The sequence below is a fragment of the Chiloscyllium punctatum genome, chromosome 32, assembly GCF_047496795.1.
Source record: "Chiloscyllium punctatum isolate Juve2018m chromosome 32, sChiPun1.3, whole genome shotgun sequence".
Lineage (NCBI taxonomy): Eukaryota > Metazoa > Chordata > Chondrichthyes > Orectolobiformes > Hemiscylliidae > Chiloscyllium > Chiloscyllium punctatum.
The window spans coordinates 11587617-11648564 of NC_092770.1; the positions used below are offsets into that span (position 1 = coordinate 11587617).

Here is a 60948-nt window from a genome sequence, read left to right on the forward strand (position 1 = left end):
AATTCTAACTTTTCATGTTTCTGATGAAAGGCCTGAAACATTAAATCTATTTCTCTCTCTGCACTGATTCTGATCAACCTGCCAATTTTTTTATTTTTTCAGCATTCTCTGCTTTTATTAGTCCACCTTTACTGGTAGTGCACTTTGAATGCTTTGCAATTATGTGATTTATTCCGTATATTGTCCAACCAGCTACAGAAGCACCGTACAAGCTTTTAAAAATCAGCCTATGTGCCTAGGGTACAACACTTCCTCACTCATTCTCTCCTCATGTACTTGAATCAGACTCCTCCATTGAACTCAGTCACATCCCACTACAACCAGTTTCATCAACTCAGTTAGTTAGACTCTGGAACAATCATTCTCACATTGAATTAAGTCTCCCCATTCTGCTCCTTCCAGTTGGCACCCAGTTGAACGATGTGCACAATATGTGTTATTCATTGCTCCTCAGCAGTTGGAGACAATCTTCCAGTCATAATAAGCTGCTTTGCTCACATAGCCTTTCTCTTGATATTCCATTCAGCTAAAAGGGCTGTAATTAATCCTGAGAAAACTAGTACCTAATTCAAAAAAAGCATCTATTAAGCAGTTTGAGAGTTACTGGACAATATTTGTAGGTCCAGACATAGTAAAAGCTTGCCCCTCACATAATTGTCTAAAACCATTAACTCCTTCTTAGGACTTACTAATCGTTATGTGCCTTGAGAAAAAAAGAACTATTTCCCATAGACAGAATTATGATATCTTTAAACAAACAATTCAAATATTGGTGTAGGAAAGGAAACTTGATCAGAAAATATATTAAGGAAAGGGAAAAAGAGTCATTCTTGAAAATTATGATAAAGATATTGATATATTTAGTTAAGTATTAAAGAATATAATTTTACTTGGTTTTAAAAGAATTTCACTTAATTTTAAATTACAGCTTTATTTACACTCATTCCCAGAACTGTTGGTTCCTGTTTGTGAAACTATACCCTCCATACAACATACAAACTGTTCTGTCTTCTTATCTTAAAAATCGAACTGAAAATCAGTGTTCTAAATGGACTAAATATTATGGTATTTATACTGGCATAGTACCAGTTTAATTATCTTTTCCATGGCAATTCATTTGTCAATTACAATCAAAAAAATAACTTTCGACAACTGCTAACATTTCATCCTTATTGGTTAGGTAGCTTCCTTCAAGGTGAGGGAAATGATAAGAATGAATCTGTTTTTAAAAGGAATTGTGCAGGTGAGCTTTATGTATACACAGATTTATAAGTTTGATGAGATAGTTAAATGAGAATTGGTTTGGCAAGTGCTTATGCTATTTCTCTGACTTGCTGTTGAACTTCATTTTTACCAAATATTAATCATCTACCATATTTGTTTCAATGAGCAGCAATCATGTTACAGTATCCGGAACTAATCCTTTAAGTCACATGGTAAGATATACGTAAAGTGTTGGATTATGATACACAATTAGTATATGTCAAGGGAGATGCTCATGATATCATCACTGAATATTAACTTGTATCATGAGATATAAAGATCTCAGGAACCATCTTACTTGGAGTTACGTAAAGCATGGCACACGACTAGAAGCAAGCTCTTCTGTTGTAAGCAAAAATGATTAAAATCTAAATTCTTTCAAGCTACAAGAAATTTCTAACACTATCTGTTTTTAATTATCTGTTTGTATAATCATTGAATCACAATAATGGTAGGGTTTGAATGGTGTTGGAAAACAGAGGGACCTAGGGGTGCAGGTGCATAATTCTTTAAAGTTTGCATCTCATATAGACAGGATGGTTAGAAAGGCATTTGGCACATTTGCCTTCATTGCTTATTCCTTTGAGTTGGCATACGGTGTCCAGTTCCGGTCACCCAGTTAAAGGAAGGATATTTTTAAGCTGGAGAGGGTTCAGAAGAGATTTACCAGGATGTGGCCAGATATGGAAGGTTTGATTATAAGGAAAGGCTGGATATGTTGGTACTTTTTTCAGTGGAGAGTAGGAGGTTGAGAGGTGACCTGATACAAGTTTATAAAATAATGAGAGGTATAGATAAGAGTTGATAGTAGTTGTCTTTTCCCTAAGGTGGGGAATTTCAGGACTGGGGGTGGGGGGTGGCATTTTTAAGGTGAGAATAGAGCGATTTAAAAAAGAATAAGAGGCAAATTTTTCACACAGAGAATAGTTCATGCGTGGAATGAACGTCCTGAGGAAGTGGTGGATGCGGATACTTTTAAAAGACATTTAGATGGATAAATGAAAAGGACATGGGTCAGGAACAGGCAGGCGGGACTAGTTTAGTTTGGGATTATGTTTGGCATGGACTGGTTGGACCATAAGGTCTGTTTCCATGCTGTATGACACTGTGATTCTATGACTATGTACTTAAATATATTCATATATATTTGTTTGGGATAATTTTTTTTGTCTTTGGAAAAGGGGTATGTTTTGATACTTCACTTAGGACACTCAAATGACATTAGTGAGTGCCCTTGAACTGTTTTTGGATTTGAGGCCTACCATGGCAGTCTGGTTCAGCTAGGTCTCTGAGACCTGCAAGAGCAGTGATGGAGTAGGTGGTGGAGCTATAGACATCCAGAAAGAGGGCAGCAGGTTCCTCAGCAATGAAACCCATGTCATTTGCCTGGAGTGAAATGATCAAGTCACATACACCTTCAGGAAGTCTGCCTTGTCCTCCAGTGCCACAGGCAGTGTCACATTCTTACCCTTTATTAGAACAGAATTGAGGATTTAGCTTCTAGTGAGAAGTGAGGGCAAGGCGAGATGAGTAGCTATTGGAAGCAGCTTTTCATCCAGAGTGCACTCAATTAGCTGGAAGTGAGTCGGTACAAAGAGGGATAGATGTGAAGAAACTCTACAGGACTACCCCTGCAGTGTTTGCACTCACTTCAGCTGCAATTCTTCTAATTTATAAAGAACATTCTCTTTGAGAAACAGAGAAAGGATTTGTCAATGGACTTCCTTTGGCTGCCATCTGCTCTATCAAGTTTTTTCTGCAAGACAGAGGGTGTGTGTTTGCATTCACCCTATGAATTATTTTGAAAATGTGCCTGTGATGATCAGGTAGTAGGAATGTTGAGTGTCAGATTTAATTGTCAGAGTATATTCTGAATTATATAAGTCCAGGTGTGAACAACGTGCAACTAGATAATCCTGATGTGCTAACTAAACTTTTTTCATAATTTCAGGCATGTCATGGGAGGTAATTCACCTAGATAGATTCATAGCCCTTCAGCCCATCGAGCCTGCACTGACATAACTACCACTAAAAGTGTGCTAATCACAATTTCCTGCACTTATCCCATGTCCTTAAATGTTAGTATTTTTTAAGTACTCATCCAAGTGTTTTTAAAGGTTTTAAGGTTTCCAGCCTCATTACCTTTCCAGAATGCATTCCAGATTCCCACCACCTGCTGAGTGAAAAGGTTTTTCCCAAATCCCCTCTCAATCTTTTACCTCTCACCCTAAAACTATGTCCATTAGTGATTGACCCCTCAACCAAGGGCAACAGCTGCTCTCTATTCAGCCTGTCCATACCCCTCATAATCTTATATACCTCAATTATAACTCCTCTCAATCTTTTCTGTTTGAAATAAATCAATCCAATCCTATCTAATCTCTCCTTATAGCTCAATTTCTCTATTTCAGGCAACATCCAGGTGAATCTCCTCTCTACCTCCTCTGGGAAGAATGTTTTGAAACTTGAAAGGGTTCAGAAAAGACTCACAAGGATGTTGCCAGGGCTGGAGAAATTGAGCTATAGGGAGAGGCTGAATAGGCTGGGGTTGTTTTCCCTGGAGTATCGGAGGCTGAAGGGTGACCTTATAGAGGTTTATAACATCATGAGGGGCATCAATAGGGTAAATAGAAGGCATTTTCCCTGGGGTGGGATAGTCCAGAACTAGAAGGTATAGGCTTAGGGTGAGGGGGAAAATTTAAAAGGGACCCAAGGGGCAACTTTTTCACACAGAGGGCGGTGTGTGTACGGAATAAGCTGCCAGAGCAAGTGGTGGAGGCTGTTTGTTGTGTCGACATAGTCTTATCAGACCATAGTGGCTGCTTTCTTATTAGGGAGAAGCGACTGGTGGTGATTTAACATGAGGGTCACCAGACCTCAGGTGAAGGAAGAGGTTGAGAAGGAGAGTCCTTCATTGTAACCTCAAACTGGTGATGGGAATTGAACCCACGCTGTTGATATCACACTGCTCTGCAAACCAACGATCCAGAAGACTGGTGCAATCACAACGTTTAAAAGGCATTTGGATGGGTAAATTAGATTATTAACAGTGTGGAAACAGGCCCTTCGGCCCAACCGAAGTCCACACCGACCTGCCACCCACCAGACCCATTCCCCTATATTTACCCCTTCACCTAACACTACAGGCAATTTATACTGACCAATTCACCTAACCTGCACATTTTTGGAGTGTGGGAGAAAACCGGAGCAAACCCACACAGACACGGGGAGAATGTGCAAACTCCACACAGAGAGTCGCCTGAGGTGGGAATTGAACTCGGGTCTCTGGCGCTTTGAGGCAGCAGTGCTAACCACTGTGCTACTGTGCTACCCGTAATGAATAGGAAGGGTTTAGAGGAGTATGGGCCAAGTGCTGGCAAATGGGACTATAATAGTTTAGGATATCTGTTTGGCATGGTCGAGTTGGGCTGAAGGGTCATTCTATTCCTCTAATTACAAGATTACGGGCGGCACGGTGGCACAGTGGTTAGCACTGCTGCCTCACAGCGCCAGAGACCCAGGTTCAATTCCTGCCTCAGGCAACTGACTGTGTGAAGTTTGCACATTCTCCCCGTGTCTGCGTGGGTTTCCTCCAGGTGCTCCGGTTTCCTCCCACAGTCCAAAGATGTGCAGGTTAGGTGAATTGGCCATGCTAAATTGCCCGTAGTGTTAGGTGTAGGGGAATGGGTGTGGGTGGGTGTGCTTCGGTGGGTCGGTGTGGACTTGTTGGGCCAAAGGGCCTGTTTCCACGCTGTAAGTAATCTAATCTAATCTAAAATTAGAGGAATAGATAGAGTCAATAGCCAGAGACTTTTCCCCAGGGCAGGATTGGCTGGTACGAGGGGTCATAGTTCTAAGATATTAGGAGAAAAGTATAGAGAAGATGTCAGAGGTAGGTTCTTTACGCAGAGAGTTGTGAATGCATGGAATACATTGCCAGCGGTGGTAGTGGAAGCAGAGTCATTAGGGACATTTAAGCGACTGCTGGACATGCACATGGAGAGCAGTGAGTTGAGGGGTGTGTAAATTAAGTTATTATATTTTACATTAGGATTAAACCTCGGCACAAATTCATGGGCCTAAGGGCCTGTTCTGTGCTGTACTTTTCTATGTGCTATGTTCTATGTTTTATTCCATGCTGTACATCTCTATGACTCTATGACTCTACTGCTATCACATCCTTCCTATGGGGAGGTGATCAGAACTGCACATAGTGCTCCAGCTGAGGTCTGACCAACGCTCTGTACAACTCTAACATTATCTCCTTGCTCTCACACTCTACACCGAATTCAGGGATCCGCGAATAATTTCCCCAAGATCCCTCTGTTCATCTAAGCTACCCAGTGTTCTGCCGTTCACTAAATATTCCCTCATCTTGTTTCCCCTTCCAAAGTGCATCATTCTGAATTTATCGGGGTTAAATACCATCAACCACTGGTCTGCCTATCTGACCAACCATCTTTATCTTCCTGTAACCTACAACCATTTTCTTTGCTATTAACCGCTCTACCAATCTTGGCGTTGTCTGCAAATGTATATGTAAATGTATATAAAAAAGTAATAAGGGTCCCAATACTGATCCTTGTGATACACTGGGCACTGGTCTCCAGTCACTCAAACAGCCTCCTACCACTACTTTACTGCCCAATTACTAAGCCAATTTCTGATCCATTTCACCACATTTCCCTCAATTTAACCATCTCAATTGGTCTCCCGGGTGGGACCTTGTCAAAAACTTAAAATCCATATAAAGTACATCATCTGAACTTCCCTCATCCGCACACTTGATCACATTTTCAAAGAACTGTAGCAAATTTGTTAGGCATGATCTCTCTCTAACAAAGCCATACTGACTATCCCTAATTCACCCATGCCTTTACAAATGGGCATTGATTCACTCCTTCAGAATTTTCTCCAATAGCTTCCCTACCACTAACACAAGACTCACCAGTCTGTAATTTCCTTGGTCATCTGTACCACCCCTCTAAAAAGGTGGAATCACATTAGCCATTCTCCAGTTTTGTGGCACTTCCCCCGTGGCCAGAGAGGAATTAAAAATTTCTGTCAGACCCTCTGCAATTTCCGGCCTCACTTCCAAAAGCAGCCTGGGATGTAATCCATCTGGACCAGGGAGTTGTCTGTTTGTAAGTCTAACAGAGCCTCCAATATCTCCCCATTTCCTCTGTCAAACTGTACACATTCCTGACACTCCCTTTTCCTGAATTCCAGACCCACATTCTCCTTTTCCAGAGTGAAGTCTGAAGAGAGGTATTCATTCAATACTATTCCAGTGGCTTGACACACAGGTTGCCCTCTTGGTCTCTAATGAGCCCTACTCTTTCCCTGGTTAACCTCTTCCCTTTAATGTATTTACCTGTTCAAGAAAGTTTTCGCATTGTCTCTTTGGTGATGTTATCTGGATGTTTTGTGTCACACAAAGAGGTTTAGGCTCTCTGTAAGACCGTAAGAAATAGGAACATGAGTAGTTATTTTCCCATCAGGCCTGTTTCATCATCCAATAGGATCGTGGCTATTCTATTGTTTTCTACCAACTTTCTGGTTAATCAGGAACTGCAGAATTACAACAGAGGCTCTTGGTATCATTTTGGGGCCGTTGCAGCAGGTCTGCCAGTCTCAGTGTTTCCTGATGCCTGCAGCCATTGTGCACCTCCCCTTTAAGAGTTTCAGCCAACTGGCAAAGCCTATTGTGGTGCCCAACCACCAAACTCCAAACAGGTGAATTATCTGCCAGCAGTGTGGGCAGCACTGCCTTCATTTGAGATAGTTTTTTTATTAAACAAAGGTATTAAGGGATATTGGACAAAGACAGGAATAAGGCGATAGGCCACTGAGCAGCCATGATCTAATTGAATGACAGAATAAATTTGAGGGGCTGAATGGCCTATTCTTGTTCCTATGTTCAAGTTGCTTCATCAAAATGGAGTCTCAGCACCAAGTTCAAGTGGGTCCAGCATTTATGTGAATAGACAAAGCACTGTAAGCCTGCCCTTTGCACATTACCTTTTTGACAAAATGGTCTTTCTATGCCAATGTGTCAAGAAGAAATAAACCAGTAGCAATTTTTCAACTGCATAATATATTTTGTGAACTGTATTTCCTGCACTGGTTAGCACATTTGTACTAAATTGTGTGCTTTTTGGTACTGAAGTTAATTGACTATTAAACCAGCAGAGACAGGAATTTGAAGTAAATGTGATTGCCGGAGTTTTACAAATAGAAAGAAATTCAATTCTAAAAAGATTGCCCCAACTTTGAGCATGGTAAATTATTATTTAATGCTGACAGCATTGGAGAATACTAACCATCTCTTCAATGATCATTAATGGCTTTTGGTACCATAATTAAATCTGATATATTTACTCAAAGTACATACCTACCAATTTAAATAATAATGGCCTGCAATTAGTCATCAAAATTACTAATGTACAAATGTTACAGCAGCTTGAGATGAAGGAGCGATATAGACCAACACAGAAATGTTTATATTGTTGCAAGTGTTATGCTGCTTCACTTTTGGCTTTGCAAAAATAGCCTTTCATTGCCTCTCCATCAAATTGTATTAAATAGCTTGGAATTACTATGATTGTGCTATACTTGCAAACTAAACTCACCACTGAAAGATAGGTCTTGTCAATTCCAGTTCAAGTATACGTTCAGGGACATAAATACCAAGTATGGTCAATCGCTCTCTCAAACACTGACAACTCATTACCCTAAGTGCGGAGTTGTATTTATTCAGGTTTTAATTGTTGGAGACTTTTGAAAGGTCAAATTTAAATAACACATACAACAGTAGATGGCAACCTCCAATCTGGAATGCAATAATCACTTAAAAGTTTAGTACCTTGGCATCTTCATAGTCACTGGCAAGATGTTTATTGCTTTATTCTGAAGTTACAGCTATAGATATATTCAGTGAGGATGCATTTACTTAGTGCAGCTATCTCACAAATTGTTTCTTGCTGAGATTCAGGTGGGAGAATTGTTCCCTGGGCAAGATGACCTCCTATTAAGAGCCCTTCCCTCACTCCCCTCGCTCATCAGCCAGTTGTCCTGCTCAGTATGCTTTGTTTAATACTCATGTCATAGTATATTCCACAGGAAATGCCTACTGGAGTACCCACATCTTAGAACAACTGAGCTGAATTCAGCAGAAACTTAGAAACTAGGAGCAGGAGTAAGTCATATGGCTCTCTGGCCTTCTGCTATTCTATTCAAAAGCAATATGCCTGCTTTCTCTCCATACCTCTTGATGCTCTTAATATCAAAAAACTGTCTTTCTCTTTCTTGAACATACCTGACCTCCACAGCCTTCGTGGTGGCAAATTTCACGGGTTGACCACTTACCAAGTAAAGAAACATTTCATTATCTCTGTCCTAAATGGCTTAAGCTGGATCCTGAGACTATGACCTCTAATTCTGGATGCCTCAACCGCAGGAAACATCCTCCTATATCTAGTCTGTCTAACCTTGTTAGAATGTTACATGCTTTACTCAGATCCCCTCTCACCCTTCTAACCTTAAGTGAATATCGGCCAAGTCAAATCTATTTCTCCTCATAAGACAGTCCTGCCATCACAGGTATCAGCCTAGTCAGTTTTCACTGCACTCTTTCTATAGCAAGTATGTCCTCTTTTAAGTAGGGAGACCAAAACTGCACTCAACAATTCAGTTGCAGTCTCAGCAAGGTCCTGCATAACTCTCATTAGATATCCCTATTTCTGAACTCAAATCCTCTTGCAATGAAGGCTAAAATTCTATTTGCTTCCCTAATTGCTTGCTGCACCTCCTGCTCACTTTCATTGACTAGTGTATAAACAAGCCCTGATCCCTGTGTACGTCCACATTTCCCAAAATATCACCATTTAAATAATATTCTGCTGTTTTATTTTACACCAAAGCACATAACTTCATCAGCAAGCTTGGAAATATTGCATTGTTTCCCTCAAACAAGTTATTTATGCATTCATGAAAAGCTGAGAACCAAGCACTGATCCCTGTCGAACACCACTAGTTAACACCTGCCACGCAGAAAAAGATCCATTTAGTTCCACCATCTGTTTTCAGTTTGTCAACTAATTCTGAGTCCAGGCCAGTATATTACCCTCAAAATCCAGGTGCTTTAATTTTGCCCACTTGTCTCTTATGTGTGATCGTACCAAAGACCTTCTTATGCAACACCTCCATTGGTTCTGCATTTTCTATTCTATTAATTACAGCCTCAAAAACCTCCAGCAGATTAGTTAAGCACGATTTCCCTTTCATCAACACATGGTGACTTTGTCTAATCCTGCTAATCCTTTCCAAGAACCAGTTTCAGAAATTGCTGCATATTTTGTAGACCTTTGAAACTTGAAACTACTCCAGAAAACAACAAACACTTTGAGATGCAACAAACAGAAGAGAAATAACCAATCAGCAACTAACCTGTAAACCCTTGGTGGTCCTTGTAAGCAGAACGACTGGGGGACCTTCTTGCTGGTGATACTTAGTTTGCAATGCAACATTAAGAAGAGGGCATAACTAGAATGTAGTTGTCCAGAATGATGCGGCTGGTATCAAAGCAGTTTTGTGCTTATTTTATTGACATTGTGATCTGCTTGCTCTGGAATGTCGGGTATGCAATGCAGAATGATGCTAAAAGCATGGGTTAAATTCCAGTACTGGCTGAGGTCACCATGAATGTCTTGCCTTTTCAACCTTGCCCCTTGTGTGAGGTGTGGTGACCTCTCAGGTTAAGCTCATCACCAGTCATCACTCTATGATGAGGAAGCAGCACTGTGGTGACTTTAAATTTACCCTTACTGTGGATATTCACTCTACATCAAATATTCACCAGTTTGGTGTCCACTACACTTTAGGACAGAAGTATGTGCACTGGCCTTAGTTTCCATTTGGAAAGCTAACTGCAGTCATGTAAACAAACAATTGGCAGAAATGTTCCTAATTTCTAGTGTGGGCTATTGAATCTTTTTAAGTCATTGGTTTAACTAATAGCACCCTCTTGTGTTGAGCACATCTATGTGCCTCCAGAATGCTTTCAGAAAGGCTCAAACATTTAATGAAAAAAACCACTGCAGAAATAGTAATTTTTAATCAGATACGTACTAATCAAAAATTAATAGATGGAAAGAACAGAACAACACAGACCTTTCCACTGCATACTTTACAGACAGGGAAGGAGGCAAAATAATTTACTGTTGAAAATACTTATTTCCCTTTTCTGAAATTCTCACGTATGATCTTAGCCTTGCTGCCAGAAGGATGCATGCTTTGGTAGGGCTCACAAGAATGTTATTGTCCAGAATGGTATGGCTAGTAGGGCTTCACAAGATTGAGCTTTTCTTTATCCATTCATGGATGCGGGCATCACTGGCTGGCCAGCATTTTTTGCCCGTCCCTAGTTACCCTTGAGAAGGTGGTGGTGAGCTGTCTTCTTGGATTGCTACAGTCCACCTGCTGTAGGTTGGCCCACAGTGCTGTTGGGAAAGGATTGCCAGGATTTTGACCCCGTAACAGTGAAAGAACGGCGATATATTTCCGAGTCAGGATGGTGAGTGGCTTGGAGAGGAATTTGCAGGTAGTGGTGTTCCCATGTGTCTGCTGCCTTTGTCCGTCTAGATTGAAATGTTTGAGAGTTTGAAAGGTGCTATTTTAAAAAATCTTGGATGAATTTCTGCCTTACATCTTGTAGGTTGTACACACTGCTGCTACTGAGCGTTGTTTGTAGAGGGAGTAGATGCTTGTGGATGTGGTGCCAATCAAGCGGGCTGCTGTGTCCTGGATAGTGTCAAGCTCCTTGAGTGTTGTTGGAGCTGCACCCATCCAGTATATTCCATCATGCTCCTGACTTGTACCTTGTAGATAATGGACAGATTTTGAGGAGTCAGTTTACCATTCCTCACCTCTGTTCTGCTCTTGTAGCCGCTGTGTTTATGTGGTGACACTAGTTGAGCTTCTGGTCAATGGGACTTAGCTGGGGAGTCGGGTGTCCATTTTTTACAGAGTGGTGAGGAGAGAGGGTGGAGAGAAGTGAGGGCTGCCAGGAAAGGAGAGCATGAGAACCGTTTTTAAAGGAGCAGCAGAGGGAGAGGCCACAGCGAGGAGCAGAAGGCTGCTGGGTTTATATTTGGGAAGTGGCTGAATCCCAAGACACTACACGTGTAGTGTCTCCCACCCACCCTCCTCCTCTAACCAAAAAAAAAGGACTCTTGTGTGTTGCTAAAGTGAGGCGTTTCAATTGATATTTCTTGTGTACCATGTGATTGATTACAAGTTTACTGTTAGTTGGTTAGTTGAATAAGACCACAGAGAGGTACTAGAAATTGTTTAACTCATAAATTTGTATAAATTAATTAAATAAGTAGAGATAGCTGGATAGGTGATGTGCTATAGCTGTATGACGTTGAAGCTGACTGATCCCATTGTGAATGGCAGTGACCACATCTGCAGCAAGTGTTGGTTGCTGGAGGAACTCCAGCTCAGAGTTGATGATCTGGAATCTGAGGTTCAAGCACTGTGGCACATCCAAGAGGGGGAGAGTTACCTGGACGCTTTGTTTCAGGAGGCAGTCACACCCGGTAGATTAAATAATTCAAATTCAGTTAGTGATCAGCAACAACAGGGTGTGACTGTAAGTGAGGCAGGTAGGGGGATTCTGAGTTCAGGAGTGGAGGAGCCTCAGCCCTTGACTTTGTCCAACAAGTACAAAGTTTTTGTTCCCAGTGTGGATGAGGAAAAGGGCTGTGGGGAGGAAGAGCTAGCTGACCACAGCACCATGGTGCAGGAGGCCATTCAAGAGGGGGGAGCGAAACAACGTAGTTATTATTGGGGATTCTATAATAAGGGGGACAGATAGTATCCTTTGCAAGCCCGATCGGGATTCCCGCATGGTGTGTTGCCTGTCCGGTGCCAGGGTGCAGGATATCTCCGACCGGCTTGAAAGGATATTGGAGCGGGAGGGAGGGAATGCAATTGGTCCACTTTGGCACTAACAACGTAGGCAAGACTAGGAAGGAGGATCTGTTTGGGGATTATCAAACACAAGAAGGAAATTGAAGAACAGGTCCTCGAGGGTCATAATCTCTGGATGACTGCCTGATTGACATAGGGATAAGAAAATTAGGGAAGTAAATACGTGGCGAAGAGGTTGATGTGGGTAAGAGGGATTCCATTTCATGAGGCATTGGCATTAGTTTCAGAGCCGGAGGATCTGTACCGATGGGACAGTATCCACCCAAACCGATCTCTAACCAGTGTTCTGGCGAAAAGGATAAATAGGGTGGTCACTCGGACTTTGAGCTTGTGAGTCGTGGTGAAGGGAAAGGAAAATAACAGGGAGTATGGAGTCAAGTAGAAAGATAAGCAGCAGGTTACCATGTGTGCAGGATTTAAGTTCAAGGCAGGCTAGGAATGAAGAAAAAGGATGGATAACTAGGGCATATTACAAAAGGTGATGGAAACCATGAAGATAAGAAAATTAGCATTAAGGCACATTACCTGAATGCTCATAGTATTCGTAATAAATTCAGTTAATGAACGGCACAAATCATCGTGAATAGAGTCACAGAATCATAGAGATGTCCAGCATGGAAACAGACCTTTCGGTCCAACACGTCCATGCCGACCAGATATCCCAACCCAATCTAGTCCCACCTGCCAGCACCTGGCCCATATCCCTCCAAACCCTTCCTATTAATATACCCATCCAAATGCGTCTTAAATGTTGCAATTGTATCAGCCTCCACCACATCCTCTGGCAGCTCATTCCATACACATAACACCCTCTGCAAGAAAAGGTTGTCCCTTAGGTCTCTTTTATAACTTTCCCCTCTCACACTAAACCTATGCCCTCTAGTTCTGAACTCCCCAACCCCAGGGAAAATACTTTGCCTATTTACCCTATCCATGCCCCTCATAATTTTGTAAACCTCTATAAGGTCACCCCTCAGCTTCCAACACTCCAGGGAAAACAGCCTCAGCCTGTTCAGCCTCTCCCTGTAGCTCAGATCCTCCAACCCTGGCAACATCCTTGTAAATCTTTTCTGAACCCTTTCAAGTTTCACAACATCTTTCCGCTGGGAAGGAGACCAGAATTGCACGCAATATTCTAGAAGTGGCCTAAGCTGCAACATGACCTCCCAACTCCTGTACTCAATACTCTGACCAATAAAGGAAAGCATACCAAACACCTTCTTCACTATCCTATCTACCTGCGACTCCACTTTCAAGGAGCTATGAACCTGCACTCCAAGGTCTCTTTGCTCAGCAACACTCCCCAGGACCTTATCATTAAGTGTATAAGTCCTGCTAAGATTTGCTTTCCCAAAATGAAGCAACTCGCATTTATCTGAATTAAACTCCATCTGCCACTTCTCAGCCCATTGGCCCAACTGGTCCAGATCCTGTTGTAATCTGAGGTAACCCTCTTCGCTGTCTACTACACCTCCAATTTTGGTGTCATCTGCAAACTTACTAACTGTACCCTTTATGCTCGCATCCAAATCATTTATGTAAATGACAAAAAGTAGAGGGCCCAGCACCGATCCATGTGGCACTCCACTGGTACCAGGCCTCCAGTCTGAAAAACAACCCTTCACCACCCTCTGTCTTCTACCTTTGAGCCAGTTCTGTATCCAAATGGCTAGTTCTCCCTGTGTTCCATGAGATCGAACCTTGCTAATCAGTCTCCCATGGGGAAACTCGTCGAACACCTTACTGAAGTTCATATAGATCACATCTACTGCTCTTCCCTCGTCAATCTTCTTCGTTACTTCTTCAAAAAACTCAATCAAGTTTGTGAGACATGATTTCCCACACACAAAGCCATGTTGACTATCCCGAATTAGTCCTTGCCTTTCCAAATACATGTACATCCTGTCCCTCAGGATTCCCTCCAACAACTTACCCATTCCGAGGTCAGGCTCACTGGTCAATAGTTACCTGGCTTGTCTTTACCACCCTTCTTAAACAATGGCACCACATTTGCCAACCTCCAGTCTTCTGGCACCTCACCTGTGACTATCGATGATACAAATATCTCAGCAGGAGGCCCAGCAATCACTTCTCTAGGTTCCCACAGAGTTCTCGGGTATACCCGATCAGGTCCTGGGGATTTATCCACCTTTAACTGTTTCAAGACATCCAGCACTTCCTCCTCTGTAATCTGGACAATTTGTAAGATGTCACCATCTATTTCCCTATAGTCCATATCTTCCATATCCTTTTCCACAGTAAATACTGATGCAAAATATTCATTTAGTATCTACCCCATTTTTTGTGGCTCCACACAAAGGCCGCCTTGCTGATCTTTGAGGCGCCCTATTCTCTCCCTAGTTACCCTTTTGTCCTTAATGTATTTGTAAAAACTCTTTGGATTCTCTTTAATTCTATTTGCCAAAGCTATCTCAAGTCTCTGTTTTGCCCTCCTGATTTCCCTTTTAAGTATACTCCTACTTTCTTTATACTCTTCTCAGGATTCATTCGATCTATCCTGTCGATACCTGACATATGCTTCCTTCTTTTTCTTAACCAAACCCTCAATTTCTTTAGTCATCCAGCATTCCCTATACCTACCAGCCTTCCCTTTCACCCCGACAGGAACATACTTTCTCTGGATTCTTGTTATCTCATTTCTGAAGGCTTCCCATTTTCCAGCCGTCCCTTTATCTGCGAACATCTGCCTCCAATCAGCTTTCGAAAGCTCTTGCCTAATGCCATCAAAATTGGCCTTTCTCCAATTTAGAACTTCAACTTTTAGATCTGGTCTCTCCTTTTCCATCACTATTTTAAAACGAATAGAATTATGTCACTGGCCCCAAAGTGCTCCCCCACTGACACCTCAGTCAGCTGCCCTGCCTTATTTCCCAAGAGTAGGTCAAGTTTTGCACCTTCTCTAGTCGGTACATTCACATACTGAATCAGAAAAATGTCTTGTATACACTTAACAAATTCCTCTCCATCTAAACCTTTAACACTATGGCAGTCCCAGTTGATGTTTGGAAAGTTAAAATCCCCTACCATAACTACCCGATTATTCTTACAGATAGCTGAGATCTCCTTACAAGTTTGTTTCTCAATTTCCCTCTGACTATTGGGGGTCTATAATACAATCCCAATAAGGTGGATCATCCCTTCTTATTTTATAATATTGTAGGCATCACAGAGACGTGGTTGCAGGGGGTTCAGGATGGGCAGTTAAACATCCAAGGGTTTACAACCTATCGAAAAGACAGAGAGATGGGCAAAGGGGCAGGGATGCCTTGTTAGTTAAGAATGAAATTAAATCTATGGCACTGAATGACAAAGTGTCAGATGATGTGGAGTCTGTGTGGGTGGAGTTGAGGAACCACAAAGGCAAAAAAACCATAATGGGAGTTACGTACAGACCTCCTCACAGTCGTCAGGACCAGGGGTGCAAGATGCACCAGGAATTAGATAGGGCAGGTAGGAAAGGCAAGGTCACGGTTATCATGGGGGGACTTCAATATGCAGGTGGACTGGGTGAATAATGTTGTCGGTGGATCCAAAGAAAGGGAATTCATGAAATGTTTACAGGATGGCTTTTTGGAACAGCTTGTGATGGAGCCCACAAGGGAGCAGGGTATTCTGGACTTAGTACTATGTAATGAGTCAGACTTTATAAAAGATCTTAAAGTAAGGGAACACTTCGGAGGCAGCAATCATAATATGGTAAAGTTCAGGCTGCAGTTTGAAAGAGAGAAGGCAAAATTGGATGTAATGGTGTTACAATTAAATAAAGGTAATTACAGGGCATGAAAGAGGAACTGACAAAAATCGACTAGAAGCAGAGCAGGAAAGGCAGAGGAGCAACAATGGCAGGAGTTTCTGGGTATAATTGATGACACAATACAGAGGTTCATCCCAAAAAAAAAAGAAAGATTACCTGTGGGGGAGTGGATTAGACAGCCATGGCTCACAAAGGAAATTGGGAAATGTATCAAAGAAAAAGAGAGAGCCTATAAAGTGGCCAGGAGCACTGGGAAAACAGAAGATTGGGAAGACTACAAAACAGAGGATAACAAAGAGAGAAATAAGGAAAGAGAGGATCAAATATGACGGTAGGCTAACCAGTAATATTAGAAATGATATCAAAAGTTTATTTCAATACATAAGAAACAAACAAGAAGCAAAAGTAGACATTGGGCTGCTCCAAATTAATGCAGGAAAGCTAGTACTGGGAGATAAGGAAATAGCTGAAGAACTTGATAAGTACTTTGCATCAGTCTTCACAGTGGAAGGCATGAGTAATATCCCAACAATTAAGGAGAGTCAGGGGACAAAGTTGAGTATGGCAGCCATTACAAAAGAGAAAGTGCTAGAAAAGCTAAAAGGTCTAAAAATTGATAAATCTCCTGGCCCCAATGGGCTACCTCCTAGAGTTCTGAAGGAGGTGGCTGAGGAAATAGTGGAGACGTTGGGTATGATCTTTCAAAAGTCACTGGAGTCAGGGAAAGTCCTCGATGATTGGAATATCACTATTGTAATCCCCTTGTTCAAGAAAGGATCAAGATAAAAGATGGAAAATTGTAGGCCAATTAGCTGAACCTTGGTTGTTGGTAAAATTCAAGAATCTATCGTTAGGGATGAGATGTCTAAATTCTTGGAAGTGCAGGGTCAGATTAGAACAAGTCAGCATGGATTTAGTAAGGGGAGATCATGCCTGACAAACCTGTTAGAATTCTTTGAAGAGTTAACAAGTAGGTTAGACCAGGGAAACCCAGTGATATCATCTATCTAGACTTCCAAATGGCCTTTGATAAGGTACATCATGGGAGCCTGCTGAGTAAGGTGGGGCCCGTGGTGTTCGAGGTGAGCTACTGGCATGGATTGAGGATTGGCTGTCTGACAGAAGGCAGAGAGTTGGGTTAAAAGGTTCTTTTTCAGAATGGCAGCTGGTGACAAGTGGTGTCCCACAGGGTTCAGTGTTGGGGCCGCAGCAGTTCACTTTATATATTAATGATCTGGATGAAGGGACTGGGGGCATTCTGACAAAATTCGCTGATGGTACAAAGTTGGTGGACAGGTAGGTAGTACTGAGGAGGTGGGGAGGCTGCAGAATGATTTAGACAGTTTAGGAGAGTGGTCCCGGAAATGGATGATGAAATTCAATGTGAGCAAGTGCAAGGTCTTGCACTTTGGAAAAAAATAATACAGGCATGGACTACTTTCTAAATGGTGAGAAAATTCATGAAGCCAAAGTACAAAGGGAGCTGGGAGTGCTCGTCCAGGATCCTCTAAAGGTTAACTTGCAGGTTGAGTCCGTGATTAAGAATGCAAATATAATGTTGTCACTTATCTCTAGAGGGTTAGAATATTAAAGCAGTGATGTGCTTCTGAGACTTTATAAAGCTCTAGTTAGGCCCAATTTAGAATACTGTGTCCAAGTTTGGGCCCCACACCTCAGGAAGTACATACTGGCACTGGAGCATGTCCAGCAGAAATTCACATGGATGATATCTGGAATGGTAGGCCTAACATACGATGAATGGCTGAGGATCCTGGGATTGTATTCATTAAGAGTTTAGAAAATTGAGGGGAGATTAATAGAAATTTACAAGATAATCCATGGCTTAGAAAGGGTGGATGCTGGGAAGTTGTTTCCGTTAGGCGGGGAGACTAGGACCTGTTCTAAGATAGCCATAGAATTAGAGGGGGTCAATTTAGAATGGAAATGAGGAGACAGTTCTTCAGCCAGAGAGTGGTGGGCCTATGGAATTCATTGCTATGGAGCGCAGTGGAGGCTCGGTCATTAAATGTCTTCAAGGCAGAGGTTGGTAAAGTCTTGATCTCGAAAGGAATTAAGGGCTACGGGGAGAGTGCAGGTAAGTGGAATTGAAATGCCCATCAGCCATAATTAAATGGCAGAGTGGAATCAATGGGCCGAATGGCCTTACTTCCATTCCTATGTCTTATGGTCTTATGGATATTAATGATAAGTCCCAATATGTTGATAGTTGGGGGATTCAGTGATGGTAACACCATTGAATGTCAAGGTTTCTTGTGACTATAAGAAACACTAAAATTCTGATTTAAAATTAGCTCAGTTCTCTGTTATCTTCTGTTGAGAATACTCACTAAAAACAAACAGCAGTTGTGGCATGCTATCTTTATCTTTTGAATGAAGAGAAGTTAAGGATGAAAAGCACAGAAAAATGTTTATTGCTCATAGAACTTCCTAAAATCATTTCTATTATGTCAGAGCATCTGAAATGCTTCACAGGAACTGGTGTATTAGCATGCAAGCTATAAAATTAGTGTGATCTCATTTATAAATGGATGCCGTTTTCCTTTTAATATTTACAAGACACTAATATATTATGTTGCATAGCAAGAGGACACTTTTCCAGGAAATTAAAAGTAATTTGACATTTCAAAAAATGGAAGGCACGTATTGTTGATTAATGATAAATTGGCCTGTACACATGTTTCATCACAAAATATTATCAACATTGCATGACAAAGTACATCAGCTAATGAATCGAGATATTCAAAGATGGTGTGTACTATACATTGCTGATTTTGATTGTTGAATTGCAAATTAACTTGCACAATTTCAATATTACAGTTTATAAAATTTTTCAGAAGTTTAGAGATCACTTTACATATTATATACCATCGGCCAACAGAGACATTTCCATATAAAACTATCTGTCATAACTGCGCAATTTTTCAATGTTCAGATGTTGAAATGTTTCAGCTGTTCTAAAAGATTGGAAGTATTTGTCTATTGAATGTAAATTCTTCTAAATGCATATTAATGCTATTACAGCTTAATCCTTTTGAAAAAATTAAGCAAATAATTATACTTTTCACAACAAGAATTTCAGAAACTGAGGGCAGAATCCTCCCAGCCCTTGAAGGAAACAGTGGCGTGTCAGTTAGTAGGATATTACAAGATAAGAGAAATGAAGTTCCTGACGTTGAGAACACAAAGTCTGATTTTTCAGCCAAGGTTTAAAACCGAGACAAGAGTCTAGTCAGTAAGCAATGAGAGACCCATTTGCATGCATTAATATCTCATTATTACCTAGTCTCAACTCATTTGTATTCATGCTGTTACTTTCCCATTGCATTCAAGAGAAACGGGACAACAATAATTCCTGACATGGAAGTCTGAGCAGGCAACCAGTGGCTGCAAATTGTCAGACATCAACCTTGGCCAGCATTCCGCACCATCTCAGAGCACACTCTTTGGGCAGCAACTTCATTTAACCTTTATCCATGGAGATTGGCATCAGCAAAGGAGCAACATTATCACATCATTAAGTCACATTTTGAACTGGCATTTAGTACAGTTCAGCAATGCAACACTGCATCTTGGAGCTCACTGACACCTAACATTGCAATTCTGTATTGATCTCGACAAGCGCCCCCAGTTTGTTATAGACCAGAACAAATCCCCTTAAAATTATGTTAAGATGATAGTCGAGACCTTAACTTTTTCTTATTGTAAAGGTAAGTGTAAGGCATTGCTTTCCAGATGCAATTTGATTTGTCAAACTTTCGATGAAGCAAAACACACTTTATTTTAAACTGTAGTTAAAACACCGATAAAATAAAAATAAAAGAAAGGAATGAACTTAACTGTAACTCTAACAAAATGCTTAATAAAATAATAGATATATTAACTATTACTAATTTACTGTTCCAATAAAGTACGATCACATAAACACAATTGGCAAAGGCAAACTCAGTAAAGTAGATTGTCTCACATTGAATTCTAGCATCAAATAGAGAACCCCAGCTTTTAGCTATAACAGAGAGAGGAATAAGAATTTCTGCATCCAGCTTCAAATTCCCAGAAATTACATAAAGCTAAAACAAAAAAATTCTGGTCCTGTGGGAGCATGACCCCACCCATTCAGGTTGTTTCTATTGTTCTAACTTAAAAAAAAGGCCTCACAAGCTGTTTCATTTATTGGCTTTGGAGCAGACTGCCTGGCACCATGGTCTCAATCTTTCTTCTTAAAAAACAAACAGTACAAAATATACCACGTGAAACCATAGTATCGTCATAGGTATAGACCCAAAATTGCTCACAATATTTGAAATGTGGTCTGACCAGAGCCTATTATAGCCTCAACAGGACATCCTTGTTCTTGTATTCTAGCTCTCTCAAAATAAATCCTAACTGCCAAATTAACCTGAATGTTAACCTTAAGTAAATCCTGAACTAGAACTTCTAAGTCCCTTTGTGCTTCAGATTTCTGAATCCCTTCTCCCATTTACAAAATAGTGTACACACCCATTCTTCCTACCAAAGGGTATAATTTCACACTTTCCCACATGGTATTCCAACTGTCACTTCTTTGTCCACTCTCCCAGCTTGTCCAAATCCTTTTGCAGCCTCCTCACCTTTTCACCACTATCTGTCCCTCCATCTGTCTCTGTATCATCTGCAAACTTAGCTACAATGCCCTGAATTCCTTTGTCCAGACTGTTAATGTACAAGGTCACCTAACCCCTTTGTCTTTTCAGAGTGCAAATTGTTCAGAGAACTTCAATGTGAAAAACTAATTCATATGGAACTGTGCAAAATATCTTAAGATTTAAAAGATGATTTGACAAAATACTTCTGCAAACTTCATGTACATCATTTCATTAGGTTCTACAATAGAATTTGGAAGAATTCTGAAAATTGTTGCCATTGCCGTTAACTATTTAGCCTTCTATTCAATTATATCAAAGGATTAATTAGGGGTCAATATCCTTAGAAGAGGCACATTAAATCCAAAGCATCCAATAAAACAATGCTTTATTTCTAAAACAAATTGTTGCATTTCATGATTCTTCAAGCTAAACAAGACATTAGAATTGATTTCTGATTGGAAGATGCATTTGTTTCATGTTAACAGATGAAACAAATGATATTTTTCAGATAAGTTGTTTCTCTTTTCAATAATTCTCTTTTTTCTTTATCAATTTGAACAGATGCACAGCCATGATGAACTGCAATACCTAGGAGGAGAGAAACAGTTAAACAATTGTGAATCATATACTAGGTTTAACTAATTGAAATAGCAAATGATTACCAGAGATGTCAACCGGTTTAGCAGAAGTGTTCATCCGTTTGAAATAAAGACAACACGAGTTAAAGTAGCTAACAGGTGAAAACATTCAAATGCATCAATTTTATCAGCTATTATCAGTAACAGTCAGTTCTTGGCTCCAGCCAGTTTGAAGTTCCCCTTGTTATATGCTAATTTGTGCACTGACTGGATTAGTACTTGCCTTAAATCCTCTATGTTAAATAGGAACTGAAGCATATGAGAGACTGGCCTTTAGGCTAAACAGATGGAACAACAGGGTCCTCTAACAGCTTGCTCTCACAGCACAACACTGTCCTCTCCACCCCGAAACTATCAAGATCCCCATAGAGCCATTGGACAATTTAAATCTACTCCCATACCATGAGAGCCTTCTCTTAGCAAGGGCAGATATTGACAATGAGACTCAACAATGCTGCCAGTGTGTCAGTACAATCTTTGGCTGTCTGCTAAGAAGAATGTTTAATACAAAGACTTCAAACCTGACACCAAGTTCATGGTCTACCTGTGTTACCTGTCTTCTTGAATGTGTCATAAACATGGACAACATATAGCAGAGATCTCAGATTCTTTGAGAATTATCACTAATGATACCTCTGTAAAGAGTCATCTAGACTTGAAATATTAGCTTACTTTTCCTCCATGGATGCTGCCTGACCAACTGTGACTTCCAGCACTTTTTGTTTTCATCCCTGTGTTAGCCATTGTCCACGTGCCTGACACAATTCCAGAACTAGCTCTGTATTATGACTTTGCAAGTGGTTATCTGAAGGACAGAAAAAACATTTCAAGGATATCCTCCTTCAAAAGATGTAATATCCCTATTGACTCATGGAAGTCCAAATTGGAAAAGAAGCATCCATAAAGGTGCCAACCATCTTGGGTGTGTTTGACAGGTCCTGATGGAAGCCAAGTGTAAACAGCAGAAGGAGTGTGTGAAAAGTTGAGAATCCCAACCGCTCACTTCAACAAATATCACTTGCCCTACCTGTGGCAGAGTATGCGGATCCTGCATTTGAATATTTTGTCACCTCAGGGCTCTTAGCACCAGGATGAAAGAAAATCATCCTTAGATGCAAGGACTGCCTGAAACATGACAACATTCCATTGGGATGGATGGTGATCTCCTTCGTTATTGATGGGCTGGAAATTTTATTTTCAGCAATTCCTCTGAAAAGCACTAGTGGAGAGAAAGTCATGGGAGGAAAGCGCTGACGATCAGAAATTACCCCAGCACAGTCGCACACCAGCTAATTTATCTCTCCATAGGCATTAGAGGCTAAGAGAGGAACACATTAGATAAAACAAGTGCAGTGCCAGAATATATATTTATAATGTGCATGCTTATGCTTTAATGTAAATTGACCTGAGAATCTTTCATAAAGCATTTAAAGTATTTAACAAGTAATCAAACACAGATGGATCATAGATTTTTGTTTCTATTGTACATTCTAACCCATTTTAACTCAAATTAAATGAGATCAATTCTCACTTAACATAATTTTCCAAGATAAAATTATATTTTTGTTCATCAATTATGTAGAACAGAATTGTTGTGGTCATTGTACACTGGGTGACCTAATGGCATTGAAAGATTTTCTGGAGTTGGAATTTCAAGATAAATTGTTCCTTTCAATGGCTACAGTTAATTATTACAGTAGCTATAGAAACATGGGTGTGGATTTTTATAGATCCTGGGAGCAGGTTGGTGTGCAGTGGGCCAGTAAAACAACATGAATGTCATGATTGATGCTTACTCGCCTGTCCTGCTGTTGTTCTACCATTGGTTATGGAAGCATTGGGCAGTTTGGTTGACTGTGGGCTAATTGAGGTCTACATGTGGCCACCTCCCACTGCCACTGAGATATAAACAGCAATAGGGAGGCTTACACCAAGCAACCAACATGGCAGATATCACATCATAGGCTGGTCAGATACAGCAGAAATGCCTTGCCCCATTGAGCTCTCCCCATTAGATTGCCACCCTGCCAGTCTAACCAAACATTGGCGCCAATCTCCTTGCCTCCCTCACAAAAATCTTCTATCTTGGCAACACCCTACACCCCAATTACCTTTCATTCTGCCTTGGCATCCTTGGTTTTTGGGACAGAATTTGGCAACAACAGTGACGATAGCTTCTGACTACATTGCGAGGATCTGAGAGATACTCGACTGAGGACCTGGATGGAGGTGGAAGTTCTATCTTACATCAGGTAGCACCCCTCCAAATGATAAATGCTTGCAGAATGAGTGAACTCTCCCTCAACATTTTAGAAAGAGTCTGGGGAGCCCAGCACTACATTAAATCCAGCCCACAGCAAATATATGCTATTAAAGCTATATGAGGAACTTAGCATTCTGTTCATGACTGCCAATTTTTAAAACAAAAAATGACACTGGTAAAACTTTGTGGGAAGGTGAGTCGATATACCCATGTACTTCATTATTTTTTGGGATCAGCAAACAATGAGTTATATCGTTCTGTTCTGCTGAACAGAGATGTTTTTTGAAGCAGGTCTGATTGAAGGAAGGTCATTCAACCATGACTTAATATTCTGATACATGTTGGTTTGGTCATAATCAATAGTAATAGAGTGACTGAAGAACTTAAGAGGACAGTATAACCATGATAACCGAGTGACTGGGAGAGATCAAGACACAAATAAGTGTTTGTTCTTAGCTGCATATTCTCTGAAGTTCATACCATGTGTTTACTTGTATTGGAATTTAGCCTTAGAATGAGTGAAAAGTTGAAATGCAATAGTTAGAATTGATATTAGTGTTTTGGAAAAATGACTTTGCTGTATGGTCAGCTGAAATTATGAAGCACACATTGTGAATGAATGAATAAAGAATCATGTGTTTATAGAGAATTGTACTAAACGCCCTTGTTGGAAAATGTAACAAGTCTGTTAAATTCAAAGATCTGATTCTGTAATTGTTACCAACTGATGTCTGTGTTTAAGGCAACAAAGAAATACAATACAAAAGCAATCCAACAAGGCTTATGCCAACAATGAATACCAACTACAACAGTGAATTGATCTATCTCTCTTACATTCATCTTATCCAGGATTAAATAAATAGACCGTTCTCAATAAATAGTGAAAGAAATAGATCTTTGGCATCTACCACATTCCCAAAACTTATAAATAAGCTATTTTTCTCAGTCTCCAAATCTTTGTTCACAAATTACTAGAATCATAGAATCCATACAGTGTTGAAGTAGGCCATTCAGCTCATCTAGTCCACACCAGCCCTCTGTGAAGCATCCCATCCCCTAACCTATCCCTGTGACATTGAATTTCTCGTGGCCAATCTATCCAATCTACACATCTTTGGACTGTCGAAGGAAAAACCAAGAGGAAACCCATGCAGACACAGGGAAATGTACAAACTCCATACAGACAGTTGCCTAAGGCTGGAATCAAACCCTGGTCCCTGGCGCTACTGAGTGAACAGACCATTTTCTCTTCAACTAAGAATCCACTAGAATCAAATTAAATACAGCATAATGCTCCATAACATTTAATTAATTGTCAAATGCACGTTCACTTCTTCATTGCATCTTCCTATTGTCCTATTGTAACATCAAAACCTCAGCAAACAATAGGGCCAATTACAGCTGAGACTGGTTTCATGCCACATCTAGACATGTGTCTGCTGAGTATGGCTGCCAATGGCAATCAGGAATAGGAACTATATCTAATTATTCCCTTTCATAATGTTACAGTGAATTGAAGTCTCTATTACAACCTTATCTAACTAGGCACAGACATGACATTGAAATGTGAGGCAATATTAGTTTCTAAGAACATGTTAATATGGCTCTGATCCAATTTATCGGCTCGTAATGCAGTGATAATTTTGATCTTAAAATATTCCACTTCAAAGTGAGATCAAAATATCTATTGCAGCACCACAAGCACAGACACTCCTTCAATACTTGTACTGAGCTTGTCAGAGCAGACCCAAAAAAGGTTATTCACAATTATTTTGAGTTATTGACTTGAAGTGAGTGTTTAGATATTTAACATTTAAACTATTACCAAAAGTAAGAGCAATTGGGAATTGCATGGCCAAAAGAAGATTTGGTCTTTTTAGCCCATGCCATGAGTAATCCTTTCACTGACCAATATGATCATTTTTAAGTTTTACTAGTATTAACTTATCTACAGGTCCAAATGTTTGGATGCAAACTTATTTAATTTACCTGTATTAGGAGGAGAACAGCAGCAGCTACAAGAACTGTTGAAATGTTGCTATTGAGCCATTGTTTTATTTGTGTTCTGCAGCCCTATAAGGCAAGTTGTGTAAACGTTCATGCTATATACTGAAAGGATTTTACAGGCAACCTCAATTATCTGAACGACAGAGGTGGGGAGTATTTTGTGCAGATAATCGAATAGTTGGATAATCAAATGTTTGGATAACACAGTTTACCCAAGCATCAGGACATTGAGATCTTGTTTGGATAATCCGAAATATGCATAATCATTGTTTGGATAATCGAGGTTGTACTGTATAGACATTTATAACATTCAAATAACTGTAAAACAGCAATTAGGAAAATAAGTTTGACAATCATCATCTAATATACACGAACCAAAATGTTACATATTTGTCATTTTTTGATTGACTTTCTTCCAGTTTCACAAGTTGGCTCCCAAGATTTGGGAACAAACATGGGTTAAGAACCTCCCTATAATAAGGAACATCAGAAATTTTATGCCCCTGCTTAGCCACCATCCATTTCTTCCTCTAAACTAAAACCCGAGAAAATATTTCTTAAACAAGGCTGGCCTGACTCCACTTGTTGACCAGTTAATTTTGATTTAATTTTAAGCCAACTCAACATCTGAAATTTGACTTCTAGTTGTTACAAAAAATGGTAGTGCTGACATGAGAATTCAGAAGATCGGAGCTAAATAACAATGGATCCAAGACGAAGTTTTGTTGCCAAAGCTTTATTTACATTTCAAATTTTGTCATAATTTGGAACATCCCCTCTGCACCTCTTGTCATGTTCACATCGAGTGATAAAGGAAGGATGACATCACATCATAAATTAAATCTGAATGAAGAATTAAACTTCAAATAGTTTGAATGAAAAATGAAATATTAATGCAAAAGCAACATCAAAACTGTATGAGCTGCATTATACAGAGCATTGCCATGGTATAACATTCTCAAGGTAATTTAATGGTAACTTAATTTCCAACAGCAGTGTTTTTAAGAGGAGGTTATTTTTGCTAGTTCTAGTCCATGAGATACAGATTTTCTTTTAAAAATTAAGAATTGGATTTTCCATTTTTCTGCCAGTGGGCTTAACAGGAAGGGATCCGTAAGATCCAATGGGATGTTTGCCAGTTGCCTACCTACCTGCCCCTGCCCCTGGTGCTCCTCCTGCCCCCATCACATGATGCAAGTAGCATTACTTCAAATGCTACCAGCTAAAAGTCCTATTCATGGATGCTAAATACTGAATAGTTGAAGGTTATGTATTAAAAAGGTTTTGGATATTGATTAGTTAATTAGACTTCTGTAAAAATAAAATTTATTTTATAAAATATTTCAATCATTTTTGTAACTAAACAAATTTGGCTTCATAAAAAGACTACTAAGACCTGTGTTCTTTTCATATATTACACATTATCCCAAAAGAACTGTCTTCTTTTAACCTGATGTATTTTGGTCAAATCTAGTTTACTAAAAAGTATACTTAAATGTGTACATAAAGAAGAGCCAGTCCAGCACTGGGAAATCATTTAGAGTGGAGATGTAAACTCTATGGAAAGCAACAAGCAGACTCCACCAAAGCATTTTGGTCTTGTTGTATTCTTCAAACATAGGCTTGGAGGTCTGCTCACACTTAAGGACTTCATCTTGCCAGAATTTAACCAATGGTAGGAGCGGCCTCAGCAAGAAAGGATGTCACCAGCTGCTGCTGGAGAACCCTTTACACTTGTTAAAAAACATATTTATTTGCTTGTGTGGTAAATCAGGAACAGTCGGTTCTGCTATAATGCGTGTTTCTTCAAAGTAAATTGGCCTTAACGCGATTGAAGACTTTAGACCGTTATTTGCAGAATGTGAACTTTCCTTACCGGTATTGGCTATGATGCGACTCTGGCCCCATTAGCTTAAATGGTGTGGCTATTGTACGATTTTCTTAAAATGCGAGTTTGTATCACCTTATATCGGAACTGGCTGTATGCAATACTTATTGTCTTTGTGGATGCATCCATTAAGCTTTGGAGGACAACAAGCAGGGCAGTGTGTACCTTTCCCAGCAAAACAGGATTAGAGTAAGCTGCAAGTCCACCACTTTGATCACACCATGAATCTGATCCCTTTCTCCTGGGCTGGGGGCTTATTTAATTTTGTAGGGTAAGATCCCAGCAGAATTCTTCAAGAAAGCACTGAGAAGAGAAGAGGCACTGAGGGTGACACAGTGGGTCAGTGGTTAGTACTGTTACCTCACAACACCAGGGATCCAGGTTTGATTCCAGATTCGGGCAACAGTCTGTGTGGAATTTGCACATTCTCCCCATCTCTGCATGTGTTTTCTCTGGGTGCTCTGGTTTCCACCCATAGTCCAAAGATGTGCAGGTTAAGTGAATTGGCCATGCTAAGTTCCCCATAGTGTTCAGGGATGTGTAGGTGTGTTAGTCAGGGGTAATGTAAAGTAGTAGGGAATGGGTCTAGGTGGATACTTTCCTGAGGTTTGGTGTGTACTTGTTAGGCCTAATGTCCTATTTCCACACTGTAGTGATTCTCTGATGCTTATATCAAGAATGAAGTAATAGCAGTCCATTCAACACAATGTGATAAAGGATTTTCTTAAAGGGGAAAGAAGAAAGTGTGGAGTGAAGACCTATTATTATTGTCAATATATAAGATATTGTAAGCTGAAATTAATGCTGAAGATATGTAAACACTTCTTTTCAATTTTTGATTTATATTTATGGAGAAATGGAAATTATGTTAATACCTTACCTGTGGGTATATGTAGCTACTCTCATTAACTGTACAAAGAAAAGTAGAATCATCTACAGTAAAATTGCTACATGAGCAAGGTAGAGATGTCGATAAAATCAGATCATTCTGTTCCCAATCTGTAGAATTGTAATATCCACAACATTGAAACTAGGATACAAAAACAAATAACATTTGAAAAGTGGGGGTTAGAGTTTTGAAGAGCAGAGAGATATGTTGTGATGATTCCAGGAATAGCAGGACTTGATTTCCAGAGTATGACCACATGAGGCATAACAGGTAAATCGAGTCTAAATCTTTCGGACACAAAGAAATCCAAAATTGTTGCTGTCCCCTTGAAATCATCACACCTCTATCTTACTAATTTTCAGGTCATAGAGTCAAAGAAAAGTACAGCATAGAAACAGACCCTTCGGTCCAACCTGTCCATGCCGACCAGATATCCCAACCCAATCTAGTCCCACCTGCCAGCAGCCAGCCCATATCCCTCCAAACACTTCCTATTCATATACCCACCCATATGCCTTTTAAATGTTGCAACCATACCAGCCTCCACCACTTCCTCTGGCAGCTCATTCCATACACATAACACCCTCTGCAAGAAAAGGTTGCCCTCAGGTCTCTTTTATATCTTTCCCCTCTGGCCCTAAACCTATGCCCTCTAGTTCTGGACACACTGACCCCAGGGAAAAGACTTTGTCTATTTATCATATCCATGCCCCTCATGATTTTCTAAACCTCTACAAGGTCACCCCTCAACCTCCATTGCTCCAAGGAAAACAGCCCCAGCCTATTCAGCCTCACCCTATAGCTCAAATCCTCCAACCCTGGCAACATCCTTGTAAATCTTTTCTGAACTTTTTCAAGTTTCACAACATCCTTCCAAAAGAAAGGAAACCAGAATTGCCTGCAATATTCCAAAAGTGGCCAAACCAATGTCTTGTACAGCTGCAACATGACCTCCCAACTGAGCCTTTAAATGGGCAAAGATCCTGCTCACCTGCAATAGTGTTTAAATATACAAATTAGGATCCAAAGATGGTTGGATTAAAAAGGTTTCTCCCCTAGTGAAGACATAGCAATTGAGATTAGAAACCACCAGAATACTATGAAAATATCTTCAGGGAGGAAGCAGAGAATCTAAAGGCATATCACTCACGATGTAAAGGAACAGAGAACAGAAAGATATCCTGAAGGCAGCCATACAGAGCTTGAGCCTGTGGGATTTGGAGGCGATTCATAGAGAAATTTGCAAAGAAACACACCTTTAATCACAAGTTCATCAGGAAGTGATCAGCATATAGCGTCGAGACTCTGTGGGAAAAGGAGCATGTTGCGTGGTTCCCAGAGCAGACAGTGAAAGTCATTTGGCAGAGTGCATCATTATCAGAACTTTCCAACAAGCACCAAGGCATCGCTTGTTTGGTGGTGACAAGGGCACTACTTGGGAGATCTTTCATATTCGCCCGGTCAGCCTGCGTCACTACATGCTGCCCTCAGAGCAGCTGCAGGTTTGGGGGTGGGGGTGTGTGGGGGGTGGGGGGTGGGGGGGGGGGGAGCGGTTGAGACTGTCACCCATCTCCGTCCAAAATGTACCTTCGCAAAGGGAACTGGAAGGAGATGCAGTTGTTTTTGTTGAGGTTCTTCATGAGCAGCTCCATGATACTGGAGTCTGTGCTTTATGGTCTGTTCTGCAGGATGCACACCGTGACAAACATCAACTGCACCTGGAGGACCATCAATTCAGTGAAAGGCACTCTTTGGTATGTCAGAGTCTTGTTGGTCTTCCAGAACAAGGAGTTGACCCTGACCAAGTGTTGCAGACTGGCACATTTTATGTCATAAAGTGTGGCGCTGGAAAAGCACAGCCAGTCAGGCAGTATCTGAGGAGCAGGAGAGTTGACATTTTGGGCATAGGTCCTGTATCAGGAATGTGGAGGTGGGGGGCCCAAGAGGGCTGGGAGATAAATAGAAGAGGATTGGGGCTGGGAGAAAGGTAGCTTGGAAGGTGATAGGTAGGTGAAGGTAGGGGGTGATAGTGATAGGTTGGAGTGGAGGATGGAGTGAATAGGTGGGAAGGAAGAACGACAGGTAGGAAAGTTCAAGAGGGCGGTTGGAGGGTTGGATCTGAGATAATGTGAGGGGAGGGGAGATGAGGAAACTGGGGAAATTGACATTGATGCCATGTGGTTGGAGGGGCCAAATGCAGAAGGTGAGATGTTCTTCCTGCAGGCATCAGGTGGCTAGGATTTTGTGGTGAAAGAGGTCCAGGACTTGCATGCCCTTGGTGGACTCTGCATCTCCCCTCCCCTCACCTTATCCCAGATTCAACCCTCCAACTCAGCACCGCCCTCTTGAATTGATCTACCTGTCCATCTTCCTTCCCACCAATCTGCTCCACACTCCTCTTCGACCTATTACCATTAACCCCCACCTTCATCTACCTGTCGCCTTCTAAGCTGCCTTCCCCTCAGCCCCACCCTGTTTATCTCTCAAAGCCCTTGCATTATCAATCCCCCACCCCAACATCCCCCTCTATACCCCACATTCCTGATGAAGGACTTATACACGAAACATCAACTCTCCTGCTCCTTGGATGCTGCCTGACCTGCGTGCTTTTCCAGTGCCACACTTTCTGACTCTGATCTCCAGCATCTGTACACTTTCTCCTGGCACATTCTATGTGCTGAGGGATACACTAAAGGTTGGGGCAGCTGCCACTTAGATGCAGTTGGGGAAAGGTGTTTCAGTTAAAGGTAAATGGGGGGGGGGGGAGGGGGGGGTCTGTTTGGTTATCAGACCTTCCTTGTGCCTCGGGTATGGGTAAATATTGGTATTGTGTAAGAGAGGTCTTTGGTTTCTTTGGGATAGAGTCAAAGTTCAACATTTATTGCTTGCTTGATATGCATTTGTGCAGAACTGAACTGCTTTTGTGTCAATGTATACATACAAAGAATCTTTTTATGAACAAAGTATATTTTTGAAACAAAAATGATTTGGAGGTGAGTAGACAGAAGCCTAGGACTGGTAAGTAAAACTGAATACTACATGAGAATTGAAACAGCATTTTCTTCTGCGCTTGAAACCTGCAGATTGGAATGGTGGCATAGAAATAAGATGCAGAGTTAATCACATTGTTGGATGTACAATATGCTATGGATGTTCTTTGCATTGTAATATTCTATGAGAATGAGTTGCTACACAAATGTACAGCTATTGTGGCCCAGACTTTTGTCAGACTGCTTTTTTAAAAAAAATAAACTTGTTATGACAAACCTCCATGGTAGGTGGGACCTTGTGACCACAGCATCACAAAGGTCTTGATTACTTTGTTTTTTAACATTAACATACGTGATTCTTCAAAGCAATCAAGAATGATGATAGCCACGACAAAAGAAGTGATCCTGCCAACTATAACATGTTAAGTTGTTGTTGTTTATTCTTTTTGTGAACTTACCTCTTTCTGAATGACATCCATAAAATTCCATTTTAATTCTTTGGAAAAGCTGTCATTGCCATAATGTTTAATAACCTCAATGGTTTGCTTATCCAGTACAGTTACAATCTGTTAAAATTAAATATAATTGGATTGAATGTTCATTTAAAAGCCAGCAAGACAATAGAGCTACAAAATAATCCTTTTGTAAATACACGCAAAAAGACTCAGAAACTGAAAAGCTTCATGATTAAAAGTCAAATCAATAACGTAAAATTGATAAAACGAAACAGTCAGCTACTGGTGTCATGATTCTGCATGTTCAAACTATATTAATTTGCTGAACATTAGTTACTTTCTGATACAAAACACTGACTCAAGCAGATTTTCAAAAGACATTAGAAACTGGCAATTAATTTCCTACGTGTATGATATAATGACACAGAAACATAAAGGAAACTAATCTTTTAACTCCAATTAAACTCTTGAGGATTAATTCACTGAAGTTAATATAATAGTCTCCTGTAATACCATTGAGAGCTTTTCCCACATGGGCTGGAAAACACTACACCCACACGGAAGTGCACTTAGTGCCTCAGTGACTCATGAACATGTCTGATGTGGCACATACATATTAAGAGGCAGTGTAACTATACAATTAAATATGGAAAAATTGAGTGAGAAAGTACTATTCAACTGCACCAACTGATTACTTTACAAACAGGGTAAGGTTTATCTTGTTTTTCAAGTTTACGGTGCCATGGTGGCTCAATGGTTAGCACTACTACCACGGAGCACCAGGGACCTGGGTTCAATTCCCACCTTGGGAGACTGTTTGTCTGTGTGGAGCTTGCACATTCTCCCCATGTTTGTGTGGATTTGCTCTTGTTTCCTCCCACAATCCAAAAATGTGCAGGTCAGGTCAATTGGCTATGCTAAATTGCCCATTGTGTTAGGTACATTAGTCAGGGGTAAATGTAATGGAATTGGTCTGGGTGGCTTACTCTTTGGAGGGTCGGTGTGGACTTGTTGGGCTAAAGGGCCTGTTTCCACACTGTAGGGAATCTAATCTAAAAAAAATGTTCACAGTGGTTCTGAGACACTTCAGCCACTTTATGTTATTTTAGTTGACTGACATTGTTCTTATTTCTGCTTTCCACTGTAAAAGCTCCTGGTTGTCATTCAGACCTTAATCTGTCACCTGTGACTTTGCTGAACAATCTTTGTCAATGCTGTATGTCTGGAATTTGGCAATTCAGAATATTTATGAAAGTAATTTGACAAAACAGAGGATTGAAATGGGCAATAATATACACTATATATCATATATTCATAGATCAAATACATTTTCTTATTACAAAACAGAGCAATATTTAAAATCATATCATGATAAAATGAATTAATACTTCAATATATAGCATCAATATTAAGTAGGAGAAAGTGAGGACCTCACCTGTGACTATCAATGATACAAATATCTCAGTGAGGGTCCCAGCAATCATTTCCCTATTTACCCACAGAGTTCTAGGGTACACCTGATTAGGAGAAAGTGAGGACTGCAGATGCTGGAGATCAGAGCTTAAAAATGTGTTGCTGGAAAAGTGCAGCAGGTCAGGCAGCATCAAAGGAGCAGGAGAATCGACGTTTCGGGCATCAGCCCTTCTTCAAGAATGAGGAGGATGTGCAAAGCAGGTGAAGATAAAAGGTAGGGAGGAGGGACTTGGGGGAGGGGCGTTGGAAATGCGATAGGTGGAAGGAGGTTAAGGTGAGGGTGATAGGCCGGAGAGGGGGTGGGGGCGGAGAGGTCAGGAAGAAGATTGCAGGTCAAGAAGGCGGTGCTGAGTCTAAGGGTTGGGACTGAGAAAAGGTGGGGGGAGGGGAAATGAGAAAGCTGGAGAAATCTGCATTCATCTCTTGTGGTTGGAGGGTTCCTAGGAACAGTCCATCTTCTGCAGCTACACTGGCACCACCCCCCACCTTTTCCTCCGCTACATCAATGACTGTATCGGCGCTACCTCGTGCTCCCACGAGGAGGTTGAACAGCTCATCCACTTTGCTAACATCTTCCACCCCAACATCAAATTTACCTGAATCATCTCAGACTCCTCCCTCCCCTTCCTAGACCTCTCCATTTCTATCTCGGACAACCGACTCAACACGGACGTTTACTATAAACCGATTGACTCCTACAGCTACCTAGATTACACCTCCTCCCACCCTGCCCCCTGTAAAAACGCCATCCCATATTCCCAATTCCTTCGCCTTCGCCCTATCTGTTCCCAGGAGGACCAATTCCATTACCGAACAACCCAGATGGCCTCCATCTTCAAAGACCGCAAATTCACCTCAGACGTGGTTGACGACGCTCTCCAGCGCATCTCCTCCACTTCCTGCTCCTCCTCCCTTGAGCCCCGCCCCTCCAATCGCCACCAGGACAGAACCCCACTGGTCCTCACCTACCACCCCACCAACCTCCAGATACATCGTAGCATCTTTCGTCATTTCCACCACCTCCAATCAGACCCCACTACCAAGGATATATTTCCCTCCCCTCCCCTATCAGCGTTCTGGAAAGACCACTCCCTCAGCGAATCCCTCATCAGATCCACACCCCCCACCAACCCAACCTCCACACCCGGCAGCTTCCCCTGCAACCACAAAAAATGCAAAACTTGCGCTCACACCTCCCCCCTCACTTCCCTTCAAGGCCCCAAGGGTTCCTTCCATATCCATCAGAAATTTACCTGCACCTCCACACACATCATTTACTGCATCCGCTGCACCCGATACACTGGGGAGACAGGCCGCCTACTTGCGGAACGTTTCAGAGAACACCTCTGGGACACCCACACCAACCAACCCAACCGCCCCGTGGCTGAACACTTTAACTCCCCCTCCCACTCCGCCAAGGACATGCAGATCTTTGGCCTCCTCCATCGCCAGACCATAACAACATGACGTCTGGAGGAAGAGCGCCTCATCTTCTGCCTAGGAACCCTCCAACCACAAGGGATGAATGCAGATTTCTCCAGCTTTCTCATTTCTCCTTTTCCCACCTTTTCTCAGTCCCAACCCTCAGACTCAGCACCGCCTTCTTGACCTGCAATCTCCTTCACGACCTCTCCGCCCCCACCTCCACCCCCTCTCCGGCCTATCACCCTCACCTTAACCTCCTTCCACCTATCGTATTCCCAACGTCCCTCCCCCAAGTCCCTCCTCCCTACCTTTTATCTTAGCCTACTTGGCACAGCCTCCTCATTCCTGAAGAAGGGCTTATGCCCGAAACGTCGATTCTCCTGCTCCTTTGATGCTGCCTGACCTGCTGCGCTTTTCCAGCAACACATTTTTAAGCATCAATATTAAGTGCAAATATGTAGCAATGACTGTATATCACTTTCACCACATGTAATGCTCTGCTTTCAGTTATTTCACAATGTTCATATTTACATTGTTGTGTTAGTTTTAACAAGTAGGTAGACAAGTTCAAGGATTTTGTTACAGGCATATTGTTAGTTTACATGAGCCGGCAAAGATCATGATAGCACAGAATATTATCAGAATGCTGATTAATGATTATCTCAATAGAATTTATGCAAAAAAATTCAAATTATCATTTACTGCAACAATAAACTGGAGTTCAAGATCAATCATCCTCATTTTAATTTAATATATTCATAAACTTGCTATAACTGAATTGTTACATTTGTGTTTAGATGGTAATAATAAAATGCATACATACGTGACTATACTGTGAAAGTACAGCCAGTCCAATAGAAAGTTGCAGAATGAAGATAAGGGTCAGAAGTAAGAAGTACTGAAAATAAAAATAATTAAATCATTTCAACAGATTCAACAGTATTTTCAATGTGTTAAAATATTTTGATTTGTAAATTTTGATTTGTGTAATGGTGTGGAAGTGGTGATGGAAAACCAAATGCCAACTTAACGTCTTAAAATCTTTATTCAATTGCAGTAAATAAGATAGTAAATAAAATTTGGGAGAGGTGTAAAACAGACTTTAGTTTGCTATTATGTTTTTTATACTTTGAACAAAATCAAAGTGACCCAGAGATGCTTGTCGCATGCAGCTTCAAGATTCTCACAAGCCTCATATCAACTCTCGGTTATGACCAGCCTGACCTCTGACCTGATGGCGTCCACACTGCCTGACCTGAATCAGGTCAGATACAATGAATCGCTCTCAATTTCCATTTTGGCCAAGCTACTGGTTGTTAAAGTGTTAAGTGTTAAAGTGGCCTGCTTCTCAGGTTGCAGCTGCAGTGGTTGGGTCTCTCACTGGCTTTCATCTGAGGATTTAAAGTACCTTAGAATGTGCAAATTTTACATCAGCAACAAAAAAAATGAGTGAAAGCATTACGAATATCCCTCAGTAAAGACAACTACCCAATGCTGCCTACTCTGCAGTTTATGTGACTCCCATCCCACAAAGTCAATTGAATCGTCCAGTCTTCTTAAGTAGGCAAGCAAACACTTCAGTTGTGAAGTCAATGGGACACAATTTCCAATGTCAAGTGTGTGATGGCAGGAAGGGGCTGCAGTTGGACCCACCAACTCCAGAATGATTTCTAATGTCTGCAGGATGCTGAAGTATTCTGTTTAAAAGGCCCATCTTAGTGATGGGGAATTTATCCCTGTAATGATAATTCTAAGGACCTGTAGCCCTCACTCCTCACACTCCCATGCCTAATTCATGCAATCCCAGCCCTTCATTCACATCTCTTAAGCTTTCTTATACACCCTTATGCATAGGAAGGCTTGGGTGAGAGCCCAGCTATCAATTAGAGTGTTGAAACAGTTGAGCCCAGGCAAAATATTGCATGATTGGCAGCTCTGAAATATTTTGTAAATTCCACAATTGTTATTGACATAAGAGAATGAGACTTCAGATGTTTGCAGTTTCTGCTATTAATTGGGCCTTTTATTTGCACTTTTATTGATCCTAGCCTGGCTTCATCTACTCAGAGACTTGCAGAAAAAAACATCCTTTTCATCAGGTGATAAAGGCATCAAGACTGTGACATCCACCATGTCCACCTCAGATTCCAAAGTTTCTTCAATACTAGACAGAGGGGGAGAATGTACGGGTTCCAATAGACTTTCTGGCTGTTCTCAGGGGGCGGGTATGTTTTGCTCCTGCCTTATTTGGGGATTTACAGCTTTCATGTGTTCTACGTGCTTGTTCAGGATTGCCACACCTCCCTGAACTTTGTATGTCATGGGACCTGACCCCGTGTCAACCATGCCTCTTAACCATGCAGAGCCATTTCCATGGTTTTAGCACCAAACAACATTCTCTGAAGTAAACTGCCTCTTTGGCTTAGAGGGGTCTTGTGCCTGGCACTGGCATTCCTGATGCAGTTTCACATTCTTCTCCACTATCCGCCGCAGCCCCCCCACTTTCCCGCATCCCACGCAACCCCATGTCCCCAAGGTCTGGAAAGATCAGATTTAATCTGGTGCAGAGTCTTCTCTCTATTAGCAACACTGCTAGAGTTACCCCTGTCGTTGCAAGAGGGTTAGTCTGATAATCAAATAGGTACTGGGACAGTTAGTATTGAGTGAAGCTGTAGGCGGTTTCTTTAAGCAGGCCTTCAACTTTTGGACTGTTCTTTCTGCCAGACCATTGGATGTTGGTTATAAACTGTCCTTATCTGCAGAATGTCATTCAACTTTAGGAAATATTCAAACTCCCTGCTGCTAAATGGTGGCCTGTTGTCTGTGACCAACACTTCCACGTATCCATCTAATGCAAAAATGCTCACAGCTTTTCTATCGTCATCCCTGTATTTGACGAATGAACTCTATGCATGTCCAATGACTTTGAGTGGATGTCCACATTGCCTAAATACATTGAGCCTATAAAGGGTCTGGTATAGTCTTCAAGTAACTGAGTCCACGGTTTACCCGGCCATTCCCATGAATGTGGGGGAGCTACTGGCAATACGTTTGTCCTTGTTGGCACTCCGGGCACTGCTCCATTAATGAAGCATGTCTGCATTCAAACCTGGCCACCATGCATAACTTTTGACTGACATGCTCATTCTGGAAACCCTGGATGACCTGGTGAAGTTCAGCCAGTATCTGGCAGTATCTGACAATCACTCTTGCTCCCCTTAATAAAATGCCGTCCTTTATGTTAATCTGGTCTTGCTGACTCCAGAGAACTTTCAATTCTGGTTATGTTGTCCCTTTTGTTTCTTCCATCACCACCAGCTTAGTTTTGCCATGACCGTATCTTTCTGTGTTCACAGTCTGACATTGTCAGAGGAACAGAAGGTTGTCTGGTAAGTTTAAACCCGAATGGACTCCTCCAGTGGTGGCACCATCGGTGGTGTATCTGCCAGTGGTAGGTGGCTCAAGGCATTCAAACTTGCTACTTGGCCCCCTGGATGGTGGTCTAACTTGTAATTGTATGCCCTTCGAATGAGAGCCCACTGCTGAATTCGACCAGAAGCTATGGGTGGCATGGATTTGTCATTGTTGAGTAGCCTTAAAAGGGGTTTGTGGTCTGTTACAATTACAAATTAATTTTTATAAAGGTTGTGGTGGAGCTTTCTCATGCCAAAAATGATTGTCAAATCTTCCTTCTCTCTCGCTGAGTGTATTTGCGCTCTGCGTCAGCCAAAGACTGAATAGCATTGGCCGTTCAGTTCCATTGGGCCATCTATGAGCTAATGGAGGCATCGCATATTAGCACCAGGTCTCACTTGGGATCATGTTGTGCCAACATCTTAGATGATGATAGCTGCTCCTTCACTTCCCGAAAGATTACACCGTGGCTATGTGATCATTTTGAAAGTTGATCCTTTTTTGATAGCAGAGATAAGGGTGCAAGGAGATAGGCCAGGTTATGTATGAGCTTTCTGATATAATTCAGTAACCCAAGGAAAGACCGAATTTCCCATACCGATGTGGGAGCTGGGGCACTTTTGATCGCCCTCACTTTATCTTCCAATGGGTGAAACCCAGTCTTGTCAACTCTGTACTCCAAGTAGGTCACTTGGGGTGGCTTGTACACACATCTATCCTTTCTAAGGTATACCCCACCTTGGAGAAATGCCTAAAAACTATGTCCAAGTTCTCAAAGAGTTCTTTATTGGTCTTCCCTGCCATTAACACGTCATCCAGATAAATGGCAACCTGGGGTAGACCTTGTAAAATGTTTTCCATTATCCATTGAAAAATGGCACAGGCTGATGATACCCCAGATAGCTGTCTTGTATACTGGGACAAACTCTCATGGGTTTTAATTCTAACATACTTTTGGGAATCCTCATCAAATTGCAATTGCAGATACCCTATGGCCCATGTCCAATTTCATAGAGACAGCGCCCTCTCTAGTTTGGCATTTAAGTTCTCTCTGCGATGGATTGGTTATTTATCCAGCTGTGAGAAGCAGTTTACTGTTTGTTGAAAATCCCCACATAGGTGAACCAACCTGTCAGACTTCACAATTGATACGACAGTTGCTGCCCATTGTGTGAACTGGACTGGTTTGCTGATTCATTTGCTCCTGATTTCTGTGTTTCCTTTTGCCAATAAGGCTAATGGCACTGGGCAGGCCTTGCAGAATCGTGGATTTGCTTCCTGGTAAAGTGCAAGGTCACCTTGAGTCCTTCGATAGTACATAGACCTTCCTGACAAACTTCCGAGTATTTAATTCGGACTTTACTCAGGCAGTTACTTTCTAGTTAGAAAATGTTGAACCAATCAAGGTGAATCTTTCTCAACCAATTTTGTCCCATCAGGTTTGGGCTTGAACATTTTACTACAATCACCGGTAATCTGTAAAGGTTTCCCAGTTTAGGTTCTCAGTCTAGCTGAGGTCTTATGCAAATGTAAGGGTTGGAGTCCAGAGCGAATTTTGTTTAAAAATTGGTTCTGCAATCACTGACTAGAGTGTGTTGCTGGAAAAGCACAGCAGGTCAGGCAGCATCCAAGGAGCAGGAGAATCGACGTTTTGGGCCGGAGCCCTTCATCAGGAATGAGTCTGGGAGCCTCAGGGGTGGAGAGATAAATGGGAGGGGTGTGGGACTGGGGAGAAGGTAGCTAAGAGAGCAAGAGGTGGATGGAAGTGGGGGGTAAAGGTGATAGATCAGAGAGGAGGGTGAAGTAGATAGGTGGGAAGGAAGCTTGACAGATGGGACAGGTCTCTGCCCTCACCTCGAACTCAGCCCCAGTCCAGGTCCTAGCTCCCATCCCTACCATGTCCTCACCATTCTCCCAGACCTCCCCCTCACTGAGGATAAACATTTAATCCTCAGCAAAGGCCTCACCTTTATCCCTCTACTGTCCCAGATTAGTGAGTTCAACACACGCTGCGACCTTGAATGTATCTTCCATCCCCTCCTCCTCTGTGCCTCCCTTTTTAACCAAGACAACCGCCCACCCACCAAGGACCCCTTCTCCTGTCTCCAACATACCCCATCTACCTGGACATCCCATGCTAGCCTGCTACCCACCCTTGACCTCTTCATTTCAAACTGCCGCCGTGATATCGACCGCCTCAACCTGTCCAACCGCCTCCCCTACCCAAACTGCTCGCTCTCACAACACACAGCCCTCCACTCCCTCCGCTCCAACCCCAACCTCACCATCAAACCAGCGGACAAAGGGGTGCAGTGGTAGTTTGGTGCACTGACCTTTACACCGCTGAAGCCAGGTGCCAACTTGATGACACCTCCTCTTACTGCCCCCTCGACCATGATCTCACCCTCCATCACCAAACCATCACCTCCCAGACCATTCACAACCTCATCACCTCAGGGGATCTCCCACCCACAGCTTGCAACCTCATTGTTCGGGAACCCTGCACTGCACGATTCTATCTCCTTCCCAAGATTCTATCATTTCAGCCTGCTCCTGCCCCACCAAACCCATCTCCCTCTACAATGATACTGTCCTAATCCTCCCAGTCCAGGAACTCCCACACATGTTCAGAACACCATCCATGCCCTCCACGTCCTCCAAGACTTCCATTTCCCCGGCCCCTGATGCCTCATCTTCACCATGGACATCCAGTCCCTCTACACTTCCATCTGCCATGACCAGGGCCTCCAAGCCTTCCGTTTCTTCCTCTCCTGATATCCCCACCAGTACCCTTCCACTGACACTCTTATTTGTTTGGCTAAACTGGTCCTCACCTTTAACAATTTCTCCTTCCAATCCTCCCACTTCCTCCAGACAAAAGGGGTAGCCATGGGCACCTGCATGGGCCTCAGCTATGCCTGTCTCTTTGTCGGTTACGTAGAACATCCATCTTCTGGAGTTACACTGGTATCACTTCCCACCTCTACCTCCTCTCCATTGATCACTGCATCAGTGCCACCTTGTCCTCCCACAAGGAGGTCGAACAATTCATCAGTTTCACAAACACATTCCACACAGACCTCAAATCTCTGACATCTCCCTCCCCTTCCTGGACCTCTCCACCTCCATCAATGATGACCAACTTAACACTGACATTTTTTACAAACCCGCTGACTCCCACAACGACCTGGATTACACCTCCTCCCACTCTACTTCCTGCAAAAATGCTATCCAGTATTCCCAATTCCTCTGCCTTCGCCATATCTGCTCCCAGGGTGACCAGTTCCACCACAGAACACACCAGATGGCCTCCTTCTTTAAGGATTGAAATTTCCCCACCCACGCTGTTGAAGATGCCCTCCAACGCATCTCATCCACGTCCCGCACCTCGGCCCTCAAACCCCACCCCTCCAACCGCAACAAGGACAGAACCCCTGTGGTCCTCACCTTCCAACCCACCAACCTCCGCATAAATTGCATCATCCGCCCACATTTCCGCCACCTCCAAACGGACCCCATCACCATGGATATATTTCCCTCCCCAACCCTATCCACTTTCTGCAAAGACCACTCCCTCTGTGACTACCTGGTCAAGTCCACGCCCCCCAACAATTCACCGTCCCCTCCTGGCACCTTCCCCAGCCACCGAAGGAATTGCAAAACCTGTGCCCACACCTCCTCCCTCACCACCATCCAAGGTCCCAAAGGATCCTTCGACATCCATCAAAGTTTCATCTGCACTTTCACACATGTCGTTTATTGTATCAGTTGCTCCCAATGCAGTCTCATCTACACTGGGGAGAGTGGACACCTTCTTGCAGAGCGCTCCAGGATTGTGGATCTCTGGGACACCCGCACCAATCAACCCCAATGCCCCGTGGCTCAACATTTCAACTCCCCCTCCCACTCGGCCAAGGACATGCATGTCCTGGGCCTTCTCCACTACCACTCCCTCGTCGCCCAACGCCTGGAGGAAGAATGCCTTAACTTCCACTCAGGACCCTTCAACCTCAGGGCATCAATGTGAACTTTACCAGTTTCCTCATCTCCCCTTCCCCCACCTTACTCCAGTTCCAACCTTTCAGCTCAGCACCATCCTCATGACCTTTCCTACCTGTCAATCTTGCTTCCCACCTATCCACTCCACCCTCCTCTCCGACCTAACACTTTTTCCCACACCTCCATTCACCTATTGCTCTCTTAGCTACCTTCTCCCCAGCCCCACACCCCCCTCCCATTTATCTCTCCACCCCCGAGGCTCTCAGCCTCATTCCTGATAAAGGGCTCCGGCCTGAAACGTCGATTCTCCTGCTCCTTGGATGCTGCCTGACCTGCTGTGTTTTTCCAGCAACACACTCTCGACTCTGATCTCCAGCATCTGCAGACCTCATTTTCTCCTCTGCAATCACTAATAAAGCTGCATTGGTATCAACCTCCATTAGAACTGGGTGACTATTTAATCATATGTTTATTTTGATTGGTTATGATTTGGATGTTAATTTAACTGTTCGAAACTGGATTTCAATGGACTGTCCAGTGTGTGCACTCTCCTGGATACAGCCTATGAGTTCTCTAACTCAATTAAAGCCGAGTGGAACTCTTTTGCTATCTTAAGTCCACATACTAGCAGCAACCACAATGGCTGGCCTGGATCCTGAAGCAAATGTTATCCTTTTGGCTGAGGCTTGGCTTTGTTTTGGGTTTTGCTGAGGGCTGACTTAGAGACCCTCTGTTCAGCTATGCAGTTGCCTTCACTCAAGTGGTGTTATCTGAACTTAATCAGTCTGGTAAAGGTGTTCATTTACATCGATATATCCTGTAACTCATATGTTCTACTTGCCAATGGCAAAGCCAGTTATAGTTCCTGTTTGAAATTCAAGTAATGCCTGGTTACATTATTAATCCTACATATCAAACTGTCTCTCAGCATTTCATTAAGGAGTTAAACCAAAGTCACATGCCTCTATCTTAACCTCATCAGAAATCCTGACATGGATTCCCCTGGTTCCTGAACTGCTGAGTGAAACTGATCGCATCTCAGAATTTGAAGAAGATTGGGATTGTAATAATCCCTAACTAAATCCTTTGACTCTTGAAAGGTTTCAGTATCTGGCTCCGCAGGAAATCTTAGGCTTCTAATAACCAAAATATCTGCAGGTTCACAAGCTGTCAGGGGAATTATTTGTTGTTTTTCATCTGCCCCAATGTCATTTGCCTGGAAAAAAATAATGCATTCTTTCCATATTGGGCCCAATCTTCAACAGCAGGATTGAATGAGTCATGTTTCATAAAAAATGGCACAATTCCAGAAATATTTACCCCAACTCAAAGATGACTGTTACAGGTAAATTTCTTCAGAAGCATTTTCTTTCTCTCATCTCCACTGAAACAACTCCACAGAGGTTGGTATCCAGTCACAAAGTCACCCTTCATTGACATTGCATAGTACTTGACACTGGTCTGGCTTCCACAGAGACAGTTGTAAGAGTGAACTGAACCCCTGATGCACCTCCTTATATCTGTCAGCTAGAGCTCCCTTAGTGGAGCAGATTAACAGCCCCAATCATGGAACTCATAATCTCTGAGGTCCATGTGGCTGACCTCATTACAATCATTATAGTTTCCTGGATGTATGTTTGCTCGCTCAGCTGGAAGGTTCATTTTCAGATGTTTCGTCATCATACTAGGCAACATCCTCAGTGAGCCTCCAGATGAAGCACTGCTTATGTTTCCTGCTTTCTATTTATATGTTTGGGTTTCCTTGGGTTATAACATATAAATAGAAAACAGGAAACACAAGCAGTGCTTCGTCTGGAAGCTCACTGAAGATGTTACATAGTATGGTGACGAAACATCTGAAAATGAACCTTCCACCTCAGCAAGCAAACATGCATCCAGAACCTCAACCTGAGCTACAAATCTTCTCAAAATTTGCTAACTATAGTCTCCTCATCCAAACCATGCTTCAGAACACCACTGAGTTGCTATGATCCACAGGTCCTTAAAAAACCTGCTTGTTTTCATGAAAATTGCAGAGAACTAGGACATGTCTATCTCCACAATGTGGGATAGCACTGTCATCTCCAAGCAGAGAGCTGAATTATTACAAGGCCAGGACCTCGTTTTCAGCTTGAAGATAGTGTCAGAGGCTGAGCTCTAGAAGGCCTGCTCCCAGCATGTTTCATGAGGGTGGAAAATGGGGATTGGAAAGCAAGGGGAGCTGAATGGTAATGGGTTCCATATTTCCATGTGTAAATATGCCCACATAAAACCACAGCTGCCTCCATTGTATGTGATGGAAAAGACACTTTGTGTAGATTAGATCAGGTAGGAACGGGTCTAAACTTTGTGCTATCCATTTGTGTTCCCAGCAATCCTGCCATTAAGCAAAAACCCAAAGCTTCAGGACATTCCTTCCTAAATCGATTTGACCAGTTGTGCATTGCCCTGACTTGCTCCCAAGTCAGGAGTAGAAAATCAGGTTATAATGTCTTTACAATACCAACAAGTACATGTTATTGTGAAAAAGAATTTTTTTTTGCATTAACGCCAGGATGTTTTGAAGTATGTTGGACTTACCAGAGGAAACATGCATTTCACTTCTTTTATACTTCCTATACATCCCACCAAACACACAATGGCAACAGTAGTACCAATGGCAAGGAAACAGTAGGCACTGATGCTTAGGATATCTTGATGGTCTGCAGGCACTGAACAGTTGAGAAAACAATAAATGCAGAAACTCAGAATATGTTTCTGCATTGTTCAAATTGTATCAAATATCTAGTGAAATAAAACTTCAACCATTATTATAAACTATTATTGACAAATTTCAAACAAACTAGACTTTTAAACTCTGATTTTTTTAAAAAGTTAACATTCATATTAGAATGTTAGAGTAGTAAAACAAATACATAGATAAATTTTCAGCTAACAACATCATTGACTGTTGTCAGCTCAGAAATTTCTAATATAATCATATTAACTATATTAATCATATAACATGAACAGAAGGACTAGTTTATCAGCAATTATTACTTAGCTACATACTACAGTCAGAAATATACAGTATTATTTGGAGTAGTACTCTTCATATTTTTTACCTTGGTTTTATTTCGTAGTTGCTGCTATTCAGGTTGCTGCTTGTCACAAAATCATATTTAAAAATACTGTTGGAATGGTGCGTAATTACAATGTAGAAGTAGTCCTCTTCTATTCTTGTTTTATATTTGCATTAGTTTTTTTGTGCTGATCCAACATTGTTAGAGTACATTCACATAGATTTGTTGTGAGTTGAGGAGTAAATACATTGTTTCAATGTTGTGAGTGGAGCAACAATAAAATATATTTCCAAACAGATAAACAGACAAATCTCTGTATTTTTAATAACATTAAACCCAATGAGTAAAAGCCAAACAGTAAAACATTGGCAGTATATGTTTTATAACTTATGCATTTATCTTTTCTACTCAATGCATTATTTAACTTGTTCGTCCTTTAATGCCACATGTGTGGGATGCAAATTCTTTTGGGGTTCTCTTCCCGATGACAGTGATCTGACAGCTCAGAAGTTTTGTTTTTACTTTCAACTACTTGGGTAGTTCCATTTTGGCCACCTTCCCTGAATGTCTCCACTTTGTTCTTATCCAATTTCAGGTGAGATCACAGAAGAAAATGAAACCTAGTGGTCATTTCTTTTCCAGTGACTTTCATATAAACTCAGAATTATGCTAATGTTGTTAATACAGATCTATGATGGATATTACTTCCTGGCCATATATCATTTTGTTTTATTATTGACAGCATATATTTTGGAATGTTGAGATCGAGAACATAACATCTTTGGGTTCATGGTATTTCACCTTTTCCTGTTTGTAATCTTTCATGAATACAGCAATAAACTAAACTATAATTGAAGTATGGGTAAATATCTTACACTTAATTGCAATCAATTGTTTTAGTACAAATATTGTTACTGTCAAACAAGAAGCTGTTAAAGGTTTTATCTCTTCTAATTTTCTCTCTTCTGCAAATTAATTTTCTCCAGTGTCGTATGTACAGTTATAAAAAGTACTCACATAGTGTGCCAATAAAGCTGTTCTCATCCCATAAGATCCAAATGCCACATCCAAAAATGATTGCTCCAATAATCTGGAAAAAGGTATACAGTGGAACATGTCAAAGCAAAAACATCAGGAGAAGCTTTGTGATTTATTTTGTGGAGATCTATAGAATGACTTAGTTGCACTTGTCTGTAAAATTGTCTTTATTCTTTTCACTCGAATGAACATAAGAAGCTCAAAGACACTTCTTTAAAAAAAGAAATAGACACAACTTCTCCTTTACTCTTTTGTTTTCAATTTTTTCCCAAGAACAAAAATAGATGAATTATTTTTCTCTGAACAAGATGGGAAATAGAAGCATTTAATCCAGAGGATCAACCATATTTACTTAGGTAGTCTAGCATTACGGTTTGATGTATCCTGGCAAGCAGAGCACAAAGCATAATGATTCATGAGATTGGAATTTATTAATGCATTGGAAATGGTCATTAAATAGGAAGTGAAGGAACATTTAAGCATAAGTAATCTTAATATTTTATTTGACATGATGATGAGGATTATCAACAAGAATATTATAAATCAAGCAATGGACTTCAGAAGAGCACTTTTTTATCAAGCAGGAGAAACTATAAAATATTTGTTTTGAGATTAGAGGCTGAAATGGTTTATGTTTGGAGACATGAAGGATCCAGATGAAATCCATGCCACTTTTGGAACCATTAGATAATATCTATTAATGTCAAAACGACTCAGAACATAAATAAAAGCATAAAGCAAATGCAAAAGGAATTTTACACAATGTAGAGTGTACGGAAATTAAATAAATCAAGTTCATGAAGGCAGTTAACAAGGGCGACTGAGGCGAAGAGTGGAAATTTATTAAATAAACTGAAATTCATAAAGGACACTAGAAAGAAAGGTTTTTTTGTTGTGCTTGTACCAGTTCAAAAGGGCACAGCTGGCACACTGATCACAAAAAAAATTAGTACATTCAATTTCCAAATGTATGGTGCTAGATCCTTAAAACATGCTGATATATTGTGACAACAGGAAAATGTATAAATTAAATTAAAAATATTGAAAACCATGTAAAACATAAGCTGCTGAAAACAGATAAGCAATAAGATGCAATTTTGTAATACATCGCAAGATCATTGAAGAGTTAATGATAGGACAAAGAACTTGGCAAATATATTTAAGTGCTCACTGAGTCTTGGGAAATACCCAAGCATTGGCCGTTGGCCAAGATTCATGTGGAACTTTGATAAAGTTTTCAATATGACTGTGGAAATTCTAAGTTAGTAAGCCTGACAAATTGAGAAGCCACTGAGATGCTATGACTTTAAAAGATGTATTTTGTCCTTTTTTTAGGAAGGTTGAGACAGAGAAACTGAGCATTCTGTTCAAAGCCAATAAAATGAACAGCTTGTGAGGCTGGGGGCTTTTTTTCAAAGTTGGAACAATAGGAGCAGCCTGAATGGGTGGGGTCAAGGTCTCAAAGAACTAGGATTTTTAATTTTAGCTTTCTGTTCTTGCTGGGGTCTTGAAGCTGGATGCAACACTTTTATTCCTCTGTCTGTTAGAGCTAAAATTTGGAGTTCTCTTCTACTGCTAGAATTGCATATGAGACAATCTACTTTGCAGAATTTGCCTTTGCTAAGGGTGTGTTTATGGTCTGTTACTATAATGGAACAGTTAGTTAGTAGTTAATATATCTATTAATTTATTAAGCAATTCAATAGAGTTACAGTTAAGTCAATTATTTTCTTTTTCTTTTATTTTGTCTATATTTTAACTGTAGGGTAAAAATAAAGTGTGTTTTACTTACTGTCAAGTAGTTTGACCAATCTAATTGCATTTGGAACACAACACTTATACTTGCCTTTACATTAAAAACATATTACAATCTAGACCATCTTCGTAATATATTTCGAGAAGATTTTGACTGGTCCATTATACACTGGGGCTCTTTTCAGGATCAAAATCTTTAATTCCAGGTTGAGTTTAGGATTTTGGACTCAAAGGCAGCCAGTAGTGAGTAATGGTGTTTTCTATTTTGGGTGTTGCATTCAGATAGTTTAAACAGGGTATGCCTTGTGTAAATGGCTCTTTCACTTTCTAAGAGTTTCCTGGGGGTGGAAGATGTTACTTCAGTTCTTACAGAGAAAAGGAGCAAGGCAAAGCTTTTGGGATTGACAGACAAGTTGAGGTTGTGATTGCCTGTGTCTGTGAGGGAAGGGGAAATAATTGCAGCAATAGCTCTACATTTACAATATGCCAGGAATACAATCAGAATCATTGGAGATTGCTAAACTTCAATTGCAAATGAAGCAGCTTGAATTAGAGGCAATGGTGAGGGGAAAAGCAAAAAAATAAAGAATAGCCTTGGCAGAACAAAAAGAAAGAGAAAGGGAAATAAAAAAATAAATTGCAATTAAAAGCAGAGGAAAAAGAAAAGGAAAGGATGGCTCCCAGAAGAAAAGAAGAGAGAGAGACTCTCTGAACTTGAGAGGTTGGAACTGAAAACTCCAAGTCAATTTAAAAAGACTGAAGTTGAGCTGAAAGGTTGGAGTAGTGATTGAGGATAGTGAGGGAAAGCAATCCTATCATAGCCAAAGGCATGATGGGAATCTGTTTAAATATATCCAAATGATGCCGAAGTTCAACGAGAAGGATGTAGAAGCCTTTTTCATTTTGTTTGAGAAAGTGGCTAAACAAATTATATGGCCTGTGATCCTGTGGGAATTACTGATCCAAACAAAGTGGGTAGGTAGAACTAGTGAGGTATTTGCATCTCTATCAGAGGAGGTATCTGGAGAGTATAATGAGATGGAAGATGCCACCTTAACTCTGTATGTGCTGGTGCCTGAAGCCAAAAACAATGTTTTAGCAATCTATGGAGAGAACCTTGTTAAAAGTATATTGCGTTTTGAAAGGATCAAACAAACTAATTTTGATAGGTGGATAAGGGCATTGAAAATAGATCAAACATATGTTGGTCTTCGAGTGACAATTATTTTGGAGGAGTTCAAAAATTCGCTTCCTGAAGTAATGATAGTTCATGTGGAAGAACAGAGAGTTAAGATGGCAAGATTAACAGAGAAATGGCAGATGATTATGAGTTGGTTCATAAATCAATGTTTGGCTTCGAACATCAATTTCAATTTGTGAGGGGTAGAAATTAGGACAAAGAGAAATCCTCAGGTGGTAAGAGAAAAGGTGAACTCGTTGAGGAGAGGAAAGATAGTTTTCCACAGGACAAAAAGGAAACCAATGCAGGGAAAAGAGAAGTAAAAAAGCTCAGGTGTTTTCACTAATAAAGTGGGCCACATGAACTTGTAGTGTTGCTGGGTTAGAAAAAGCACTGGGAAGATGGATATGGGAAAATAAAATAAGCCAGTGAGATTTGTTAAAGTGTTAAAGGAAAGCATAGTGGAAACTGAAAAGCTGCAAACGAATGTACAATCTTGGTAGAGAAGTAAATGCCAGATCTCTTTAAAGAATTTACTTGCATGGATTAATCATATATGTCAGGAGGAGTCGGTAAAGAAATTAAATTTTTAAGTGATATGGGAACAAGTGAATCTTTGATGGTGAGAAATGAGGAAATATATAATTTCGAAGGGCTATTGCCAGAAAAGATGGTACTACATGGAATTCAGGGTGAGGACTACAGTTGTTTCATTATCTAAGGTGAGATTCTGGTGAAACTGGGGAAGTGGTGGTGGGACTAAGGGAGTTATAGACACACTAAACAATCCCATTTGCTTGCACTTGGCCCTTATCCCTCTAAATCTTCCCTAGTCACATATCCTGGATAAGTGTTAAAGAAAGCACTGATTCGACACTGACCTCCCCCACACATTATCCTCATGAATCCATCACCCAATAGACTTAAACCCATTCCACCTTCCCAAGGTCCAACCCTGACAGCACTGGACTTAATACCCACCCAACTTTCCACAGCCGGCCCTGACTGCACTGAACTTAACACACAGCCCCACAACCTATACATCCACCAGACCTTCCCATGGCCTTGCCCTGACTTGAGTGTAATGGGCCTAACATCCGTTCCACTTTCCCATCGCCCTGCTCTGACTTGACTGGAAAATCAGGCAACTTAGGTGTTATAGGAAGCATATCCTGGGATTTTTCCTGACTGTGAGGTAATAAGGTCTCAAAGCCATGGGATGAAGTAGGAGGAAAAATCAAGGATTAAAGATAATTCAATTATCAGAATCGATGTTTGTTCAAAAAATTGAGAAATAAAAAGAACAGGTGAAGGACAAACTGGATATTTTTAGTTCAGAGAAATTAGCTGAATTCCATCAGAAAGAGGAAAGGCTAAAGGAAAAACAGAAGTAGAATCTGAGTGTATCCCAGCATTTTACTATTTAAAAATTAAGTCTTGATGAGGAAATAGAGAACATAACATATTCAGGTGGATGAGAAGTGGGCAAAAGATCATCAAGTTGTATTACTGATGAAGTTTAGAAAGGAGGTATTGCGGGTCGCACATAATCTCAAACACTTACGTTTAAAATAAGAAAACACTTCGGCTCTAGACTATCTTCTTAATATATGTTGTGGGAATTTGGTCTGGTCCATAACAATGCTGAAGAATATAACCTGGCTGACCACCACCAAACTGCCTCTCTAAGACCAAAGGTTTGAGGAAGACTTGGTCCAGATATTAAAATGGTGAGAAATGAGCAAAAGTAGACACGATAAGCTAATGAGTTTGTGGTGAAACGAACACAAAGACATTGCATCGGGATGCAAGAGTATGGCAGTTGGAATATAAGTTGTGCTGTTATCTACTTTGAAGTGAAAAATAGAAAAGCAAAATATTTTTAAATGATGGAAAATATGAATATATGGGTAATCAGAGGATCTGATGTTCTTGTAAATGTAAAAGATTAGGGCATATTTGTTAAGGGTGCCACTTTATTGCTTTTTTTTGTAGTTTTACAGTTTGTATGTTACAAACGCAATAGGCACCAACATCTCAGGACTCGCTCCATGGGCACTGATCATATGCACCCCATGCCCATTGACTTTAGCATTAAAATGTGACAGTCTGTAACAACTCTCATGGCATATCTCTGATCCACTTACAGGATGTTTCTGCACTTCAGTGAACTTCTGCACCTTGGAATGCACTGACAACGGTCATTTGTGAGGATACTCTGTGCTGAGGGACATGTACTCAGCTCATGGACTGTATTAGGCTGCGTCTCCAGGGTTTTCACTTGCTCTCGTAGTGCACACTCACTTGGAGCCCATCTGGATACTGACAGCATCCTGCTGTGTATTGCCTCACCTTGCCTTTCAGCAGGGTACCAACCTCCGCCTATCTGGTTGTCTGGAGCAAATGTCAGGAACAATGGAGGGGAGCTCCAGACTGAATGCACTTGGCTGGGGTAGATAACAGATGTTTAATGATGGCACAGGCACAAGGGATGCCAATAAATTCTGGGATGTCTGTTAGTGGCGCATTCTTCTGGGAAAGGTGTGTCAGTAAGATGGGGTCAGAATCAGACATAAAAGACACCATCAAGGTAGGGTTGGTATTAATTCTGTAGGTTTGGTAAGATATAGCAAGAGAATGTGAGAATAGCGATTTATCGATATTGCCTCATATCTCTTCTGAAGCTGTGAATGTCCACAAACAGTATACTTACAAGAAAGATTCCATTAAAAATGTTCAAGAGGTATTTGAGGATTTTTATCTTCACATCACTTTTCATTTTCCTTGCTTTTTATATTTCATTGGTTTTCAAAATGTCCCTGTAAGTAAGCAGATATAGGAACAAAGCAATGTAAGACCATTATAACATACACATTAGCCCTTTAAGCCTGATATTCCTTTCAACTAAAGCATGTTTGATTTGTACCATGACTGTACTTTTGTTTCTTATGTCTCCATATCCTTTACTAATACAAGTCCTTTGATTTTAGGTTAAGTTAGGGTGAGAGGAAAGTGAATAATTGGTTGAGAGCACAATAAAGTAATTCAACTCCATTTTAAAATCCTAGGCCCTGATATTTTTAATCATGTTATGATATCACCAGCAGTGAAGTAACTGTACATTTCACTGTAAAGATTCATCTTTACCTCTGTCTAAATTACAAGATTAGGTAATTCGATACAGGAAGAAAAACAGAGAGTCTTAAATCCAAGCTGCAATCATTCACATGTGTTGGTGGTGGAAAAAGTTAGTGAGCAAAGTTCATAGAATAATTGAGTCATACAGTATAGAAGAGGCTTTTCGGCCCATTGAGTCTGTACTGCTGAAAATAGACTACTCCCTACACTAGTCCCATTTTCCTGCACTAGGCTCACAGCTTTGGATGTTATGATACCTCAAGTTCACATCTATACTTTTAAAGGTTGTGAGATTACCCACCTCAACTCCCTCCCAGATAGTGTATTCCAGATCCCTACCATCCTCAGTGAAAAGGTTTTTCCTTAAATCCCCTCTAAACCTCCTGTCTCTCACATTAAAATATGCCCCTTTGCCAATTACCCTTTTACTAAGGGGAACAGCTACTTTCTATTCATCTTGTTCATGCCCCTCATAATCTATACACTTTCTTTAGGTTCCTCTCTCAATCTTACCAGCTCCAAAGAAATCAACCCAAGCTAATCCAGCCTGTCTTCATAGCTGAAATCTCCATCCCAGGCAGCATCCTGGTGAATCTCCTTTGAGTCCCCTCTGGTGCAAACATATCCTTTGTATAATGTGCACAGTATTCCAGCCAAGGCCTAATCAAAGTGCTGCACAGATCCAATATGACTACCCCACTCTTAAATATTACATTCTGCCTGATAAAGGCAAGTGTCCTGAATGTTTTTTTAATTACCCCATTAACTTATCTTGCCATCTTCAAGTATCTGTGGACAAACATCCCAAGATGTTTGGTCTGTACTGGGAGAGTACAGACCAACATGTTCTATTTGGATGAAATATAGAATTAACAAGCCCTGAGGACTATGGATATCAGGGATATTCTAAACTGGATAAAAAGGAAAAGAGAGATGTATAACAGGTACAAAGGGAACAAAATAACAAGAGGCCCTAAAGGAGTGTAGGAAGTGCAGAGGAGAACTCAAGAAAGTAATTAGGGGAACAAAGAGGAGACATGGGAAAATGTTTGCAGGCAAGATTAGGGAGAATCTTAAGACATTATACAAATATATCAAAGGCAGGGGGATAATCATGGAAAGTGTAAGGGCCTATTAGGGATCAATGGGGCAATCTGTGCGTGAAACCATGAAGACTGAAAAGAAAACATGTGTAGAGTGTTACATGATTACTTCAGATCTGTCTTTACTCAGGGGAATGAGGATGCAACACTGTATTTGAACAGATTGATATAAGAAGTGAGGAGGTACTGGAACTTTTGGCAGATGTAAAAGTGGACACATCCCACATTCGGATGAATTGTATTCCAGGCTGTTGTGGGAGACATAGAACATAGAACAGTACAAGGCAGGAACAGGTCCTTCAGCTCACTACGTGCCAACCATGATACTATTCCAAACTATTCCCATGTGCCTGCACATGGTCTATATCCCTCTATTCTCTGCCTGGTCATGAGTCTATCTAAATGTCTCTTAAACTTTTCCACCATCTCTGCTTCTGCCATCTCCCCTTGCATTGCATTCCAGGCACCTACTAGCCTCTGTGTAAATGTTTTCCTCACACAATCTTCTTTAAATTTTTCCCTTCTCAACTTAAAACTATTCTTCCTAGTATTTGACATTTCTATCCTGGGAAAGAAACTGCAACTAACCAACTTATCCATGCCCCTCATAGTTCTAAAGGCTTTTACTAGGTCGCCCCTCAGCCTCCAACGTTCCAGTGGAAACAATCCAAGTTTGTCCAACTTTTCCTTAGAGGTAACATATTCTAATCCAAGTAATATCCTGATAAATCTCTTTTGCAACCTCTCCAAAGTCAATACACCTTTTCTTTAGTGTGGAGACCAGAAGTACACACAGTACTCCAAATGTGGCTTGACAAAGTCTTATACAGTTGCAACTTTTACACTCAATGCCCGAACCGATAAAGACAAACATACCATGTCTTCTTTACTACTTTGCCCACTTGTGTTGCTACTTTTAAGGAGCTACGGACTCCAAGATCCCTCTGAATAGCAATGTTCCCAAGAGTCTGGCCACTTACTGTATACTTTTCTCTTGTATTTGACTTCCTAAAATGCATTACTTCACACTTGTCCAAATTAAACTCCATTTGCAATTTCTCCACTAACTTTGCAGCTGATCTATGTCCTGTTGCATACTTTGATATCCTTCTCCAATATCCACAACTCCACTAGCTTGTGTGACAATTGAGGAAATTACAGAGGGCCTGACCAAATATTTAAACCCTCTCTGGCCACGGGGAGGTGCCAGAGGACTGGAGGAAAGCTAATGTGTTGCGACAGTACAAGATGGGTGGTAGAGATAGACTAGGGAATTAGAGACCAGTGAGCATAATATCAGTGGTGGGGAAATTCTAGAGAAAACAGTGAAGGAGAAAATTAATCTCCATTTAGACTTGCAAGATTTGATTAGGGATAGTCAGCATTACTTTGTCAGAGAGAGATCGTGCCAAACTTTTTCGTGGACTTTTTCGAGGACATGACCAATTGTTTGGATGAGAGTAGTTGATGCAGTTTTGATGGATTTCAGCAAGCCATTTGACAAGGCCTCATATGAGTTACTGATAAGGAAAGAAAAGGTTCATGGGATTCATGGTAACTTTACAAGATGGATCTAAAATTGGTTTAGTGACAGGAGACAGAGTGTATGGTAGAAGGATGTATGTGTTACTGGAGCCTAGTGTGCATTGGCATACCACAGGGATCAGGGCTAGGGCCTTTATTTTGTCATAAATGATATAGATAAGAATGTGGGTTGTAGAGGATGATAAGTTGTTTGCAGATGACACAAAGTTGGCTGGGTGGTTGACAGTGAGGAGAGAGCTGCCAACTCATAGAAGGATATAAATGGATTGGTCAGATGGGCAGATTAATGGCAGATGGAATTTAACCCTAATAAATGAACAGGGATGAACTTTGGAAGAAAGAACAAGACAAATGAGTATTTGATAAATGGCAAGACACTAGGAAGCTCAGAGGAACTGAGGGATCCCACTGTTTACTGTAGATTTACCCACAAATAACTGTTTTATGTATCTTTTGGCCAGATCCTGTCTTATTTTAATGAAATCTGCCTTACTCCAAATCCTCTTTTACAGACCATCTTTCTCCTTTTCCATAACAAACCTAAAATGTATCGTGTTAGAACATAGAATATGGAACATAGAACAGTACAGCTCAGTACAGGCCCTTCAGTCCACGATGTTGTGCGGAGCATTTATCTTAATCTAGGATCAACCTAACCTACACACTCCTCAATTTACTGCCATCCATGTGTTAGTGCACCAGCCGCTTAATGTCCCTAATGTCTCTGACTCTACTACCACCGCTAGCAGTGCGTTCCACACACCCACCACTCTCTGTGTAAAGAACCTACCTCTGACATTTACCCTATACCTTCCTCCAATCATCTTAAAATTATGACCCCTTGTGACAGCCATTTCTGCCGTGTAGAAGAGTCTCTGGCTACCTTTTTTGCCTATGCCTTTCACTACCTTTTACATCCCTGTCAAGTCACCTCTCTTCCTTCTTCTCTCCATTGTGAAAAGCCCTAGCTCACTCAATCTCTCTTCATAAAACAAGCCCTTCAATCCATGCAGCACCCTGGTAAATCTCCCCTGCACCCTCTCTAAAGCATCTTCGTCCTTCCTACAATGAAGAGACCAGAACTGGACACAATATCCCAAGTGTGATCCAACCAGGGTTTTAGAGAGCTGCAGCAAAACCTAGCAGCTCTTAAACTCAATCCCCCTTTTAATGAAAGCTAAAACACAGTAAATCTTCTTAACAGTCCTATCAACCTGGGTGGCAACTTTGAGGGATCTACATATGTGGACCCCCAGATCCTGCTGTTCCTCCACAATGCCAAGAATCCTGTCTTTAACCCTGTATTCAGCATTCAAATTCAACCTTTCAAAATGAATCACTTCACATTTATCCAGGTTGAACTTCATCTGCCACTTCTCAGCCCAGCTCTGCATCCTGTCAATGTCTTGTTGTAGCCCTCAACACTATCTACAACATCACCCACCTTTGTGTCATTGGCAAACTTACTAACCCACCCTTCTACTTCTTCATCCAAGTCATTTATAAAAACTACAAAATGACACCACTGATCACTGACCTCCGGGCAGAATACTTGCCATCTGCTGCCACTCGCTGACTTCTTTCAGCCAGCCAATTCTATATCCAGACAGCCAAATTTCCCTGTATCCCATACCTGCTAAATTTCTGAATGAGGTTATGTAGGGAACCTTATCAAATGCCTTTCTGAAATCCATATACACCACATCCACTGCTTGACATTCATAACCTCCTCAAAGAATTCAATAAGGCTTGTGAGGCATGATCTGCCCCTCACAAAGCCATGCTGACTATTTTTAATCAAACTGTGTTTTCCAAATAGTCATAAATCCTATCTCTCAGAATCCTTTCCAGTACTTTGCTTACCATAGACGTAAGACTGACTGGTCTGTAATTCCCAGGGATTTCCCTATTCCCTTTCTTGAACAGAGGAACAACATTTGCCTCCCTCCAATTGTCCAGTACTATTCCTGTGGAGAGTGAGGATGCAAAGATCATCGCCAGAGGCACAGCAATCTCCTTCCTTGCTTCCGGTGGTAACCTTGGATATATCTAGTCTAGCCCTGGGGATGTATCTATGTTGATGCTTCCCAGAATTTCCAGCACATTCACTTTCTTAATATTAATCTTCTCAAGCCTATTAACCTGGTCCACAGTGTTCTCACTATCAACAAGGTCCCTCTCGCGAGTGAATACTGAAGGAAAAGACTCATTTAGTGTCTCCCCTACCTCTTCAGACTCCACTATCCCTTATTGGCCCTCTGGACATTCCCTTATTCCTTACGCAAGTGTAGAGCACTTTTGGGTTTTCTCCTGTAATCCTCTAAAGCTTTGCCAGATCCTTGTTTCCTCAACCTTAAGTAAGTTTCCTTCTTCCTCTTGATGAGAAGCTCCTCTTCTCTTTTCCTCCAAGGCTCCTTTACCTTACCATTCCTTGCCTGTCTCAGCCAGACAAAGTTATCCAACACTCACAACAAGTGCTGTTTAAACAGCTTCCACATGCCTTTCCTGTAGAACATTTGTTCCCAATTTATACTCCAGAGCTCCTGTCTAATAGTGATAAAATTTCCCTTCCCTCAATTATACCTTCCCATACTGTCTGTTGCTGTCCCTCTCTATGGCTGTGGTAAAAGTGAGGCAGTTGTGGTCACTGTCACCGAAATGTTCTCCCACCGAGAGATCTGACACCTGGCCTGGCTCGTTGCCGAACACCAAATTTAATATGGTCTCCCCGCTAGTCGGCATTTCTACATATTGACTCAGGAATCCTTTATGGACACGGCTGACAAAATCGCCTCCATCCAGACCATCTGCATGAAGGAGGTTTCAATCAATACTGGGGAAGTTGAAGTCACCCATAATCAACAACTCTGTTACATCTGTTCTCCCATCTCTCTGCTGCTTTTGAAGGTCTATAGAAAACACCCAATAAAGTCACTGCTCCTTTCCTGTTAGTGACTTCCAATTATACTGAGTCAGTATACAAACCCTACTCAACAACCTCCTTTTCTGTAGTTGTGATGTTGTTGTTGTGGTTGCTATCACTAAAATGATAAAGGCAAAAACAATGACTGCAGATGCTGAAAATCAAACACTGGATTAGTGGTGCTGGAAGAGCACAGCAGTTCAGGCAGCATCCAACGAGCGTCACTAAAATGATACTCCACTGTTGTTTTGAACACCTGTCCCACTTCATTCCAAGATTTAGGTTCAGCACTGTACCATCCCATCTTGGACCATCTACATGTTGCCATAAAAAATGTCTCCTGAATGCATTTTATGAAATCTGCCCCTCTAAATTCTTTACACTATGATGAGGGGAGGTGGGATTAAATGGATAATGGATCTGGGAATGGAAGAGACCTGGTGTGGTAGTGAGATGTAGGAGCTGCTCCTTAAAGGGGATAGTGAAACAGGTAACCTGTGAGAACAATATTGGCAGTCCCCAAATTAAATACTTGAATGGCTAAACATGATGAATGAGATAAAGCATCTTTCCATTTAAGAAAGGAAATACTTGTAAGTGTGAGTCAAAGTTTGGCCAAAAAAGGCCACTTCTGAACAAAATGTTGGTGGCAATAGAAACCATTTTCTTTTCCCCAAGGATTTTGTTTCAGTGCAGAAAGAAGCTCATGAGCCCACCAAACAGCTCAGGTTCTCCCTCTTCAAGTTTCTTCATTCTCTTTTGAAAATTGAATTGAATATAAATGAATGATTTAAACAAATTTAATGACCGGTGGACCATTAAAGGGGCACTTCTGCAAACCTCTTGTTTATTTTGTCCCATTTCCACTCCACGTTTCCTTTCTTCATGAAACATTTGTCACATAATCTCTCCGGCCCTCCACCTAACTGCAACCTTCCCGTTTGATCTGTTTTTGATCCTCCCACTTTCATGTGTTCAAAACCAACAAATGTCATACTTTGCCAAAAATTTACAAACCTAAAACAATGAGCTGATTTTTCCTAGCCCTGTAGTGATTTGCAGGGAGGTAAGAGAACTAATACTATGGTGGGGGAAGGGATTAGGAAGGGAGTCCTATCTGTTCCTGCTGCTATCACAGTTTAGCATTGTGGGAACCTTAATGGCCTGGCCACTCATTGACAGTCAATGTAGCAACATGTTTGATACCCATCCCAATTGCTGGGGTCTGCCTACTTGACCTTGGCTTTTTTCTTTGAGGACTCATGGGTATTGATGTGCTCCCTACTTAATTGCTTCAGCCTCAGCAGTGTCGACCTGTAATATTGACAATGATGTTTGGATCAGTGGCTTTAGGAGGTGGGGTGGCTGTCTCAGTGGCAACCTTCACATCAGTTACTTTCTGCAAGGTGCTGCCCCCTGCATTTTGACACACATCAGCATTTGGTCAGTGTAGGCTTTCAGCCCCAAAGGTGGAACTTCTACTGTGCTATCAATATTCAGCCCATTAAATTCTGTTTCTTTCTTTACAGATGCTGTCAGATCCACTGTGTATTTCTAGCAATTCTTTTTTTGTTTTTATTTCAGTACTGGTAGAAAAGTATCAGCAGTTTTTAAGTTTACCTAGGCAGTTTGCATTATAAATGTGGAGGGAAAACTGATAAACATTACTCAAAATGTTACAACAGGAAATAACATCTCGTGTGTGCAGATATCACATTGGTAATACATGTTACATAAGCACATGGTCTGGGAATTTCCACAGAGCTGCAATGTTGTAACTTTGTTGCAAGTGGGGCAGAAATCTGATGAGGGAAATGTAAATGGGCGTGGTTCCAAGAAGGTTCCTGGCCACTTCCAGCAATTAAGAGGTTAAGAAAATTTAATAAACTATTTTATTGAACTAATGGGTTGAGTCATAGTTAAGGAAAGAGGAAGTACAAGAGAATTTCAAAGTTCAATGCTGAGGTTTTCAACTTTATAAAGTATCACATTATAATTCCAGCAATCTTTTCAGTTTTTATTCTCTTGTTGTCTTTGATTCTTGATTTTTGTTCTTTTGTATAACTTTTGGTCAAATTCATCCTTCAAATTAATATAAATCTAAATATTAGGATTTGAATTGAATTTCCCTACTATACCAATATGACAGCAGATAGCTGCTTCTGATGATATTTGTACATTAATTAGTTTCTAGTATCCTCAAATCTATAGTATGTAACACTTTCATGAAAATCAAACCTATTTCACCTATAGTTTCTGTTTTGGATTTCAGTAAGTTTATGGTTAAATTGTTTACTATTATTCCTATGTTTAGACACGTGTAAAAGCTGTATTGAATTCTACTACTGTTTTATATCTGAAAATAAAATTGATTTTTCACATGTACATTTTATGCATGTTGTTTTCAGAAACTTGTTCAAATTATAAACAAAATTCCTTTTTTTAAAGTATGGTACTTCAAACTCAAAATTATCACCTAAGTTTTACACTGAAGGTCAATATATGTACTTAATTAAAGCAAAATAACTGACTGTTGATGTTCAATATAATATTTACAGCTTTTGTTTTCTTTTCTCAAACTTAGTTTTCCTTTGAAGATAAACTATTTAAAAAAATGAAATTTACTTACCAAGAACTCTTCAGTTAATGTTGATTTGTTGCTGTTAACAGAAACCAATATGTTTCTATTTGGAAGATTGTATGAATAGTTTGTTACTGGCTCTCCCATATCATTTATGTGCCTCGGTTTGAAGTACCAGTTCCTTTTCAATGGCCTGAAGAGAAAACAATAAATATCCTTCAAGAGCAAGCATCCAAAGTGCAAGCTGGTTCTTTGAATATAAATTCAAATAAATTAATCCATTACTGATTAACTTTTATTACACCTTTAACCATGCTCATGAATACATAAATTCCATGACTCGCAAAGTGACAGTGACAAAACTAAACAACACAGGTGGCCACATAGAGTACAGAAAGAATGAATTTTCTGACTTAAATTAACCTCACCAAATTGACAAAATAATAGTGTAGCTAAATTAATGCATGATATACTCAACTTGAGTTCCAATCACTTACTTGTAATCT

The 60948-nt window shown here is 41.0% G+C and overlaps 1 protein-coding gene across 2 annotated transcripts; it reads right to left on the reverse strand.

Moving 5' to 3' along the window:
- Window positions 1–19857: 19857 nt before the first annotated feature.
- On the reverse strand, window positions 19858–60601 carry LOC140457891 (CD82 antigen-like). 2 transcript variants are annotated; one of them, XM_072551637.1, is made up of 9 exons: window positions 60491–60601; window positions 51866–51971; window positions 46197–46269; window positions 44698–44828; window positions 35528–35602; window positions 31810–31917; window positions 28353–28502; window positions 25567–25650; window positions 19858–21264 (listed from the first exon to the last, which is right to left on the reverse strand). In XM_072551637.1, the coding sequence occupies exons 2-9, from the start codon at window positions 51929–51931 to the stop codon at window positions 21202–21204; spliced, it is 750 nt and encodes a 249-aa protein (XP_072407738.1). In that variant the 5' UTR covers window positions 51932–51971; window positions 60491–60601; the 3' UTR covers window positions 19858–21201. The 2 variants fall into 2 exon arrangements, with proteins under 2 accessions (XP_072407738.1, XP_072407739.1); XM_072551638.1 differs by lacking the exons at window positions 19858–21264; window positions 25567–25650 and adding an exon at window positions 26369–26427.
- Between the last annotated feature and the right edge of the window lie 347 nt (window positions 60602–60948).

Bases quoted from the DNA above. Each gene is read 5' to 3' on its own strand.
- LOC140457891 (XM_072551637.1), bottom strand. From the start codon at position 51,931: ATGAAAAGTGATGTGAAGATAAAAATCCTCAAATACCTCTTGAACATT. The intron at 35,603-44,697 runs GTAAGTCCAACA...TTTTATTTTCAG, and splicing joins TGAAATGCATGTTTCCTCTG to TACTTCTTACTTCTGACCCT. The intron at 25,651-28,352 runs GTAAGGTATTAA...CTTGCCTTATAG, and splicing joins GTAGCTACATATACCCACAG to GGCTGCAGAACACAAATAAA.